The sequence below is a fragment of the Pleurodeles waltl genome, chromosome 3_1, assembly GCF_031143425.1.
Source record: "Pleurodeles waltl isolate 20211129_DDA chromosome 3_1, aPleWal1.hap1.20221129, whole genome shotgun sequence".
Lineage (NCBI taxonomy): Eukaryota > Metazoa > Chordata > Amphibia > Caudata > Salamandridae > Pleurodeles > Pleurodeles waltl.
This window is the reverse complement of record NC_090440.1, coordinates 1,103,888,903-1,103,960,991: the sequence shown is the minus strand read 5'-3', so window position 1 is coordinate 1,103,960,991 and position 72,089 is coordinate 1,103,888,903.

Genomic DNA, 72,089 nt, shown 5'->3' with positions numbered 1-72,089 from the left:
ATTCCGACCCCCTTCCCGCCATCCTGTTCCTGGTGGTTTTTACCGCCAGGAACAGGATGGCGGGAACGGGTGTCGTGGGGCCCCTGGGGACCCCTGCACTGCCCATGCCACTGCAAGGGCATGGGCAGTGCAGGGGCCCCCTAACAGGGCCCCATAATGATTTTCAGTGTCTGCTTTGCAGACACTGAAAATCGCGACGGGTGCCACTGCACCCGTCGCACCCCAGCAACTCCGCCGGCTCCATTCGGAGCAGGCTTCATCGTTGCTGGGTCTTTCCCGCTGGGCCGGCGGGCGGCCTTTTGGCAGTCGCCCGCCGGCCCAGCGGGAAAGCCAGAATGGCCGCCACGGTCTTTTGACCGCGGAGCGGTCATTCGGCGGTTCCCGCCAGGCGGGCGGCTACCGCCACCCGCCGTGGTTGGAATGACCGCCTTAGTTTCTAAAGAAATGTAATTTAATACCCTTTTTATTGGTAAAGGTGGCTTTTATTCACAATTCTGAAAGTTGACAGTTTCTTGTCCCACCTTTTTGGTGCCTGCAGCCTGTATGTATTCTGGGTCACATGCCTAGGTGTAGCTGGCAGTTGGTCTTTGTGTACTGCACCCAGACAGTAAGACGAAGGGGGAACAGTTGTTGGCAGAATAGACCATCTCTGACTTAATACAGGGTGGAGCTGTCATCTATCACACTAGCACATCACAAAGACTCAGTACACTGGCAAAGAGTTTCACACTAGTCTTGTGCCCCAGACAAGCTGGGGCCAGGGAAGGGTGGAAGACAATTACAGAGACCTCTGTAGGGGAAGAATTATAGGAGCTTTTCCATTTAAAAAAGTAGTGGACCCTAAGACCCAAAATGTCAGCACACTTCTGAATCTTTCGAAGACACAGAATAAGGGATGATGTGCTGCTCTGCTGCAAGAAGGACTGCTCTACTGCCCTGCTACTCTCCTGCCCTGCTGCCTGGGTGACAAGTACTGGACCGGAATCTTGAACCCAGAACCGATGGCAAGTTAAGTGGCCTCCTGATTAGAGCCTCGAGGCAGAAAAGGCTCCAACCATCTTGACCCCTGCACCTAAGTCGTGCTTCTCCAGTCCTAAACCTTTGGAAGTGGGGCTAGCATTCCACTGCCAGCCCAGCAGAGGTCTCTACCACAACTGACACAGCACAATATAAGCTTAAACTGCAGCCCTTGCAGCTCATCACAACTACCACTGAGTGACACATCCTCGGTGTTGACCTCATAGTTCCTCAAAGAAACTAATGCAGCACAACATACCCTAAATGCAAGCCTCCATCATTGGAACCCAGCTGTGTGACACATCCTTGATGCAGATCTCACATCACTTCTTGGGACCGCTGCCGTGTAGCGCAACACTCCACAGCCAGGATTTAAGGTACCTTTCTCAACGGGACTAACTTGGTCCCTATATCAGGCCTGCACTGAATTGCAGTCAGCCTTAACTTGCGTCTTTATCCCAGTCCAGAACAACTGATGACCACAGTTGGTGGTTTGTGCTTTTGTTTACCTAAACCTTAATATTATTACCTAAACCTTTAAAAGTACGTCTCCAGTTCTATTGATTTGATTTTTATTGTTTCAGTGTCATATAATTTATTAAATTTCACTCACTTTATTACTGCTATTGTGCTACATAAATACTTTACTCATCGTCTCCAAACTAAGCCTCATTGCTAGTTTGCCAAGCTACCGGAGGAATAAACACAGATTAGTTTGGGGTTTGCTCATGTTTTGCCCTGACAAAAAATGTGTCTGCTGCTTAAGTAGGGAGTTCTCGTTGCTAAGGCAGGAGAACATGGAGAGATCATTAGCAAATATGTGGTCAGTTCCAGAGCAATGCTCCATCATAACTTCCATTTCTAGTAGGGAGATAGATTACCTCTACAGTTTGGGATCCTCACCCCTCATCTGCATCAGCAATCTGAGTGGTCTCTGGTCTTTTTGAATCCAGAAGTGAGACACAAACAGGTATGGTCTCAACATCTTTAATGCCCATATCACTGCAAAAGCTTCCCTATTTATAGCACCCCAATTCTGTTACCTGGGAAGCAATCTCCTGCTGAAGAAGGCTACTGGTTGATCGAAGCCCTCTTTATTTACCCGGGGGAGCACGGCCTCTAGGCCATTCTCTGAGGCATCAGTCTGCATAATGACCTCTTGAGAGAAGTAAATATCATTGGTATAGCATGAAGTGAGCTCTGGGGATAGGGAGGAAAGGGAGGCAAACTGTTTCAACAATTGGTGACAGTTCCTCTGTTGCTCTAAGGTCAAGGTAGGGGAGAATCGGATACCCTCCACTGACTCATCTGACTCCTTGGAAAGAAGGAGCTTGGAAGGAGGATCACTCTACTCCTCCACTTCAACATCCTTTTCCAGGAACAGAGTAACCTCAGACTTCCGAAAGTGGGGTTTGAGGCAATATAAATGCAAGACCTGGGGTGTTCCTGGGGGTCTTGAGGTCCTCGGGTAGGTGACCTCCCCCTTGCATTCCTTTACCTCACAGGGTCCAGACCATTGGAATTGTAAGGCTCAGGGCTCCACAGGCTCTATCACTCAAACGTTTTGTCCAGGCTGAAACTCAACTGGAGTGGCTATAAGACTATACCAGGGGTTAATAATCACCTGGCTGGCTTCCAGATTCTCCTTGCCTCTTTCCAGATGCATTCCAGCTGGATGAGGAGGGCCAACATAAAGCTGACCACACCCTGAGGGGCTTTCTTGGGAGCTTCCTCTCATCCCTCCTTTATCAGAGTGAGAGGCCCCCTGACAAGGTGACAGTGCAGACGTTTGAAGGGGCTGATTCCAACACCCTTTTGTGCCCACAATGCTCTTTGAGAATGTGTTCCACTAGTTTTACAATTTTAAGAGAAAGTAGCCATAATCTTAGGGCAAAATTCATAACCTATCCACTCATTGCTGCCTCCAGTTCACAGTCGTTGTAGACTTTTGCAGCTCCCATCTGACTGCACTCATATTTGGTTATCCAAATGCCTTATTTACATATACATTGAAACTCTACACAAAGCTCAACAGACAGGTTATATAAGTCAGTACAAGAGAGATTTATCTAATTAGCCCCTATACATAACTTTCAACCTGCTTATCTATGTGATTCCCACTTAGATTGTGACCCTTCTTCAAAAATTGCTTCAATGTTTTGATCACTTCAGGCAAACCTTATCTTTATACAAAAGAATAAGTATGTAAACACCACTAGACCGTAATTGTATGGCATGATGCAGTCAGATGTCTGTTTTAATCTTTCCTGGAGCAACATATCATTAGACAGCTATCCAAAATTGATGTTGTGAATCAACTGATGCAGAGATACATATGACTGCTTTGGTCCCTCAGTGTGCCACATCGTCTTGGCCAACTGACCATAACTGGAAGTGACTACAGGACAGAACAAGCAACAATTGACTCAGAAACGTATTTGTCTGAGTTGACCCTTTTAGCTGATTTACCTGTTTATACAAGGGGCCACTAAATGCAAAGGACAAATGTGCAGGAGTAGAAGGGATGATTATGCAGGCACCTATTTGCTTGATTTCTTCATGTGTTACAGCTTCTTCGGCAACCAACAGAAATTTGAAGTTTCCACTTAAAAGAAGAAACCAGAAGTGATTGGAAATATGCTTGAATATGGTGATGTGTATGGGTGGACCATTATTTTTGTAGAAAAGATCCTTCACATAAATGGTAAAATTAAGACATCTGTAAATCCGTTGAGCCTGAAAGCTCGTTTACAGCACAGCGACTGTAAGCACAGTTCAGACCGTTGGTTGGTCCGGCCCTGTTTTGTCCAGCAGACTATACAATCGATGCTATGTATTTCTGAAGCCAGGCAGCTGTCTACTTGATTGAGGCAATCATGATTGTCGTAGAAAACAAAGATAATGACTTAACAACATAATTAGGCCAAATCCTCTCAGGAAACTTAAATCAAAACACCCAGCGGAAATGGCATTCTTTGTAGAAATCGATATATCTAGCAACCTTTTAAAGGGAAAATGAACAACACTGGCCTATTGACAAATAGATAGCAGTATTTGTGGACACAAAAGTAGCCAATAGTTGCTGAACAACCTCAATTGCGTTCACAGTGAGAGTGGGATATATATGTGATTATAGAAAACCTAGGCCCAGATTTATAGTTTTTGACACAAAACTGCGCAAACGCAGTTTTGTGTCAAAAAGAATAGCGCCGGCTTGCGCCACTCCAGGTCGCCAGCCAGGCGTCAAATTTATGGAATGGCGCAATCTGGCACAATGGGTGGGCTAACGTCATGGAAAATTATGGGTCGGTGTGGCGGTATGGGAGAAGGGAGTTTTGCACCTCAAAATGGCGTTAGGATGGTTAGAGTAAATAAAGATGACTCTAACCTGCCTAGCGTCATTTCTTGACGCAAAACTATCCATACCACATGACTCCTGTCTTATAAAAGACAGGAGTCATGCTCACCACCCCAATGGCCAGCACAGGGGACAAGGGTCCCCTTGGCATGGCTATTGCACCCAGTGCCATGTATGGGGTCCCATTAAGGGCCCCCAATGGCACTTTAAAAATAATATTAAAATACTTACTTCTACTTTCCTATACTTACCTGGGATGGGGTCTCCCATCCAGTGGTATCCCTCTGGATTGGGTGGGGGTGTTCCTCGGGCTTGGGGAGGGCACCTGTGGGCTCTTTCCATGGTGTTTGACCATGAAAATGGGTCCGCAGGTCCCCAAACGCCTGGCCAGACCCAGGCGTTAAATAATGGCGCTAAGCAGGCTTAGTGCCATTATTTAGGCCCGCCTCCCTCCCGTGCACCATTTCTACACAGGAGGATAAATAAGGTGCTAGGGCATTAGAGTCATTTTTGGATGGGAAAAACCTACCTTGCGTCTCATTGACTCCCAGTAGGTTCACACATCCAAAAAATGACTTTAACTCCAATATCATGGCGCTAGACTTGTCTAGCACCAAAATATAAATATGGAGTTAAGTTTGTGCTGAATGAGCGTAAAACAAAATGACGCTACTTCAGAGCAAACAGAGTATAAATCTAGGCCCTATTGTTTCCCTTGCTGCCCCCTCCGTTTTTCCAACAGATAGCTGGCTTTTATTACTTCCGGGCAGCAAGTGGCTACTAAACATCACCTCTGTCCATTTGCCTTTTCCCTAAACAGTGGTAACCATTTTGCTCAACTGCAATATTTGACATTTCTTTCAGTCTACTGCAAGTGAGTTCAGTCAACGCATGCAGGATAAGAGGGTATTAACCACTCATAATTGCTTATACCATGATCACATCAATGTGCATAATAACAACTGACATCCAACAACAAATTGGCAATAGGGCTATAATACCAGAGATTCTGCAATCCCTGTATAAACAACTCTCTCTAATAAACGGAGACTAGTGGCACACCCAGTCACCAATTATAAAGAAAAGACATCAGAACTCGACTGTAATGAGGGGCTGATTTAAGAGTCCCTAGCGCCTCCATGCGCAACATTGGCATCAATTTATTTTATGCTAACTCTGCAAAGCTCTGAACTAGCGTCAAAATTGATGACACTAGTTCCCCTAACTACTGCCATGGTGCACAGTATCTTAGATATGGTGCACACATAGTGGCATTAGGGTGACGCTAAGGGGCACAAGAAAAGTGGTGCTGCACTGGGTGCAATGCCACTTTTCTTCAATCAGAGCCTAAGTTGTTGCAGTCGAGGTCTGACAGCAATGGCTGCAGCTTTTTAAAAGCAACAAAAATTTAAATGTTGCTTTTCTTCATTTACTATACATTTTTGTAGCTTAAAATGACTAGAACAAGAACATGATTATTTTTTATGTTTTGCATTCCTTAGATGTTTATGGAAAAATTTGAATTTTTCTGCATGTTTCCACACATTTTGAACTACTACAGCTTTAACAAAACTGACCTCTATTAAACTTTTTTTATATATTTTTGAAACACATATCTAACAGGTTTTTGTTGTGTTTAATTTTGCACTAGAAGTTTTTTTTTCATTCTTCATGTTACAATCATGCTCTCTTTTTCAAGTGAAAGAGCTACGCATCAAGGTTTAAGGGGTTTTTGTGAAAGGTGATGGTGTGATCATGTATTATGTGGGATAAAGTATCCCCTGAAGTACAAGATAAGAATTGAACATCACTTCGGAGTTCCATAACCTTATAAAGGAACTCCTTGGTGTCTTGCAATATCCTTATAATATACAGCTGGGGATACTTTATCCCTTATATTATATTATCACTGTTAGATTTTTCATCCTTGGCGTGGTCTCCCTTAACGTTTTGCCTCTGTTCCCCAGGTTGTTGATGTGTGCTGGACTCTGATATTGCTGTTTTTGTTACTCTGGGCACTTTACCACTGCTAACCAGTGCTAAAGTGCAAGTGCTCTTTTACAAAATTTGTATGTAATTGGCTTATCCATGATTGGAATATTTAGTTTACTAGTAAGTCCCTAGTAAAGTGCACTAGAGGTGCCAGGGCCTGTAATTCAAATGCTACCAGTGGGCCTGCAGCACTGGTTGTGCCACCCACATGAGTAGCTCTGTAATCATGTCTCAGACCTGCCACTGCAGTGTCTGTGTGTGCAGTTTTAACTGTAAATTCGACTTGGCAAGTGTACCCACTTGCCAGGCCTAAACCTTCCCTTTTATTACATGTCAGACACCCCTAAGGTCGGCCCTAGATAGCCCCAAGATCAGGGTGCAGGGTATGGTTAAGGTAGGACATATAGTAATGTGTTTTATATGCCCTGACAGGGAAATATTGCTAAATTCGTTTTTCACTGTTGCAAGGCCTGTTCCTCTCATAGGTTAACATGAGGGCTACCTTTAAATCTGATTAAAGTGTAGATTCCCTTTGGGAGAGGATGGACATGTGGAGTTTGGGGTCTCTGAGCTCACAATTTAAAAATACATCTTTTAGTAAAGTTGATTTTAAGATTGTGCGTTTGAAAATGCCACTTTTAGAAAGTGAGCATTTTCTTGCTTGTACCATTTCTGTGACTCTGCCTGTTTGTGGATTCCCTGTCTGGGTCAGTTTGACAGTTGGGCTGGTTGCACCTTACACTAGACAGTGACACAAAAGGAGCTGGGGTGTAGTCTACATTTCCTGATGAGCCATCTGTGCTAGGAGGGAGGGGAGGAGTGGTCACTTACACCTGAAATGGCTGTGCCTGTCCTCACACAATGCAGTTTCTGACCCCCTGGTGAGTGTCTGTAAGCCTACTTCAAAGGAGAAAATGGGTATAAGAAGGGCACCCAAAACCACAGACTTTTGAACACTTCTGGACATCAAGAGGAACTTCTGCCTGGAGAAGAGCTGAGGAGAAGTGCTGCCCTACCTGTGACTGTGAAGCTATACTGCAGTTGCTACTTTTGCCTGTGCAAGGGGACAAAGACTGGACTATGTGGTATATTCCTGCATGAGAAGGACTCTCCAAGGGCTTGGACTGAGCTTGCCCCCACTTCTTAAGTCTCAGGGCCATCAAAGACCTCCCTTACCAGCACCTACACTCTCAGCTGAGACTCCTGTCCTGACAAGTGGTGCCCTATCCAGTCACTGCTGAATCCGGTGACGCCGCCTGCAACCGCCTCCATGATCTCTGCTGAAACGCGATGACCTTCGCAGGCCCGACACGCTGCAGCCCCGCTGAAGTCCGCGACTCCGTGCAACTTGCCGCACCACGTCGTGACCGACACCGCTCGAAGTGCACGGATTCAATGTTTTGCACAGACACCGCGATCCCCGACTTCGCGCATCGACTTGTTTACACTCTTCACCAAAGGTACTGTACTTGGGGGTCTACGCGACTCCGTGTCCGGTGCTGCTGCTGTCAGCTTGTTGGGAACGACTCCGTCACGACGCCGTGTTAACACCTCATCGAAGCATTTTGTGTTTCTGAGTGCTATTTTTGAGTTTAATCTTTAAAAATTCATAACTTGACTTGTGTATGTCGGATTTTTGTCGTTCTGGTCTTGTTTTGTTTAAATAAATATTTCCTATTTTTCTAAACTAGTGTTGTGTCATTTTGTAGTGGTTTCATTACATTACTGTGTGTGCTGGTACGAATACTTTACACCTAGCACTCTGAGGTTAAGCCTACTGTTCTGCCAAGCTACCAAGGGGGCAAGCAGGGGTTAGCTGAGGGTGATTCTCTTTTACCCTGACCAGAGTGAGGGTCCTTGCTTGAACAGGGGGTAACCTGACTGTCAACCAAAGACCCCATTTCTAACAATCACCAATTCATCTAATATCAACCTAAAGAGGTAAAGGAGCATGTCCCTATGTGCCTCTGAACCTATCATAATACAAGCAAAAGACAATGGTAATTTTGGAAAGCATGCTGGGTTTACTGACTGAAGCACTTTGAGCATTCCATGAAGGGCACTAATTAACTTTGAGTTCTTAGTGCGAACTTCATCTTAACTTACTAGACTGTGTTTGATACACAGCAAACTGGCACTGAACAATCAATAAGCACAGAGCCTAGCCATACTACTTTCGAGCCTCTCTGGTGAGAAGTAATGCTTTCACCTACCAGTCAAATTAATCATTCTATATCCTGGATTAGATCTGAATCATTTTGAAATCTTGCTTTTTAATATCTTCTGTAAAAGGTTATATAATGCAACAACAAAGTCAAAAATACCTCATGCATTTACAATGCATGCGAACAACGACCAAACCTGAAACACGCAAGTCCCAAAAACTTGAGCCTGAAACATGCAAACATAGCACTGCAAATGAAATTACCTAAACCACGCAGAAAAATACCACGCATACCTTAACCACGAATATTACAACAATGCACATAATATAATATATAGGGGGAACATGGCGGGCGGCAGACTTGCCATGCGCTGAGTGTCCTACCGAGCTCCCCAGAGGACGCAGAGTGCAGTGTTTTGCCTTCTAGAGAAGGCGCAACAGTGGCGGGGCCTTACCTGCGGGCTGATGTGTAGGGGCTTCAGCCCCACGAAGATTAATGGCAACACCTCGGCGGCAGCCGCCGGTTGGGCATGCGCTGCCCTGGAGCTCAGGAGGAGTCGGCAGGCAGCTGCGCATGTTCCCCTCCAGGGGACCGCGGGAAGAGTCAGCACAAGTCGGGTGGCTGAGCAGGCGACGTCCTGCAGGGCAGGTTTGCTGCATGAGGATACTAGCCCACTTCTCTCGTACTGCAAGCCGGTAAGAGGATCTATTTTGGCTAGAGGTGAGAGAGGAGAACATAAGAAGGAGGGGGGCACAAAAAATAAATCTAATATAACAAACTTAAGTTTGTTCTCAGGAGGAGAAGGTGGTGGGGAGGAAGTTGGATTTCAGGCTGAAAGCTCTTCCAGGGAGGAGTTTGGGAAGAATTTTAGGAGAGCCACATCTGGACAGAAAAAAAGCATTGGCAAAATTAAAGCGACTCCCTCTGTGCGGGCATACTTTAGGGCTCTTCCGTTGGTTGTTTCTACTTCTGGTGCCCAGATGGAAAAGATGGAAGAAGTGGTTTCCTTCCCACAAGATAGGGGCATGGCAAAGCAGGGTATTATACCCCCGGACCTGAGGAGGCTTCCCAGATTGGTTCTTGTTTCGTTAGTTGGGGGGGCTATGGTCAGTATGGAGGACTTGGAACTATCTACTCGTTCCAGCCCAGGGAAGCTTTCGGGGTGACGGATCTTCCCCCCCCCAGTGCAACTTGGGGCAGGCGGAGCGACCTGATCTCGATAAATTGGATAGTATGTTTTTGGCATTGACAGAGAATATATCCAAAGGGTTTGCGGTTTCAGAAGCAAACCAAGGAGACATCAGGTCAGCTTGTGAGTCCTTGGAGAAGAAATGTGATCTTCTGGCCCTTAGGACCCAAGCCCTGGAGGAGTCAATGGAGATCATTAAAGAAGAATTTAGTAAGAACAAGGAGGAAATCAAATTACTAAAGGAAAGTGAACATAGTTTACAGGATAAATTGGAACACCTGGAAAATTCTTCAAGAAGGAATAATCTAAGGATTCTAAAGGTGCCAGAAGGTGTGGAAGGAGACGACCTAAAAAAATATGTTGTGTCTCTTATAAAAAAATCAGTGCCCATGGAAGAAAGTGAGGCTGTGATTATAAAAGATATTCAGAGAATTCATAGAGATCCGTTTAGGAAGGATCCTAATAGGGAGAAGCCGTGGAAGATCTTGGTTAATTTCCAGACTTATCAGTTGAAAGAAAAAATATTGGTGAAGGCATTGGGACTGGGTCCTCTGAAAGTTGGGGAGTTCTCATTTGAGATTAGGTCGGAATTATCTAGCGTAACGCTAAATAGACAGTGGGAGCTGGGAAAACGATTGGAAGAATTTGAAAAGGTGGGTGCAGTAGCCCAATTTTAATTCCCAGCAACCCTGCGTATAATGTATAAAAATAGAATGTGCAATATCAGAGACCCAGCCTTAGCCGATGAATTGCTAGAGGGTATAAAAAAGGGGCGACACTGCACAGGCTATGCCGAGGAGCTCAAAGGGGCTCTAAATGAGACCTAAAGGTCGGTCAATAGGATGGGGGGTTCTCCCGGGTTGGGAGGGTGGGGAGGGTAAGTGAGGGGTTGTAGGGGGGTTAGGGGGATGGGGTTTTTACTGAAGGTAAGTTGGTTGGGAGGAAACTATAAAATGTCCTTATGCACCCTGGGTCACTTACGCACAAATGTATAAGGTTTCAGAGGATCAGGGGGAGGGGCGGGTTTATTGCAAATAATGTCTTGGAATGTGAATGGTTTAAGGGTGTAGGCTAGGGCAAGAAAAATGTTGTTGTTACTTAGAGAATGTCCAGCACACATAATAGATTTGCAAGAGACGTATTTAACTAAAAAGGAGATGTTTAGTTTATTTTCTAGTCACAAATGGATTCAACACTATGGCCCTGATTCTAAGCCCGCCAAGCGGGAACCGCCAGAAGACCGTACCGCGGTCAAAAGACCGCGGCAGTCATTCTGGGTTTCCCACTGGGCTGGCGGGCGACCGCCAAAAGGCCGCCCGCCAGCCCAGCGGGAAACACCCTTCCCACGAGGAAGCCGGCTCAGAATGGAGCCGGCGGAGTGGGAAGGTGCGACGGGTGCAGTTGCACCCGTCGCGAATTTCAGTGTCTGCAAAGCAGACACTGAAATTCTTTGTGGGGCCCTCTTACGGGGGCCCCTGCAGTGCCCATGCCATTGGCATGGGCACTGCAGGGGCCCCACGACACCCCATACCGCCATCCTGTTCCTGGCGGGTGAACCGCCAGGAACTGGATGGCGGTATGGGGTGCCAGAATCCCCATGGCGGCGCATGGGCAGCGGAAAGTCGGCGGTACACCGCCGGCTTTCCGCTTCTGGCTGCGGCTGTACCGCCAGGGTCAGAATGACCCCCTATGTTTGTACAGATCATAATTTTAACACAAGGGGGGGTAGCAATTTTAGTCAAGCGTGGGCAAATGTGTCATTGATAGGAACGAAAATGGATAAGTCAGGTTGATGGCTCTTGTTTAACCTTCAATTGGGGGGAAGGAAACTCACACTGGTAGGGTTTTATGGCCCTACCTGTGATGATATAGAACCTCTGCAGAGGGTTTTTTCAAATCTCTTGGATTGTAGGGATCCGGTTATTATGGTTGGAGATTTTAATGTGGTCCTGGATAATAAGTTGGATAGATCAGTCAGTTCTAGGTCAGTGGGTACACCAAAATCTCAACAATATCTTAAATTAATGATGAATGAGTTTCAATTATATGACTTATGGAGGTTAAGAGCAGGGGAGCTTTGGGAATTTTCTTTTCATTATAGAAAGTACGGCCATGCGTCACAAATTGATAATTTTCGTACTCTCCGGCACATTTGTCTGATCTTGCAGCAGTGGTTTTAAGAATGTATTGTCCTCAAGAGACGAGCCAGAGAAGGTGGACTCTCAACAGAACTCTGTTGTTAGAAGAAGATATTATAGGCCGGCTTCGGAAGGACACCGAGGAGGTCTTTAGAATTAATCATGGTTTGGCTTCTATAGGTGTAGTGTAGGATACTTATAAGGCAGTAATTAGGGGAAGGATTATAAATGTCGCTAGCTATAGAGGAAGGCAGTATAGGGACCAGTTGGAGGGTATTGAGAGGCAAATACGGTTGTGTGATTTGGAGTTAGAGAAGGGGGGTGACGTGTTGTTTGTGAGTAACAAGAGAAGGGATTTGCGGCAGCAGCTGGAGTCGGTCCTACAAGTCAAAATTGATAAGAGATGGGAGGTAAACAAGCATATACAGTTTGAGATTGGAGAGAATATGGGGAAGTTATTGGCATGGAAATTTATGAAAGATCAGGTCCAGGGCAATATAGATGAACTTGTGGACAGTTATTCTGGGGTCAGATTGACATCTCCTGATGAGATAGAAGAGGCCTTCCTAAAGTTTTTTTTCCTCTCTATATAAGGAGGATGGGGAAGTAGAGTTTGAGGCAGCTGAGAATTGGCTAGATATGGACGTCCTCCCCCGGGTTTTGCAGGACAAACAGTCATATTTAAGTGGCCCTATCATGGAAGGGGAGATAAGGACAGTTCTGAAAAAGAGTAGTAAGGGAAAGGCGGCAGGACCAGATCATGTCCCGGTTGAGTTCTATTAGATATTGGGTGACTCTATAATCCCTCAGATGGCTCAATAATTTTCAGAGATCTTTGAGGAGAGCGTTCTATCACCAGCTTTATGGCAGGAAGCTAGAATTTCTCTCATTTTAAAACCAGGTAACTCTCCAGTGAGGTGTGAATCATATAAACCAATATCTTTGTTGAACACTGACTATAACATGTATGCTAAGGTTTTGGCAAACAGGCTGAGTGGTGTAATTGGTGAACTAATACACCCAGATCAGAAAGGCTTTATACGGAATAAGTTTATATACGAGCAAACATTTAACCTAATTGGTGCTATCGACTTAGCTACTACGTATCAAGAACCGTTAGCAGTTATAGCTTTGGATGCTATGAAGGCGTTTGATAGGATTACTTGGAAACTACTTAAATTTAGTTCTTCAACTGTATAATTTGGGTACTGAATTTTGCTGAGCAGTTCGTCTGATTTACCAGGCACCAGAGGCAAGGGTGTTGGCGAATGGGAGACTTAAGGATTCATTTGCGATTACTAGAGGTACTAGACAGGGTTGTCCTTTTTCCCCTTTGTTATTCAATCTGTATATAGAGCCCTTTGCCATAAGGATTAGGCAAGACTTAAGAATTTCTTCTTTTACCAGTAAAGGATGGCTGAAGAAAGTTGCTTTATTTGCTGATGACCTCTTGGTCTACATTTCAAATTTATCGGACTCTTTCCCGGCATTATTGAGTTTGGCGGAGGGCTTTGGGAGGGTTTCACATTACCATATTAATCCGGATAAAACAGAAATTATGGTATGGAACCTGGGGGCCGACAATTGCCGTACGACAAAATCTATGAGATACTTAGGTTTGGTAATAGACCAGGAGGTGGAGCGAATCGCAGAGGTTAATCTCAGGGCTGTAGTAGCAGAATGTAGTAAGTTAATGTTAAGATGGGCACATTTGCCTCTTACATTGATTGGGAGGGTAAATTTGGTTAAAATGATGAGCCTGCCTAAGTTGAATTTTCTTTTTAACTCTATTCCATTATCAATGGATAGTAAGCTCTTGAGTACGTTTCAACAAAAGGTACATTTGTTTATTTGGGCACAGAAGGGTTCTAGGATCGCATGGAAGGAACTGCGCAGAAGGAAGGAGAAAGGAGGCCTTACACTTCCCGATTTACAATATTATGCATGGGCATTCCATCTGAGGAATGTAAGAATGTTATTTAGTGATACAGATCACTCGGCAGTTGGAGAAATGCTTAATTGTATGGTAGCAACAGTGAAAGGCGCAGCTACTCATTGTTTGCATAGGTTTGGGGATCCCAAGTTTTTTAAGAAAGTGAGACTGAAAATATTGCAGGATGCAGCTAAAATTTGGTATAGGGGACAGCAATTGGCAGGTAATGAGTATTACAGTTTTTGGGCTCCGGTTTGGGAGTCCCCAGGGATGCCTGAATGTCTTACTGATGTGCTAGCTTTGCCGCTTAAGAGAGCGGGGATCCAATACTGGGGGGAGCTAGTTGGTAGTGGTCTGTTATTATCTTGGGAAGATCTTATGAAACTAGCTGGTCAAAATGTATCAAGGTTGAAATATATACAGTTGAGGAATTGGTCTCAGACGGTTTAGCTAGGTTGGGGGCTGAAAACAAGTTTCTAGACAATATAATAAATAATCATGCAAGTATATTAAAGGTCTCTAGTTGGTATTGGGCCCTGGTGGCGGTGCCGGATGGGGACTTCACCTTGCCGAACTCCCTTTGGGGGGAAGTTATGCCCGTAGATCAAATACAAAGATGGTGGGGAGACTCAATGAGTATTGTATATAAAGAAGCTAAATTAGCATCACTATTGAGGAACCACCTCTTTACCTTGCATAGGGTCTTTTTTACACCAGCGAAGCACTCAAAGATGAGAGGAGGAGACCCAGTTAACTGTGCAATATGTGGCTTATTGAGAGCATCAGACATCCATATGTTTGGGATTGCCCATTGGTACAAAGTTTTTGGCTAAACGTTTGTAAGGTTATCACGAAGGTTGTGCAACAACTGATCTTGCCAAGCCTCCCTTCAGTGATTTTTAGGCCCATATTTATACTTTTTGACACAAACCAGCGCCAGCTAATGCCATTACTACGCCCCATGTGGGCGCCATATTTAAGGATTGATGTTAGCCAGCGCTGCGGGCTCACTAGAGTAAAAATAAATGACTCAAACCAGACAGCGCCGGCGTAGGGGAAAATGGGGGTTGTGTGTAAAAAAATGGTGCAAGTCAGGTTTGAGTAAAAAATCATGGCTCAAACCTGATTTGCGCCATTTTTTGGCGCACAACCCCCATTGAAATGACTCCTGTCTTAGCAAAGACAGGAGTCATGCCCCCTTGCCCAATGGCCATGCCCAGGGGACTTCTGTCCCCTGGGCATGGCCATTGGGCACAGTGGCATGTAGGGGGGCCCAAATTTGGCCCCCCTAAGCCACTTAAAAAAATATATATGTATACTTACCTGAACTTACCTGTACTTACCTGGGATGGGTCCCCCCATCCATGGGTGTCTTCCAGGGGTGGGCGAGGGTGGCAGGGGTTGTCTCTGGGGGCAGGGAAGGGCAACTGTGGGATTTTTCCATGGTCAGAGACCATGGAAGTGAGCCCACAGGTCCCTTAACACCTGCCCTGAACCAGGCGTTAAAAAATGACTCTAAACAGGTTTAGAGTCATTTTTTAAGGCACTCCCGTGCGCCATTTTCACCCAGATGGATAAATATGGTGCACGGGTGTTTGAGTCATTTTTTGGATGGGAACGCCTACCTTGCATCTCATTAGCGCAAGGTAGTTTCCCGCATCCAAAAAATGACTCTAACTCCATATTTTTGGAGCTAGACGGGTCTAGCGGCAAAGTATAAATATGGAGTTAAGTTCGCGCCGGATTTGCGCCAAACAAATTGCGCAAATCCGGCGCAAACAGAGTATAAATATGCCCCTTAGAGTCCCAAATGAGGGTGAAGTTAAAAGCAGGCTGAAGAAGAGAGTAATTTGCTATGCGATAATTTTGGCGAGGCGGGAAATATGTTGTAGTGGACATCCTCTTCCCCTCCTTCATAAACGGACTGGTTTGGGGCACTTAAGGGGATTTCTAGGTGGGAGGTAACAACTAAGGATGCAAATAGGGAAGGGAAGGTGGAGGTATGATCACGATTATGGGTCAATGCTGTACAGGACAGCACTGTTTAATAGGGTATCTTTATCAATTTAAGTATTGTCTGATGATTAAAGGCTAGGTCAATTGAACTCTCGAGTGGTATGATATCGAGACCAAATGCGAGGGACCCAAGCTTCCCCTTCTTGGCGTCATGGATTTTTATATGTGAGTGAGATTGTTTGCTCAGTTGGACAACATAAAGCTGATCCAATCAGGGGTGTATGAGGACAAGAAAAAAACAAAAAAACAATGTACATTGAAAAGGGAGTAAATGTCAAATATAAAATACATATATACGTATGTTTTTTTTTGTTTTTACATTTTGTAAAATAGTGAAAAAACAAAACAGCACTGCAAAAATATAGATGGAGGTAATGAAATATGTTTAGCATATACGTTCACTCACAGAATAACACATTTGTTATAATTGTGTTAAAAAAGTAGTCCTTCTACTATTTTTACAACATACTAGAAGTATTTTTTCTCTGTAATGCCTGACATTCTATCGCTCAAACGTACATAAAAATCACTTTCTAAAACGTGCGAAATAAATATATGTTTTGTCATTTATTTACATTACATAAATTTTTTTTTAATTATGGTGCACCATTAAAAAACATAAATAAACCGTCATCCCCATTTTGTGGTCAATGTCACAATGAATAAGTGTATTTCAGAACAGAAAGAGGAGAATAGTGCCATTTAGCAACACAAAAAGGTAAATAAATATGAATGTTTCATCATAAGCAAGGAAAGTATAATTGAAGAAAAAGTAATATACAGTTTATATATTTTTGTCAGATTTAAATAAATTACTTATGAGGTGACTTAATATTCAGTATACAGCATCTCAACAGTTAAAGATAAATTAAAAAAAAGAGTAAATAACCTCAGTGTACATATAAAGCAGCAAATGGAGGATAAGTTTAATGATACTGATGAGTCACTGGGGGAAAAATGATTGTTACAAGTCCACTGGTAACTTACCTCAGAGCAGGTGACCTGTAGTCAAAATTACTATGCCTACTCCTCTTGGTACTTACTTCAGGGCAGGTGCTGGACAGTGACTGGGGGCAAAATTACTATTCTTACTCCGCCAGTTACTTACCTCAGGACAAGTGATGGGCACTGACTGGAAGGCAAAATTACTATTCTGACTCCACTGGGTACTAACCTCAGGGCAGGTGCTGGGCAGTGACTGGAGGGCAAAATTTATATTCTTACTCCGCCAGGTACGTACGTCAGGGCAAGTGACAGACAGTGACTGGAGGGCAAAATTACTGTTCTCACACCGCCTGGTACTTACCTAAGGGCAGGTACGGAACAGTGACTGGAGGGCAAAATTACTATTCCTACTGGGTACTTACCTCTGAGGCAGGTGCTGTACAGTGACTGATGCTTCAGGTGACAAAGAATATAGTAAAGCAGTACTATTTCTTAATATTTTGTATTGACCCTTTCAGAGCTTTAAATGCAAAAAAAACAATAAATATTGAATCTAAGGATCTTCTCAAATATTTCAACAAAGCTTCTATACTACAAAGTAAGAGTATAGGAAAACATAACGTTTTTAGAAAAAATATGGCCAAGCAATGATTTCCAATCTCAAGCATTACTATTACATTTCTCACTTGTCATGTAGAAATTTAACATATCCAGTATTATTGGTTCCTTCATCTTGCAGTTTTCAACTAAAAGGATCAAATAACTCATACATCAGAAAACCCAAGTAGCACATCAATCTCAGGTAATTAAATTGAGAATTGAAAATCGATACCTCAAAATGTAGAGTAAAAACACAGACTTTTTAACTGTCCCCTCTCTTCACAGGCTACAAAAATATCATAAGTATTTTTTTTTTTCTCAACAGGGAAAAAACACAAGTATTTCTACTCTGCCGGGTACTTACCTTAAGACAGGTGCTGCACAGTGACTGGTTGGGCAAGATGTTTATTCTCACTCCATTGGGTACTTACCTTAGGGCAGGTGCTGGACGGTGACCAGGGATCAAAGGTACTATTTTTACTCCGCTGGGTACTTACCTCAGGGAAGGTACTGGACAGTGACTGGGGAACAGAATTACTATTCTTACTCCACCAGATACTTACCTCCGGGCAAGTGATGAACAGTTACTGGGGGACAAAATTACTATTCTTCCTCCACTGGGTACTTACCTCAGGGCAGGTGTTCAGTAGTGACTGGGGGCAAAATTACTTTTCCTACTTCGCCAGGTACTTACATCAGGGCAAGTGACGAAGAGTGACTGGGGAGCAAAAGGACTATTTTTACTCTGCTGGGTACTTGCCTCAGGACAGCTGCAGGACATTGACTCAAGAGCACAAAAATGTAAGAAATCCAGTACTATCGGTTCCTTCATCTTTCAGTTTTCAACTAAAAGAATCAAATACCTTATACATCAGAGAAACTAAGTAGCACATCAATCTCAGGCAATTAAATCAAGAATTGAAATTCGAGACCTCACACTGTACAGTTAAAACACAACCAAATAAAATAATACAGCATAAAATGTATTTTGCAATAGGCTTTTTAACTGCCCCTTTTCTCCACAGGCTACAAAAACATAATAAGTAAATATTTTTTCTCAAAGGGGACAAAACGCAAGTATTCCTACTCTGCCGGGTGCTTACCTCAGGGCAGGTGCTGGACAGTGACTAGGGAGCAAAATTACTATTCTTATTCTGAAGGGGACTCACCTCAGGGCAGGTGCTGGACAGTGACTGGGGGGCAAAACTACTATTCTTACACCACCGGGTACTTACCTCAGGGCAGTGCTGGACAGTGACTGAGGGGCTAGATTACTATTCTCACTCTGCCAGATACTTACCTCAGGGCAGGTGCTGGACAGTAAATGGGGTGCAAAATTAGTACTCTTACTTCACCGGGTACTTACATCAGGGATGGTGCTAGACGGTGACTGGGGGACAAAATTACTATTCTTACTCTACTGGGTACTTTCCTCAGGGGATGTAGTGGACATTAAATGGTGTGCAAAAATAGTATTCCTAACATGCCAATTACTTACATCAGGGCAGGTTGTGGACAGTGACTAAAGAGCAAAATTACTACTCTCACTCCACTGGCAACATACCTCAGGGCAGTGCTGGACAGTGACTGGGGGGGGGGGAAATTACTAATCTTACTCCACTGGGTACTCACCTCAGGGCAGGTGCTGGACAGTGACTGGGGGCAAAATGACTATTCTCACTTTCCCTGGGTACTTACCTCAGGACAGGTGCTGAACAGTGATTGGGGCAAAATTACTATTCTTAATGCACTGGGTACTTACCTCTGGGCAGGTGCTGTACAGTGACTGGGGGCAACATTACTATTCTCACTCCACCGGTGATTACCTCAGGGCAGGTGCTGGACAATGACTGGGGGGCAAAATTACTATTCTTACTCCAACTGATATTTACCTCTGCAGCAGGCGCTGGACAGTGACTGGGGGCTAAATTACTATTGTCCCTCCACAAGGTACTTACCTCAGGGCTGGTGCTGGACAGTAAACAGGTTGCAAAATTACTATTCCTACTCCGGAGGTATTTACCTCAGGGCAGGTTGTGGACAGTGAATCAAGATCAAAATTACTACTCTCACTTCACCGGGTACATGCCTCAGGGCAGGCGCTGGACAGTGACTGGTGGGCAAAATTACTAATCTTACTCCACCAGGTACTTACCTCTGGGCAGGTGGTGTACAGTGACTGGGTAGTAACATTACTATTCTCACTCTGCCGGGTACTTACCTAAGGGCAGGTGCGGGACAGTGAGTGGGGGTCAAAATGACTATTCTCACTCTGCCAGGTACTTACCTCAGGGCAGGTGCTGGACAGTGACTGGGGAACAAAATTACTGTTCTTATTGCACTGGGTATGTACCTCAGGGAAGGTTCTGGGAGGCAAAATTGCCATTCTCACTTCACCGGATACTTACCTCTGAGGCAGGTGATGGACGGTGACTGGGGGACTAAATTACTATTCTCATTCCACCAAGTACTTACCTCAGGGCAGGTGCTGTACAGTAAACAGGGTACACAATTCCTACTCTTACTTCACTGGGTACTTACCTCAGGGCAGGTGCTGCACAGTGCCTGGGGACAAAATGGCTATTCTCACTCTGCTGGGTACTTACATTAGGGCAGGTGCTGGCAGTGACTGGGGAGCAAAATTACTATTCTCACTCCACTGGGAACTTACCTCAGGGCAGGTGCTGACAGTAACTGGGGGGAAACATGACTATTCTCACTCCACCGGGTACTTACCTCAGGGCAGTGCTGGACAGTGACCGAGGGGCTAGATTACTATTCTCACTCTGCCAGATACTTACCTCACAGCAGGTGCTGGACAGTAAATGGGGTGCAAAATTAGTACTCTTACTTCACCAGATACTTGCATCAGGGCCGGTGCTAGACAGTGACAAGGGGACAAAATTACTATTTTTACTCTACTGGTTACTTATCTCATGGGAGGTGGTTGGCATTAAATGGCATGCAAAATTTATATTTCTACTATGCCAGGTACTTACCTCAGGGCAGGTTGTGGATAGTGACTAAAGAGCAAAATTACTACTCTCACTCCAAGGGCAACATACCTCAGGGCAGTGCTGGACAGTGACTGGGGGCAAAATTACAAATCCTACTCCGCTAGGTACTCTCCTCAGGGCAGGTGGTGGACAGTGACTGGGGGCAAAAGACTATTCTCACTCCGCTGGGTACTTACCTCAGGGCAGGTGCTGAACAGTGATTGGGGAGAATAATTACTATTCTTACTGCACTGGGTACTTACCTCTGGGCAGGTGCTGTACAGTGACTGGGGGCAACATTAATATTCTCACTCTGCCGGGGACTACCCCAGGACAGGTGCTGGGCAGTGAATGGGGGGAAAAAATACTATTCTCACTCCACCGGATATTTATGTCTGAGGCAGGTACTGGACAGTAACTGGGGGTGAAATTACTATACTTACTCCACCGGGTACTCACCGCAGGGCAGGTGCTGGACATTAAATGGGGTGCAAAATGACTATTCTTATTCCACATGATACTTACCTCAGGGCAGGTTGTGGACAGTGACACAAGAGCAAAATTACTACTCCCACTTCACTGGGTAAATACATCAGGGCATGTGCTGAATAGTGACTGGGGGGCAAGATTACTATTCTCACTCCGCCAGGTACTTACCTCTGAGTAGGTGCTGGACAGTGACTTGAGGGCAAAATTACTTATCTTACTCTGCTGGGTACTTACCTCAGGGCAGGTGCTAGACAGTGACTGGGGGGCAAAATTATTATGCTTATTTCCCTGGGTACTTGCCTTAGGGCAGGTGCTGGACAGTGACAGGGGATAAAATTGCTATTCTCACTCCACCAGATACTTACCTCTGAGCCAGATGTTGGACAGTGACTGGAGGGCAAAATTACTATTCTCACTCTGCCAGGTACTTACCTCTGGGAAGGTGCTGGACAGTGACTGGGAGGCAAAATTACTATTTTTATCTGCTGGGTTCTTAACTCAGGGTAGGTGCGGACAGTGACTGGGAGGCAAAATTACTATTCTTATCCTACTGAGTACTTACCTCAGGGCAGGTGCTGGACAGTGATTGGGGCAAAATTACTATTCTTACTGCACTGGGTACTTACCTCTGGGCAGGTGCTGTACAGTGACTGGGGGCAACATTAATATTCTCACTCCGCCGGGGACTACCCCAGGACAGGTGCTGGACAGTGACTGGGGGGAAAAATTACTATTCTCACTCCACCGGATATTTACGTCTGAGGCAGGTACTGGACAGTGATTGGTGGTGAAATTACTAAAATCAAATCAAATCATTAACATTTATAAAGCGCGCTACTCACCCGTGCGGGTCTCAAGGCGCTAGGGGGAAGGGGGGGCTACTGCTGCTCGAAAAGCCAGGTCTTGAGGAGTCTCCGGAATGCGGAGTGGCCTGGGTGGTCCTGAGGCTGGTGGGGAGGGTGTTCCAGGTCTTGGCTGCCAGGTAGGAGAAGGACCTCCCACCCGCCGTGGAGCAGCAGATGCGAGGGACGGCAGCGAGCGCGAGGCCAGAGGAATGGAGGAGACGGGTGGGGGCGTAGAAGCTGAGGCGACGGTTGAGGTATTCCGGTCCCTTGTTGTGGAGGGCTTTGTGTGCGTGGGTGAGAAGTCGGAAGGTGATCCTTTTGCTGACTGGGAGCCAATGCAGGTGTCTCAGGTGTGCGGAGATGTGGCTGTTGCGGGGTACGTCGAGGATGAGGCGGGCCGAGGCGTTTTGAATACGTTGCAGGCGTTTTTGGAGTTTAGCGGTGGTCCCAGCATAGAGGGTGTTGCCGTAGTCCAGGCGGCTTGTGACGAGGGCGTGGGTCACAGTTTTTCTGGTGTTGGAGGGGATCCAGCAGAAGATCTTGCGGAGCATGCGGAGGGTGAGGAAGCAGGCGGAGGACACGGCGTTGACTTGTTTGGTCATGGTGAGAAGAGGGTCCAAGATGAAGCCGAGGTTGGAGGCGTGGTCTGAGGGGGTCGGTGCGGTGCCAAGGGCCGTGGGCCACCAGGAATCGTCCCATGCGGTCGGGGTGTTGCCGAGGATGAGGACTTCCGTTTTGTCCGAGTTCAGCTTTAGGCGGCTGAGCCTCATCCAATCTGCGACGTCCTTCATGTCGTCTTGTAGGTTGGTCTTAGCGCTGGCGGGGTCCTTGGTGAGGGAGAGTATAAGTTGGGTGTCGTCGGCGTAGGAGGTGATGATGATGTTGTGCTTGCGTACGATGTCGGCGAGGGGGCTCATGTAGTCATTGAAGAGTGTCGGGCTGAGCGAGGAGCCTTGAGGTACGCCGCAGATGATCTCGGTGGGGTCTGAGCGAAAAGGTGGGAGGTAAACTCTTTGAGAGCGGTTTGAGAGGAAGGAGGCGATCCAGTCCAGGGCCTGGCCTTGGATCCCGGTGGAGCGGAGGCGGGTTATTAGGGTGCGGTGACAGACGGTGTCGAAGGCAGCCGAGAGGTCGAGGAGGATGAGGGCGACTATTTCACCGTTGTCCATCAGGGTTCTGATGTCATCTGTGACTGGGATGAGGGCGGTTTCAGTGCTGTGGTTGGTACAGAATCCGGTTTGTGAAGGGTCGAGAAGGTTGTTGTCTTCCAGGAAGTTGGTAAGCTGTTTGTTGACGGTCTTCTCCATTACCTTGGCAGGGAAGGGGAGGAGCGAGATGGGGTGGAAGTTTTTCAGGTCGCTTGGGTCAGCCGTAGGTTTCTTTAGTAGGGCGTTGACTTCGGCGTGTTTCCAGCTTTCAAGGAAGGTAGCAGAAGAAAATGAAGAGTTGATGATGGCCTGGAGGTGCGGGGCGATGATGTCGTCGGCTTTATTGAAGATGAAGTGAGGGCAGGGGTCCGATGGGGCGCCGGAGTGGATAGAGTTCATGGTGGTTTTGGTTTCTTCAGTGTTGATGTGGGTTCAGGCGTTGAGGGTGATGGCCGGGGTGTGGGTTCGGTGATGCTTGGTTGGGTCTGGTGTCCGAAGCTGTCGTGGAGGTCGGTGATCTTGCGATGGAAGACGGTGGCGAGGGAGTTGCACAGGTCTTGTGAGGGCGTGACGGCGTTGGCGTTGGGGGTGGAGAACTCTTTAACGATGCTGAAAAGTTCTCTGCTGTTGTGGCTGTTTTTGTCCAGTCTGTCGGTGAAGAAATTCCTTTTGGCTGCGTGGATCAGGTGGTGGTGTTCGCGGGTCGCGTTCTTGAGGGCGGTCATGTTGTTAGCGGTGTGGTCCTTGCGCCAGGTTCTCTCGAGGGCGCGACAGATTTTCTTCGATTCCTTAAGGGTGTCAGAGAACCAGAGAGGTTTTTTGGTGTTGGCCTGTCAATGCGTGCGTCTGAGGGGTGCAAGGTTGTCTGCGCAGTTGGTGATCCAGTTCGTGAGGCTGAGGGCTGCGTCGTTGGGGTCGTCGGTGGTGAGGGTGGGTTGGTTGATGGTGAGCGCGGAGAAGAGCTGTTCTTTGGGGATTTTGTTCCACTGTCGACGAGGGATGGGTTGAGTGCGGAGGTGGCGGGTCTCGTGTCGGAATGTGAAATGGACACAGCTGTGGTCGGTCCAGTGTAGAGCGGAGGCGTGGCTGAAGGAGACGTGTTTGCTGGCGGAGAAGATGGGGTCAAGCGTGTGTCCGGCGATGTGGCTGGCGGTGTTCACCAGTTGCTTGAGGCCGAGGTTGGTGAGGTTGTCGAGCAGAGCGATGGTGTTGGGGTCGTTGTTCTGTTCCAGATGGAAGTTGAGGTCGCCTAGGAGGATGTAGTCCGGCGAGGCGAGGGCGTGCGGGGAGACGAAGTCGGCGATGGAGTCGCTGAAAGGGGCGCGCGGTCCGGGGGGGCGGTAGACGAGGGATCCTCTGAGGGTGGTCCTGGGGTCGGTGCGAATCTGGAAATGCAGGTGTTCAGTGGCGAGGGGGGTGTCTTCGGTGGAGGTGGTGACGCTGATGGAGTCTTTGAAGACGATGGCGATTCCTCCTCCTACTTGGTTGGTGCGGTCTTTCCTGGAAATCTTGTAGCCTTCGGGGATGGCAGTGGCGATGTCAGGGGCCGAGGAGGCGTTCATCCAGGTCTCCGTGATGAAGGCGACGTCCGCTGCTGTGGAGTCCAGGAGGTCCCAGAGTTCAACGGCGTGCTTGTGGATGGATCGAGTGTTGACCAGGATGCACTTGAGGTGGTTGATGGCGCGTGGGCTGGTGGTCGTGGTAGTTGCGTGGTGGAAGATTCGTTTGCAGGAGTGGCAGGTGAAGGGTCCATGGGTGCGTTTGGGGTGCGCTTGGAAGCAGGTGTTGGAGCGCCCTGGGTTGAGGGCGTGGAGGGTGGTGGGGTCGTAGCGGAGCAGCGGGGTTTGGGAGAGCTGGGGATCAGGGGTCGTGGCGCTGGGCACGGGCCAGGCGCGGATGGGCGCAGACGGGCTTGCCTCTGGCGTGCCTCCGACGTGCCAGCGGTGCGGTCGCTCAGCAGCCGCCATAAGAGGGAGGAGGGGGGGAGGGGTCAGCTGGGAGCGAATGGGAGCTGGGGGCGTGTAGGAGGTGGCGGCGGGAAAGCGGAAGGGAGGGGGGACAGGTAGAGGGAGAAGAGCTGGGAGAGGGGGGTTTAAGGGTGGTGGGGGGTGAGTTTTAGGAAGTTTAGGAATTTAGGGAGAGATATAGGAGTAAGGTTGGGAAGATAGGGGAGGGGGGTTGTAGAGGTGGGTGAGGGTGAGAGGTAGAGAGAAAGGATAGGAAGATAGGGGTGGTAACGGAGGGGGTGGCGAGTGGGGGGAAAGATAGAGAAATAGGTAGATAGGAGGAGGTGGTGAGTGAGGGAGATAGATAGTGAGATAGAGAGATAGGTAGATTGGTAGATAGGAGGAGTGAGGGAGGCAGATAGCGAACGGGGTAGATAGGGGTGATACAGAGGGGGAGGCGAGTGAGGGAGAGAGATGAGACAGGAGCAGGAGGGCAGGCGCGGGGAGAGCAGAAGACGGAGGACGAAGAAGCAGAAGAACAGAAGACAGAAGATGAAGAGCAGAAGAAAGAAGCAGAAGAACAGAAGACAGAAGATGAAGAGCAGAAGACAGAAGACGAAGAAGAGAAGACAGAAGACAGAAGACAGAAGACGAAGAACAGAAGACAGAAGACCACAGAAGAAGGTACAGGAGACGAAGAGCAGAAGACAGAAGACTACAGAAGAAGATAAAGAAGAAGAGGAGCGCAGAAGACAGAGAAATACAGATGAAGGTGAAGAAGAGGAGCACAGAAGAGTACAGATGAAGGTGAAGAAGAGGAGCGCAGAAGACAGAAGAATACAGATGAAGAAGGAGAAGAGGGGCGGCGAGCGGCAGAGGAAGGAGCCAAGAAGTGGGACAGAGAAGAAGAGGCACACGCGGGTCGCGGTGCAGAGGAGAGGCTGAGAAGCACACAGATGAAGAGAGAAGACGGGGAGCAGGAGCGAAAGAAGAGTACAGAAGAAGATTACAGAAGAGGAGCGAGGAGGAAGAACAGAGAAGGAGAAAAGAAGCAGGAGAGAGGGTGAGTAGCGCGGGGCAGGGCGAGGGGCTGGGAGGTGGGGGGTACTTACTGCGAGGTGGTTGGGCGGTCTCAGGAACCTGGAGGAGCTGCAACAGCAGGGGGAGCGACCTACCCTTGCTCCACCGGGTACTCACTGCAGGGCAGCTGCTGGACATTAAATGAGGTGCAAAATTACTATTCTTATTCTACATGATACTTACCTCAGGGCAGGTTGTGGCCAGTGACACAAGAGCAAAATTACTACTCCCACTTCACTGGGTAAATACCTCAGTGCAGTTGCTGGATAGTGACTGGGGGGCAAAATTACTATTCTTACTCTGCTGGGTACTTACCTCAGGGCAGGTGCTAGACAGTGACTGGGGGCAAAATTATTATTCTTACTTCCCTTGGTACTTGCCTTAGGGCAGGTGCTGGACAGTAACTGGGGATAAAATTACTATTCTCACTCCACCAGATACTTACCTCTGAGGCAGATGTTGGACAGTGACTGGAGGGCAAAATTACTATTCTCACTCCGCCAGGTACTTACCTCTGGGAAGGTTCTGGACAGTGACTGGGAGGCAAAATTACTATTTTTACTCTGCCGGGTTCTTACCTCGGGGTAGGTGCGGGACAGTGACTGGGAGGCAAAATTACTATTCTTATCCTGCTGAGTACTTACCTCAGGGCAGGTGCTGGACAGTGATTGGGGGCAAAATTACTATTTTTTCTCCGTGGGGTACTTACATCAGGACAGATGCTGGACAGTAAATGGGGTGCCAAATTACTATTCGTACTCCGCCAGGCACTTACCTCAGGGCTGGTTGTGGACAGTGATTGTAGAGCAAAATACCTATTCCTAGTCTGCCAGGTACTTACTTCAGAACAGGTGCTGTTCAGTGTCTGATGCTTCAAACGACAATGAATGAATTGAAACAGTACTAAGTCTTATTATTTTCAATAGTCCCTTACGGAGCTTTCTATGCAAAAAAATTATTGATTCCAAAGATCTACTCAAATCTCACAACAAAGCTTCTATAATGTAGAGTAAGTGCATAGAAAAAAAGAATGATTTGGAAACAAAATGGCAAAGCAATGATTCTGAATCTTGTGCATTAACATTGTATTTCTCTCTTGTCATGTAGAAATTTAACATATCCAGCACTGTGGATTCCTTCATCTTGCAGTTTCCAACAACAAGAAACAAATACCCCATACTTCAGAGAAACCAGATATCACATCAATCTCAGGTAACTAGAACAAAAATTAAAATATGAATCCTCAAACTACAGAGTAAAAACACAACCAAATAAAATAACACAACATAAAATGTATTTTTGCAACAGGCTCTTTAACTTCTCCCGTTCTCCACTGGCTAGAAAATATATAATAAGTAAATCTGTTTATCTCCACAGGCAACAAAACACAATGATTACTACAAAAAAAAATTTTTACTCTCTTTTCATTAACAGAATTACCAACAACGGCGTCACAACAACAAGCAAGTTATGTTAGATCCCAACAGGAAACACGCTTCTGAAATATGGTGGGTATCCCTATTGTAAAGAGAGACTGAATGAACCCTTGAGTCATTGGAGGTGTGTGCAATATTACTGTTCCCATTCCACAGGCAGAGCGGTTACTCTGGAAGATACCGTTCTTAGGACAACAGAGCAGAACCACTCTGCCTCTGCAATGGAAATGGAAGTACATGAAAATGTACAACAAATTAAACTTCTTGCACACACCTCCTATGAACCCCGTGGAGCAGTATTCAGGGAGGTAGGGCAAAACATTCCTTTACATCTTGCTAGTAGCATGCCCTCGAAACTCAACCATAGAAGAATGATCCATAAAGAAAAAACTGGCAAGTAATCCCAACAATTTAGCACCCCAAACTTATGCAGATATTCACATTCCCCCTCAGCTAGCTCTAACTTTCTCAAATGAACCTTTCCTCATATATGATAATGAAAACCCTCAAAAAAGAATATTAATTTTTAGTACTAAACATAACCTATTTATCCTAGAGAATAGTCCAGTTTGGATGATGGATGGCACTTTTAAATCAACCCCCCACCCATCGACCCAAATGTATAATATTCATTCCAACAAAAGTAATACCAATTATCCCACTGGTGTATTCCTTACACCCTGACAAACATTCCTCAACTTACACAGAGTTTTTAACGGTAATCAAAGAAAAAAAACATGAATAAAAGTCCTAGAAAAGTAATACTTGGTTTGGAATTGACATTGATTAAAACAATAACCAAATTATAACCAGACACCCAAATTCAAGGACGCTTCTTTCACTTTTGTCAGGCATATTGGCATAAAATTCAGAAGTCATCCTTGGTTGAGGAATATTTGTCAAGCAGTAAACTTTTGAATCAAGACAATTAACTGTGTTATGTTTTGTTCCACCTGATAGAGTGAATTAATTTTACACTGTGATTACAGAATCTGAGTTTTTTATCCAAAATGAAGAGAAATTGGCACAAATACTAAATTACTTTGAAGAAACATGGCTCGGGTGCCTAAGCAGGTTGGGAAGCAGGAGGAAGCCAAGATCTCTCGTTGAATGATGAAAATACTACACACCATGTTGAGAAGGCAGTGCAAAATCTAACAATGCCATTGAGGGATGGCACAATTCCTTTAACAAATCTATTGGCAAACATCATCCTAACCTCTACCATGTGATGGAAAGTTTGAAAAAGGAACAAAGGACCATATTTATGAAAAATGATACAAAACTGCGCAAATGCATTTTTGCGTCATTTTTCTTAACGCCTGCTAATGCCATTCCCTAGAGCCATCTTAGAGCCATATTTATTAAATGATGCAAGATGGCCCTAAGAAATGGCTAGCATCTAAAAAAAAGACGCTAGCCAGACAGGGATGGCGGTAGGGAAAATGGCGCTAGTTGGTTTGAAATGACGTTAGGCTGGTTAGCGGCAAATAATATGCCGCTAACCAGACTAGCCTCACTTTTTGATACCCAAGCAGTGAAAAAATGACTCCTGTCTAAATGTAGACAGGAGTCATTACCACCACCCCAATGCCCACCCCAGGGACTAGTGTCCCCTGGGCAAGCCCAACATACCCAGTGCCAGGCAGAAGGCCCATGTAAGGGTCCCCAAATGGCACTTAACAAAATATATATTATACTTATCTAAACTTACCTGGGATAGCATCCGTCTCCTGTAGTGTACTTGTGGTGTGGGTGCTGGTGTTTCTGGGGCTTGGAGCGGGCATCTTTGTGCCCATTCTATGGTGTAAATATATTTGTAAATATACATATATGTGTGTGTGTGTGTGTATGTATGTGTGTTAAATATTTTCAGATTTATATATCCATATTAGTTATATATGAGTGCTAATTGTTTTTATAGTTTTAAAATCTGTTTATATATATGTGCATGTATATATCAATATATATATGAATATATACAAATATGTGTGTGTGTATGTATGTGTGTTAAAAGTTTCTATATATATATATATATTTATATATATACATATATATATATATATATATATATATATATATATATATATATATATTAGTATGGTAGGGCAATGGAAGGGGTATTTTATTAATTCAAGGTATTTTTTAATACCTAGGTATTAATTTGTTAAATTCACAAAGGTATTTTAATTTAAATTTAGAATTTTAATACATTATTTTGTAATAAAAAAATCATGGTACGCTTTCTTTTAGGGGCGGGACGCAAGGGATACGGGGGTTATGGATGGGAGAGTGTAATAATACTCAGGTATTCATTTTAATACTTGAATGGGAGTTTTAGGTAAAAAAGTATTTAGAATTCATTTTAAACAATTTCAGAATTATTTGTTTTTAAATCCTGTAACACCATCATTTAGGGACAGGAAGCCATGGATACAGGGGTTATGGATGAGGAAGTGTGTTAAAGACTCAAGTAATAATCTAAATACTTGACTAGTAATTTGTAAGAGGCAGAAAAGTATTTAAAATTTATATTCTAGATTTTACTGATTTGATTTTTTTAAAAATCCTGTGACATCCTCCTTTACGGGCGGAATGCAAATGATATAGGGGTTGTAGGTGGGGAAGTACTTTAGTCTCAGGTAACATTTTAAAAACTTTAGTGGTAATTTATAGATACCATAGTGGGTTTAACAATTAATTATTACAGTTCACTATTTTTTTTTTTTTAAATCCTGTAATGTCCTCCTTTAAGGACAGGATGCAATCGATAGAGGGGCTATGGGCGGGAGAGTGTTTTAATGCTCAAGTAATAATTTTAAGACTTGAGTAATAATTTTTAAAATTCAGGAAATTATTTGCATTTTACTATTAAACATTTCCTGATTTACTTTTTTGAAAAAAACTGTAACACCTTGTTCAGGGATGGGATTCTAGGGATAAAGGGGTCATGGGTGGATGAGTGTTTTAATACTCAGGTATTAAATTTAGTGCCTGAACATTAATTCTCAAAAGTAGAAAGGTATTTAAAATGTACTTTATTAATTAAGGAAGAAATATTTTGTTGGTCCTGAAATATTCTTCTACTTAGATGGGATGCAAGTTTATACTGGATACTGATGGGGGAAGTCCTTGAATACTGAGGCATTTATTTTAATACCTGTGTAATAATTTGCAATATTTTTAAAAACATCTATTTTGGTCGGAAAAGGTGTAAAATTAATGTTAATTAATAATAGAAATAGTAAATAGTAAAACATGTTTTAAAATTTTTACTATAATTAAAATATTTTTAACATAGAGAGATATCTTATTTCTAGCCAAAAACGTTGAGAAAAATAAAAAACACTATTTTTTAAATGTAATCATTTATTATAAATAGTATAAATATACAGAAACATTTTTAAAGAAACATTTTAAATACATTTTAATTTTTCAAAATATATTTGCATTTTTCAAAAAATGTTTGCATGCTTTTAAAAAAACTTTAATGTATTTTACCACAATTTTCTATTGTTTTCAATTTAGAAAATTGTCCTTCTTCTATTTCCACAGGTTTCTGTTATGTGCACAGTTGCACGTCTGTTTCCACTTTTGGTGGAGTGTCACGGTGAGTATTGGAAGCATAGGAGAGCTCAGTCCAGGTAAACACAATCTCAATTTTCATTTAATGTACATAGTTGACTATTTTTATTGTAACGGAAGATGTGAGATGTAGTTACGTGATAAGTAATGTTAATATTATTGTTTTGTTTCATTTTAACCACATTTTCATTCCTGTACATGTTGTTTTCACATGCATACATCGGGAAAGTTGCTTTTTTTGGAAATAGTTTAAAATGGTGATTTTAAACATAAAATATCACCTTTTAAAACTATTTCATAAAAAAACCTCATTTTGAAAAGTTTTTCTGTCGAGTTAGTAGGAGGATTTTTTTAAAGAAGCTAGAAAAAGACCAAGTAGCTATCAAGTTCTTTTTTCCTTCAAAGTAATTCCTTTGTGATTACGTTGCATATGTTTTGTAAAATGGGTACATCGATATTAAAAAGTAAGCCTATTCCGGTCAGTTACATACAAATTAAATGTAATCACCATTTTTCAAACATATAGGATACTTTGCTCAATTTTGAGAAACACACATTTTTTTCCCTGCTATGAGGCAATGGTGGAATTTAGAAGGATAGTACTTTTCTTGAAAATAATATTTATCTCATACTTGCATTACTATTTTTTTTCATCTCTAAATCTGTTAATTGGCTTATGAAAAATACTTTCTGAAGATTTGTGAGTTTTTTGCCTTATATCATTGTTAAATTGTTCAATTTCCATTTCAGGACTGCAAACTTTGGACTGATGAAGAGTTATGGTGACATGCGGATTTAAAACATCTCCATAGGTTGAAAAAAAGAAGACAGCTCGCAGTAATATTCTTAAATTTTCTTTTTTTAGTGAAAATAATTCTAAAACTATCCATCAAATTGATGTAAGATTTCAAAACTGCAAGTAATGCAGGTAGTGTTTAGTAAGGGTTAGAAATGTAGTATGTAAGCAAGACTATCAAGGTAGTCTAAAGGTACCATCAATGAAAATTGTTGCATTTTTTCCAAATATCTTTGCTTCTTTTATTCTTTTGGGTTTGGGCTACCTTACAGTCATTGCTCAAGCCTCATTTCTTGGAAACTTTTGCCCATATTTATGGATGGTTAGCGTAGCTTTAGTGACGTTCATTTTGGTACGAAAATGGCGCTAACCTAACTCCATATTTATATTTTGACGCTAGACCCATCTATGTATATATATATATATACCATAAAAACAATTATCAAACATAAAACTCATATACAATTAACAAAAAAGCGTGGCTTCGGCATGCGTTGTTCAGGCAATTGCGTGCAAATGCATGTGTGAAAAAAACATGCGTTTTTCAAACTTACCCGTTGTTCAGTCTGCTTTGTTCAGGGCCTACGATGCATGGACTCCGTTCAAAATGCGTTTCTCTCTGTAAAAACGTTTTAAAATACGCTTAAAGGCACCTGAGTTTAAAGCATAATCTGCTCCCATCACTTATGTTGTGCCTGTGTTTTGTTTTGTTGGAAGGCAATTCTGCACTTGCTGCAAACTTGTGGGTTTAGGCTGTGTTTACTTCGTAAACTACTGTCACCAGCAGCAATTGGTATGCTTGCCTGAAGGAGTTTTACATTTCAATCCTTTATCAACCCAGACACTGATAGTCAGCGACACCTCCAGGCTAGCATGGATTGCTAGTGAAAGGTTAGCAAACAAGTAATCTTCACACCAGGGGCTCTGGAGCACTATGAGAATGGATTGTTAAAACTAAGAGAAATTAAGTTAAGGTGAAAAAAGTAAAGTTTAAAGAAAGTCGATGTTCTTTTTTCCGAGTGATACGTCTTGTGTTTTTAGAGATGTGTATTCTAGGACTGATGTAAATTCAATGAATACCCAGTATCTAGCAGGTGTCTGTGGCGACCTAATTGCCTTTATTCCTGTACCTAATTTAGTCTTGATATTCTAACTCGGGGAAAACATTCCGTACCTCCCAGTATCTGACACCATACTTGCACTGTGACGCTGAACAATGTTTCTTACTGATGTCTTTGAAATTGTGCTCTGAGTTTACATATTTATCTTTCTGTAAAAATGTACCACTCTCGTGGCTGTCTGCCACAATCCTTATAGTATAAAAGGCTCACCATGACCACACACTCTTGCCATGGTCTCATGGTGACACTGGCCAAGTAGGTACTGAAAGGCACTGCGATGCCATACTAATAACAGATCGTCAAATATGCGAGTGAAACGTGACACCTATAATAATTCACTTTCTTGTACACAACATTTCTAAAGATGTCTCAGTGATCATCTGTCGAGCTCTGGCTTTCAACTTGAACTTCAATTTGCAAATCACTGAAATGCCAAGATTTCTGAGCTTCACCACTCTTGTTCACCAACCTAGTTTAGAGGGAACGTGATCAAAAAGAGTTTATTTATCGATCTTAGGTCCTCCTTCTGGTTCGAATTCCGATGTGGTAACTTCACATCTGAAATTACCAAAACTGCAAGGGTGGGTAAACAGGGGTGTGAAATAACCTCAAATGTGTAAGTGCTATTACCCTATTGCACTTATTTACATGGACAATTACCATTAAGTAATTGTGTAAAAACAGAAGTGGGTGCAATTTGCTTTAATTGCTAAGTGATACAGCAGTTAAACTGTACACATATTGAATTCACACCACACTAATTTACTCGTTGGCCTCCCCTTTCTCTCACAGTTTTCTGTACGATCTACTCTAGATGCCTTTTGTCAGACAAAGATAAAGAGACATCCCAGAAAGAGATGGCTAAAAATGGACTAAGATATGGAAGAGAGGACCTTGCGCTGGAGTGCATTACTTTAGGTTTACTAAGCCATGCAGAGAAACACAAGGTGGCCTTGTGTGGCTTAGTAACTCTGAATTAAGGGCATGCTTGCCTTGCATCACCTTGCGGTACACAAGGGAAACCCACACCCTCAGTAAATCTGGACCCTGGTCTTTACCAGGGTGTCCCTTTTGGTCATCTGTTTATGTTCTTTGATGACATACCAAGCCATAGCACAGACATGACTGATGGTGATCATAAATGGTTGCATGACAAAATGTTTTGAGCAACAATATTGTGACTCATGAATATTGCTTCAAAACATTGTCTACAAAATGATTGAGTTTACTAACTATATATAAACTATCAAAATATTGCGTCAAAAATATCCTGTAACTAAATGTTGCCAAGAAAAAGGTAAGAATATCAGGTTGCTAATGTATATAGCATTATACAAATTGTATTTAAAATTTTAAACAAAAAAACAACATAATTAAAAGTAAATTGCTTCAACAAGTAATTTAAATAAAATATATACTGATTAAAGAGGTAGGAGCGTCCTTGCCCCGTTATTGTTCTACCTATGTATTAATGGGGTAGACAAACATTTGCAGGGACTACAGGCTGACCCCCCTGTATATGGCCGGATGCCCAGTGCCTGCTTTACTCTATGCAGATGACGTTGTCCTGATCTCAAGAAAACACATGGGGCTCCCGAAGCTAATGTGTGGATTTGAACAGTTTATGTCATAAGGGGGTATGATAATGAACAAATCCAAAACATTTTCCATGGCCTGTGGCAAGAAAGTAAAGAAATGTAGAAGTAAAGAAATGGAGAAGTTTCTACATTGAGAACATGGAAATCAGCACTGTCAATTTCTTTAATTATCTGGGGGTATTGTTCTCTAGTAACGGGCAATGGGACCAGCTGGTTTTCTCAGGCAGGAACAAACTAAGACGAAATTCAGGTGCTATATTCAGATTTGCTAGTAAACTAGGGAGTTGGTGTGGGGTTACACTAAGAGCACTCCCCCACAAACAGAGGAGAACTGTTTTCTAAAATGCATACTATGTTTATCCACCTCAGCCTCTAACTGGATCACACATCAAGAAATGGCCATACACTATTTGGAAGATGTGCTACAGGTGAGACATTTCCTCTTATGGCACAGCATATGGTCTAAGGAAGCCACTGGTTTTCCAAAAGATCTTATATTAAACTGTATGAAGTTGGATATGCCATGTGTATACCATGGCTGGCTTTTATTGATTCCTCTTTTAAATCAGTTTTTGATAGATCTATAAAACCTAAACCAGAGGACGTGCTGTCACTATCTAGGAAATGTATAAAGGACACTTTTATGCAATACAAGGCGGTCGATAGGAAACAAATTGAATCTACTAAAACCATTGTTGGCCTTTACTTGTCTTACTCATTAGATGCAAGTAGGTTTGGCTATCTCTCCATGGTCACCAACATGCAGCACCGGTTTGTTTTAACTAGACTAGACTAGACTTAAACCAGGCATTACCCACAAGAGTCTGTTAGATGCCCTTGTGATACAGTTAGTAAACAATGCACACTTCACTTTGTTTTATTCTGTAAATTCTATGAACATCTTAGAATCTTCTTCCTGAAACTGCTTTTTATTGAACTCAATATAAGAACTTACCAGAATGCGTTGGAACTTTTGTTAGCTTTAGACCCCCCGATTGTGTGGTATAGAGTGGCAAATTATGTTTAAAAGCAATTAATGTTAGGAAAAGCCTTATTGTACTTTAACATTTGTTCACAGTTTCTACTGTATTTTTGTTAATGGTGACAGAATGCAGCTCTTAATTTAGTTATGATCTTAAATATTTATGGGTCTTACTGATTTATTGTTGTATTGTTTTATTGTATTTTATTGTTTATGTGCTTTTATGGCTTACTCTTGGTATAGCCGAATAAAGATTATGAACTGAACTGAACTGAACTGAGGTAAGAGTTATGGCACCATTGTTACTCCCTTAACTGAGCTGACTTCCAAGAAGCAGTCCAAAAGGATGATTTGGACAGAGGCCTGTCAGAAAGTCTTCTTCCCACTCAAGAAGGCCATGTAACCAGAACCTGTACTCAAGGCACTTGACTTTTCCAAAGGGTTTATTCTACAGACGGATGCTATAGAGCTTGACATAGGGATTTTCTTAGCACAGTTAAACTAGACGGGCTTAGACCAACCTGTAGCCCTTATCAGTAGGAGGTTACTTGCCCAGGAACAGAGGTGGAGTGCTATTGAGAGGGAGCCCTGTGCTGTGGTCTGGGCACTGATGAAGCTGAGACTATACCTGTTTGGGGCTCACTTCCGGATTCAGACAGACCATAGACCCCTCAGATGGCTCCTGCAAACTAGTGGTGAAATTCCCAACCTTTTGAGGTGGTCCATCTCCCTTCAGGGAAGAGATTTTACAGTGGAACATTGCCTTGGTTCAGACCATGCCACTGCCAAACCAGGTTCTTCTGCCTTAGTAATGAGAACGCCCAGGAGGTTGGGTTGTTTTCCCCACTTTTAGGTACTAGGGAACACCTGTTAGACCTCTCAGTCTTAGGATGGTCTTCCCCGAAACATCTTGCCTTACGCCTCTGTTTTTGCTGTCCTTGTTTTTGCTGGCCTTAGAACACTTTTCCACTCCTAACCAGTGCTAAAGTGCATGTGCTCACTCCCTAGAACATGGTAACATTGGCTAACACCCTTCTAGCACATTTAATTTTCATAAAAGTCCTAGTAAAGTGGCACTATGTGTACCAAGGGCCTCTAAATTAAATGTTACTAGTGGACCTGAAGAACTAATTGTTCCATCCTCTTAAGTAGCCTGTCAGTCCTGTCTCCTGCATGCCATTGCAGCCTGTGTGTGCAGTTTAAACTGCCATTTCGACCCACCAAGGTAAATCTTTTGAGGGTCAGAGTGGGCCACTTCTAGAAAGTAAAAGGGCCTCCAGGGGACTACCCCGAGATCTTCCTAGACAGAAGACAATACTGCTTGATTGAAGAGCTCCTTCTAGAAGCAGCCCACTCTTCCCTGTTCACATTATCAGATTCCCTGGACCTCATCCCAACTACACTTGCGATTTCTAGGGCTTTGGGAGTCTATACAATCCTTGCACAGGTGCACCTAAATTCAAACCATTAGTACCTTCAGCAATGCTTAATTAGTGCCTATCCTCTATTTTTTTTGGGACTCATGAATTCTTAAAGTTCTGATGATGATTTTGCAGTCTGTCCAAAGTATTGACACGTCTTAGACTAGTTCTATTGTCCCAGTTTGATTAAGAATATAATGGGTTGTGTTGTTCTTACTTGATACACACTCTTGGTCACATATTGTCGCACATGTGTATCACTTGTTCGAGAGCACCGAACACATTTCTCACCACACACCCTCTGCACAGACACATTGTTTTTAATGTTTTTATGTAAAATTGAATAAATTGATCATTGGATGTATCTGCACATTGATTGTGATATCTATGGTCTTGGGAACACTGTTCCTTATTTATAACATTGAAAATGAGGCATGTATAGCTATGAATGAAGTGGACAATGCTATGGGGCTAGTGAGGAGTGAGAGCATTGATTCAGAAAAATGTATATCTCAACCTAATCAAGAATAGCTAGTAATGTTTGAGCAAATAAGTACATAAAAAGTCTCAGCACCTCATTAGGAGTCTGGCGGTCCTATGACTGCCAGACTCGCGGTGGTGGTCAGACTGCCGCCAATGTGGCGGTCTGACCTCCACATTATGACCCTTGACGAAAGCGTCACGGTCGGACCGCCGGCACCGCCACATTTACGATGGCCAACGGCCTGGCGGTGCCGGCGATCGCAATTCTCCAGGGCAGTGCTGCAAGCAGTGCTGCCCTGGGGATTACGAGTCCCTTGGCATGGGCAGTGCAGTGGCCCCCATGGCCAGCCCGTCACGCTTTTCACTGTCTGCTTGGCAGGCAGTGAAAATCACGATGGGTGCTGCTGCACCCGATGTACTGCAACATTGCCGTCGGCTCTATTATGAGCCAGCGTCAATGTTGTAGGCTTTTTCCCGCTGGGCCGGCAGACAGAAACTCTGTTTCTGCCCATAACCCAGCAGAAAACTCTCAATAGGCCTCGCAGTCAGATCACTGCACTGGTGGTTTTCTGACCACATGGCTTCTGCGGACGGGTGTTTCCATCCGCCGAGTCATAGTGAGGGCCTGAATGTTCATGTACAACATTCAAGTCTTCACTTCACTATGTTAGTGGTCAGGCAGGTATAGGTAAAAGTTTTCTGATTGAAGTGGTGACTGCATTTATTCAGAGACAGACTAGAGGTGATCTCTCAAGTTCTATGACTGCTCCTAGTTTGTCAGATGAGTGTAAAACTGTATCATGATATTGAATATTCTTTCTATCTTCTGTATCTCTTATGGTTTTAATCTAAGGAAATAAAGAATATTCTAATGAGGATGACTGCTCCAACTGGACTAACTGCTCTAATAATAAAAGAAGAAATTGCATAGACTACTTATGTTGCCTTTGTGAAGATGACAATAAGCTAGAGTACTTCCACTTGACGTTCTCTGGTGATGCGTGTCATGATGTCTTGTAGGTTCTGAAAACATTGAAGTCTTGTGTTATTGATGAGGTTAGCATGGTATCACACCTAAAGCTATCTTTCCCTCATCTGAGGATACAAAAGGTCCTCAGAACTGGCTATGATGTTTTCTTTGGTGGTGTGCATGTCATACTTTTTGGTGACCTTCTACACTTGACTCCTGTGAAAGGACAAAATGTTTTTAACAAGCAGCTTCATGAAGAAACCAAAAAGTTGTTAGAAAGTACTGGAAATGTTAACATCTGTTACATTTTCTGTATGCTGAGGTGACTCAAAGTATCAGACAAGCTGCAGATGTGGTGTATGGCAATATATTAAAAGACATGAGAATTGGAATTATTAGGAAATATGCAAAGAAGGCTCTTGCTTCTCGCATGGTTAGCTCTCTGTTCCCATAGCACGACTCACCTGCTTCTGTAATGCAACATCGATTGAAAAGACACAAGCAAATTGTCTACCGTATGCCAAAATTTAACTTAGAAATGCTTCCTTTGAAAAAACAATAGATTCTGTGTCTTGCTAGTAAAGTTAGTATGGAACATTAAGGTTTAAACTTACCACTTTGTCAATCAGTGGGACAGAAACTGGAATCACCAGAGAAAACAGTTTCCCATGCTGCTGGTTTAGAAAACACTGTGATTATTACATATTCCAAAAGAACAGAGTACACATATATTTTGATGGACTATAACCATATTAAAAAGGACATAGAATTGGCAGGTGAAATGCTAGATTTCTGTTGGCTAATGTTTTGTATGTGAGAAGACCGCAGTTTCTTCTCTGTTAAGCCTGTGCTGTCATCATTCACAAATCTCAGGCATTAAGGGCCTGATTACAAGTTTGGCAGTCATAAACTCTTGATGAGGAGACCACAGCAGAGCTGCAGAGCTCAGCGGTCTCCCCACTGACCCCATTTAGAGTTTTCCACTGAGCTGACCAGCGGAAACCAAGGTTTCCATCGGTCAGCCCAGTGAAAAAGTGCAGCAGCATTGGACTCAGCTCCAATGCCGTCACACAGGAGGCCCCCCAGGCACCCTTAGAATGCACACTGTCTACACAGCAGACAGTGTGTAATCTGACGGTACTGGGGAGTGGCAGTTGAACTGCCATGAAAAGGCTGGCGGAGAACATGGTTGTAATCAACATGGTGGCGCTGACTTCAGCGCCGCCGTGGCTGATTACAACCAGAACCGCCGTCATCCTGTGGGGATCAGAGATCCTGGTGGAGACGGTCGTGTTTTGATGGCACAGAGCGCCAATCTTGTAATATGGCAGTTGGATACCCACTACTGTGGCGGTCCGACCTCCACCACAAGTCTGGCCATCGTAACTTAGAAGGAAAAGTATTTGAGCAATAACTCAACCAGTAATACAGTGAAAACACCACAAAAATACATCACATAAGTTTCGAAAAATGGATAATATTTATCTGAAGAAAATAAGGTCAAAACAACAAAAATCCAATAAACACTTAAAAAAGTTTTAAGAGAGTGTCAATCCTTAGGAATCAATGGTTGTAGCTTTGTATCACACAGTACCTGGGATGCGTGGAGGAGATGCGTGTAAAAATAAGGTGTTGCGTCGCCTTATTCGGCACAGCACAGACAATGTGTTTCTTTCCTTGCTGCAAGGTGAAGCGTCAATTTTCAGTAGTGCAGCCTTGGTTCCTTTCAATCATGCAGTGATATTTTGATGACCAAGGACGATGCAGGAAGATCCTTGATGCACTGATAGAAAGGATCAGGTTCTGTATCGACCTGGTAGGCGTTGCCGTGATTTTTCAGTTGCGAGACTGGCACTGTGTCGGATTTCCAGTTGTGAAAATGGTGCTGTGTCATTCCGATCAGTGATGCAGCAATTTTCTAAGTACGATGCAAATGCTGTGTTGATTTCTGCATCGCCGTTGTATTGATTTTCTGACATACGAGAACTTCCTGCAGAGGTGAAGTCTTTGTTGGCCCTGAGACTTCAGAAACAGGAGGCAAGCTTGGAGGAAGGCAGAGTCCTTTCTGCAGAGTCAGGAGCACCAGGTGGCAGGACTACAAGCAGGAAAGCAGTCCTTCAGGAAAGCAGTCCAGATGAGTCCTTTGGGCAGCCGCGTAGTCTTTCTGACAGAGTCAAGGTGTAGCTCTAGAAGTGTCTGAGTTGGTGGGGTGAGAGACCCAGTTTATATACCCAAAAATGCATTTGAAGTGGGGGAAACTTCAAAGAGTGGTTTTAAAGTTCCCCTTTCAGCCCAGTCCTATCTGCCAGGATCCCTTTGGGGGAGTTATCAGTCCTTTGTGTGAGGGCAGGCCACTGGCCTTTGAAATGTAAGAGAGAGTCCCTCCACCCTTCCCGCCCAACGAGACCCATTCAGTATGCAGATGAATGCAGATGCGACTGAGTGGCCTGTGTTTATGGCTGTCTGGGTGGAATGCACAAGGGGAGCTGAGAACCAGCACAGACCAGACGTGGATTGGAGACAGGCTGTAAGGCACAGATGGCAGTAAGTGCAGAGAAATTCCCACTTTCTAAAAGTGACACTTCTAAAATAGTAATATTAAATCCAACTTCACTAGTGAGCAGAATTTTCTTTTACAATTCTGGCCATACTAAACATGACAGGGTCACTCCTTCTAGATCAGAATCTACCACTCAACAGTACATGAAGGCACTTCTAATTCTAGTCTATGAGAGGAGCAGGCCTCAGATAATGGAAAACTAATTTATGAGTTTTTCACTACCAAGCCATGTAAAACACATAGTTACATGTCCTGCCTTTTACCTACAGAGCACCCTATCTTATGGGTTACCTAGGCCCTACCTTAGGGTTGACATATATTTAGAAAAAGGGGAGTTTAAGGCTTGGCAAGTAGTGTTAAATGCCAAGTCGAAGTATCAGTGAAACTGCACACACAGATTTTGGCAGGCCTGAGACATGGTTGAGGGGATAGTTATTTGGGTGGCACAATCATTGCTGCATGCCCACTAGTAGCATTGAATTTACAGGGCCTGGGCAAAGTAGTACACTTTACTAGGGACTTAAAGGTAAATTAAAAATGCCATTGGGTAGAAATTAATGTTACCATGTTTAGGGGATAGAGCATTTGCACTTTAGCATTGGACAGTAGTAGTAAAGTGTGCAGAGTCCTAAAACCAGAAAAAACGGGTCAGAAAAATGGAGGGAGGGAGGCAAAAATGTGGGGTGACCCTTCAGAGAGGCCATTTTCCAACAGACTGATTACCACTAGTCCCTTGGGAATTATTATGGGGGTGTTTAGAGAGCTCCTTATTGTAATGTTTTTCTCCCACCGCTTTCTTCTATTGGAGACCTTGACCCAGAGGTCCGCCTTCTTAGCAAGCTTCCTGGGCTCAGTCAACTTTCTTTCAACTAGGTGCTTGTTGCAACGCTACAAAACAAATACTTAGCATATGCCCTCTCATGATTAAATAGTACAACCCTACATAATCACTGACTCAGGCCCATATTTATACTTTTTTTTGCACCGCATTTATGTCATTTTTGTACGCAAAAGCGGCACACACTTAACTTACAAAATACAACTGTATTTTGTAAGTTTGCGCCACTTTTGCATCAAAAAGCGACACAAATGCAGCGCTAAAAAAGTATAAATATGGCCCTCAGTGTCTTACTGGAGCCATCAATGAAGTCTACCCAGGATTGTTTGCGGACATTGTTATTGTCTCGAAATCTTTGGTGATGCTTCTCAGGGGTCAGTCCAAATTTGGCAATTAAAACAGCTTTCATAGGAGTATACTTGTTGTGTACCCCAACCTCTAAAGTCAGAAGTGTGTCCATCCTAAGTTTAAGCATGTGCTTCCATAGACCCAGCCCCCAGTGCTCTTCAGGAACCCCCGGGACTGAAGAGCAACTTCATGATCAGAAAACCACTTGTCATTGTCATCTCCCACCACATAACTGGGCACCGAATCCTTGGGTATTCAAACCTTTCTGTCTCCAGCAGGTCCTGCATGTATACTGCAACCATCACTGCTGGATTCAGACTGCTTAGCCTTAAGCTCCAGCTCTTTCAGACTCAGTTCATGAGTCACAATAAGGTTCTTCTCAGTTAAGGCTCTTTCAGCCTCAGCCTGCCTTTCTATTCTCCTCTCCTCAGACTTACAGGTAAATTAAATATGCCATTTGGTAGGAATCAATGTTACCTTGTTTAGGGGAGAGAGCATATGCGCTTTAGCACTGGACAGCAGTGGTAATGTGTGCAGAGTCCTAAAACCAGCAAAAACAGGGTCAGGAAAAGAGAGGGAGGCAGGCACAACTTTGGGGGCTGACCACCCTAGGGCTGCGAGGTCTAACATATATTGTTTGCCAGAATTCAATGATGGAGTTTGTATTATGAAATACATATATGGCATATATTAAATCAGGATCTATTCAGTGTCAAAGCAATTTCTGAGAAGAACACTGAAGGATTTTTTTAACAGAAATCAATTCTTCTAATAATGACATTAAAGCAGTAAGATGTAGAGTAGAAATTACTTTACATTTTCTCCTTTCTTCTAATAGGATAGAAAGTATCACAGAAGAGGTTAGTCTTTTTCTACACCCTTCTACAAACATTCATCACTCTGAGAAGAAGTGTCAGCAGAGATGCTAGTCCTCCACACTCTGCTACACACTTGAGTGACCGAAACAAAGGTGTACGTAGATAGTCTAGTCCTTTATCACACTCTATTACACTCATTTCTCATCCAAACACCTCTCATACTAGAGAAAAGTATCAATATTCTACTGTCACCATTAATACTACTACATTATGTATATGTTTCAGCCTGGGGAAAGGTCTTAGTGGAGAGTTTACTCCGTCCTCACACATGACTATGAACACCCATCACCTTGGAGAAAGGCCCATCAAGAGGACAATCTCTCTGCACAACTACGTATGCCCGTCATACTGATGAGAGATATTAGCAGAAAGGTCAGTCCCTATCTACGTTGTCTTATGTACAGCGATTTCCAGCAAAGAGTTTTACGCACAGATAAAAGTCCCTAACTAAACTCTATGACATACAATCATCTTCCTGGGGAGACGTACTAGCAGAGAGGTAAGTACCTCTCCATAGTCTAATAAATGCATTCATCATCTGAGAGAAATGTCCCATGTTAGAAGAAAGTCCTTTCTCATTATTATTGAGTGTGAATTGAATTTCAGAGAACAAAAAAAGTTTATATTTTTTTAGATTAGTAATGAATAACTTTATTGATATTTTAGAAGTAATGCATATGGAGTACTAATAAATTAATATGTTCTATTTTTTATCGGGATAGGGAGATGTAAAAAAAGATATGATTGAAGAGGAAAGTCACTCAATATACATCCTACTGCACAGCATTCTCACTCTAGTGATACCGTTTACTTGAAAATGTATTCTGCACATTCTCTAATACACATAGGGGGTCATTACAACCTTGGCGGTCTTTTTTACAAGACGGTCTTTTTTACAAGACCGCCGAGGGACCGCCATGCGGAAGACCGCCAGTAGTGGCGGTTTGCCGCTCGGCGTATTATGACTGTTGGCTGCTCTCCATCCTTTTACCGAGAGAGCCACCTACAGCCATACTGGCGGGCGGCGGGGAAGTGGAGGTTGCTCCACCTTCACCGCCACGCCAACAGAACACCGCCCACCGAATCACGTCCTGTGATTCGGCGTGGTAGTGTTCTGTTGGCGGTGTGGTGTCGGCAGAGCTGCCCTCATGGCTCCCTTCCCCTCCCGGAGGATCATCGGACCAGGTAAGTTGATCGTCCGTGAGGGGAGGGGGGTGTTGTGTGTTGTGTGGGTACATGGGGGTGTGCGTCTGTGTATGTAGAGGGGGTGTGTGAGTGCATGGATGCCTGCAGGGGTGTTTCGTGTATGGGAATGAGTGCGTGTATGTCTGTGGGTATGTCTGTATGGATGTGTGCGTGTATGTTTGATGTGGGTGTGCGTGTCTGCCTGTGTGTGTGAATGTAGGCATGTATGTTGGCGTGTGTGAATGTGTAGGTGGTGCCTGTGTGCGTGTCATGTGGGTATGAGTGAAGTGATGTTGGGGGTTGGGGTGGGGAGGGGGCCCTGCCACCTTTGGGTGGTGGCAGGGGTGGTGGGGGGTGGGGGAGACCCCTATCAGTGCCAGGGAAGGAGTTCCCTGGCACTGATAGTGCTTACCGCCATGGTTTTCATGGCGGTTCTGACCGCTGGAAAACCGCGGCGGTAAGCCGGGTCAGAATACCGCCGGCGGTATAGTGACAGACGCCGGGCTGGAGACCCAGGTCTCCAGCCCGGCGGGCGGAACGGAGAACCGTCGGATGACCATGACGGTAAAGATGGTCATAATACGCTGGGGTAAGACCGCCAGCCTGTTGGCGGTCTTACCGCCGGTTCTCCGCCTTTCACCAGGGTTGTAATGACCCCCATAATAATGATTGTGTGAGGAAATATAAGTGACTATAGTCATATATTTCTGTGTACCATACTAAACACATACAGTAGCTTGGATTACTGTAATCTTTAACAGGGTGGTGTCGCCACGTACCTTAGTTACTTATTTCAGCTCTCTCCCACACTTTACTATAGAGAGTGGTTGTCCCAGAGGGTGGTCTGAATAGGTAAGTGAGTTCCTCTCCATAACTTACTATGTACACTCCTCACTCTTGTGATATCTCTAAATGGAGAGATCAGCTTCTCTCCATACCCAGTATGCACAGCCATTATCCAAGACATAAGTGTTTGGGAGATACCAATTGTTTTCAACACCCAACTATGGACACCTATCATCCACGACAGAGGTGTCAGAGGACAGTGTCATGAGAATGGGAAAAGTAAATGAAGGGGTTGGTGTTGTTTGGGTGCTCCAGCGAGAGCCTTGTGAGTTTTTTTTTTTTTAAAAGAGGGACTTGCACCAAAAAAATAACATAATAAAAATATATACATCTCTTATAAGAGCTTGTTTTCTGTTTTTGTTGTCAACATTTTTTTTAATTGTCTGTTGTTTTATCCCTTTATAGGAGAAAACTGGAAAACACGCATCTTCTATAACAAAAATCCCACCTTATAAAATATATGGAAGAAAAAACAACACATTTTGCTTTTTGCAGAAGCAGGAAATAACAACTTTGAAGAAATTTAATGAAAATCATAAAAAAAACTAATGCCTGGGGGGACATTTATGTTTTTGAGCCAGCTTTTCCTGAGCAGTTCCGATAAAAAAATATTTTGCTTACTTGCATAGGCAGCAAAACAAAGCCTCCTTTAATTATACTGGGTTGTTATCAGCCTGACTAGACAGTACTTGAGCTGGTACAGTATCTCCAGAAGAAAATGATGTAGCAGCTCCTGAGCTGCTCTCCATTTCAGAACATCTTTGCATCTCTGCATGGGCAAGTCTATGAGGATGCATAGATTTTCAGTAGAACAACATGTCAGTTGACCCCATGCTTACTTTTTTTGTTCCTCTGCTTCATTCTTTTATGAAGCATTAGCTAGTTACATACTTGGCAGAGACTTTCTTTTCTCTAGGATGCATCTCGAAAAACTGCCAAACAATAGACTCTTCTGGTAACTTTCAATCAATCAATCAATCAATCAACATTTTTAAAGTGCGCTACTCACCCGTAGGGTCTCAAGGCACTGTGGGGTAGGTCTCAAGATTCAGTTGAAGAGCCAGATCTTAAGGTCTTTCCTTAATTGAGGTAGCGAAGGTGACTGCCTGAGGTGGAGAGGTATGGTGTTCCAACATTTTGCCACAAGGTAGGTGAAAGATCTCCCTCCAGCCGAGGACTTCCTTATGTGGGGTACGGTGGCGAGCATCTGGTGGGAGGACCAGAGAGATCTGACAGGGGAGGAAAAGGTGATGTGGTGGTTGAGGTAGCTGTTCCAAGGTTGTGGAGGGCCCTGTAAGAATGTACGAGGAGCTTGAAGTTGATCCTCTTCTCGACGGAGAGCCAGTGATGATCTCTCAGGTATCCTGTGATGTGTTCTTGGCAGGGGATTTTCAGGATGAGTCTGGCAGAGGCATTCTAGATTTGTTGCAGCTTGCTGAGTTTTTCTTGGTGGTTATGGCACAGATTGTGTTGCTGTAGTCAAGTCTGCTTGTTATCAGGGTGTGTGCCACGTTCTTGCAGCAGTCGCTTGGGATCCATCTGAAAATCTTTCGGAGGATGCAGAGGGTGTGGAAACAGGTGGAGGTGACGGACTTGACCTGTCTTGTCATGGTGAGCGAGGAGTAGAGAACGACGCCAAGGTTGCATGCATGGTCATTAGGGGTGGGGGACTGCTAAGTGTGTAGGACCACCAGGAGTCTTCCCAAGCTGAGGAGGAGGGTCCCAAGATGAGGATCTCAGTCTTGTCGGAGTTTAGGTTAAGGCGACTCTCCTTCATCAAGGCAGTGACTGCTTCCATCCCGTCTTGGAAGTTCTTCTTGGACGTTGTAGGGTTTTCAGTCAGGGAGATGGTCAGCTGGGTGTCATTGGCGTAGGAGATGGTGTTCAATCCGTACTTTCTGATGATTGGGGTGAGAGGGGCCATGTAGATGTTGAACAGTATGGGGCTCATTGAGGATCCTTGGGGTACTCCACAGCTGATCTCTGTCGGTTATAACATGTGTGGCGGGAGTCTGACTTTCTGCATTCTGCCTTTCAGGAAGGAGTGTGTCCACCGAAGGGACTTGACGCATTTGCTCATTGAGGTGGTGCAACTGCTTCCTCTTCATCAGAGTTTAAAGAAGACATGGCAGTACATGATAACAAGCTGGAAAACATTCTAACCAGGTCTCTCCACTTGAAAACCCAAATCACAAATGAGTGAAGCTGGGTATATTCTTTCTTTTACAAATGATGACATAGATGTTCACCAAACATTATCTCTTTGATGGGTGTGGTTTTGCTAGGTGTATTCTTTCTTTTACAAATGAAGACATAGATGTTAACCAGTCATTATCTCTTTGATGGGTGTGGTTTTCCTCTCACGATCCTCTTGTGAGCGGCTCACAGTTGTATTGCTAGATTGTAATTAGGTAAGAAAAAATTATTGTAGGTTTGTAATGTTGTCATGAACAGTTCTTGTATTACTCCTTTAGATGACCTTTAGGATCAGAGTTCCTTCACCAGTACTAGAAGAACCTATTATAAACTACATTTCAAAAATATGGTTTTGCAAGCTATCTGTGAGAGTGATGGTGTGCTTTCGTTTTACAAGTGTCTCATGGGAGTCATGGTTGCCCTGTGTACAGAAGGCTTTAAGGTGAAATATATGAGTGTAGGATCTCTTCTAGTCTCTCATTTGACTGACTTTGGCAGTTCTGCCCCTTAGGATTGCACACATGGCTAATGTGTGTCTGACTTTTGCTAGCTTCTTGAGGCACTTTATATTATAAAGAGAGAAACAACAATGTAATATAGACACTTCAATGACACCTTATTGTATTACTTACATAAACAACAGTGTTGGACCTGGCCCATTTTTGCAGGGTCATCCCCAAACATGTTGCCTCCCTCCTTCTACTTTTTCTCACCAGTTTTTGTTGGCTTTAGTACTCGGGGTACTTTACCATTGCTTACCAGTGCTAAAGTGCATATGCTCTCTGTCTAAATTGTATTGGTGAGTGGTTTATTCCTGATTGCCATATTTAATTCACTAGTAAGTCCCTACTTAAGTGTACTAGAGGTGTACAGGGCCTGTAAATCAAATGTCACTAGTGGGTCTGCAGCACTGATTCTGCAACCCACATGAGTAGCCATGTAAAAATATCTCAGACCTGCCATTGCAGTGTCTGTGTGTACAGTCTTGCACTGCCAATTCAACCTGCCAAGTGTACCTACTTGCCAGCCCCAAACCTTCCCTTTTACTACCTGTAAGGTGGGCCCTAGGTAGCCCCATGGGCGGGGTGCAGTGTATTTAAAAGGTAGGACATGTACTGGTGTATTTTACATGTCCTGATAGTGAAATACTGCCATATTCAGTTTTCACTATTTTAAGGCCTATCTCTCCCATAGGTTAACATGGGGACTGCCAATAAATATCTTTTAAGTACAGCTTCTCATTGGGAGCAGATAGAGCTATGGAGTGTGGGGTCTCTGGACTCACTATTTAAAAATACATCTTTTGATGGAGTCGGTTTTTAGATGGGCTGTTTTAAAAAGCCACATTTAGAAGTGGGCATTTTCTTTTTTTAACCATTCTGTGCCTATGCCTCCCTGTGGAATCCACATCTGGGTCAGACTAACAGTTGGGCTGTTTGTGAATTCCCTCTAGACAGTGACACAAAGGGAGCTGAGGTGTGTCCTGCATATCCTGATGAGTCTTCCTGGGCTAGAGTGGGAAGGGAGGAGCTGACACCTGCACCTGAAAGGGCTGTACCAGTCTTCACACAATGCAGTGTCTAACCCCCTGAATTGTGTATGGGGCCATGCGTGGGCAAGGCAGGATCTTGTGAACAACAAAGACTTTCCTTTGAAGTTTTCAACAACAGAGACTTTCCTTTGAAGTTTGCCTACTTCAAAGGTGGAAATGAGTATAAGTAATGTACCCAAAACCCAGATTGGTAGAACACTTCAGGATCAAGAGGAACCTCTGCTAAGGAGAATAACTGAAGACCTGGAGGAGGTGTACTGCCCCTTTGCTGTGTGTGCTTTGCTGGGTTGGCCTGCACTTGCTGCTTCTGCATTAAAGAGGACAAAGAGCGGACTTTGCTATGTATCCTGCTTGCAAGGTTTCTGCTAGGGCTTGAACTGAGCTTGCCCCTTGTTGTGAAGTCTCAGGGCCATCAAAGTCTTCATCTGCCAGTACCTGGGCTCTCTTGCTGAGACCCCTACCCTGCCAAGTGGGGCAACATCAAGTCCCTGAGCCCTTGAAAGGAGAAGATTGTGAACCCATTGTGAAAATCCAGGCACGGGAGCACCGCGGGCTAAAAAATCAATGCATTGCTTATAAAATCGATGCATCGCCAGCCCAACATGGATTCATCGCTGTCATGCATGTGGGTTTTCCACACATCGTCCCTGGGCATCAAAACCTGCAACATCACTGCACAGACCTGAGTCTGCTTGTCTGGAAGCCGATGTATCTTTTTCCTGCGAGGAAAGAATCGATGCATCGCTTGCCCGGCAGAGAAAGAATTGATGCACGGCCTCATTTGCAAGGAAGGTATCGACACATCGCTTGCTTTGCCGATGCACGCTCACCCGTGCGGCTTTAGTTTTGATGCATAACAGGTACTTTGTGCTAAAAAAGCACATCCATTGATTTCTATGGATTAAGATTCTTTTTAATATAAAAATTCTTATCTTTGCTTGGGTATGGTGGATTTATGTAGTTTTGGTCTTGTCTGATTTAGTTAAATATTGGCTATTTGGCTAAACTGGTGTGGAGTCCTTTTGTGGTGTTTTCACTATGTTACTGTATGTGTTTGTGCAAAAACTGTACACATTGTCTCTGAGATAAGCCTGACTGCTTGTGCCAAGCTACCAAGAGGGTGAGCAGGGGTTATCCTAGGTGTGCATCTCCCTACCCTGACTAGAGTTAGGGTCCCTGCTTAGACAGAGTGCAAACTGACTGCCAACCATCAACCCCATTTCTAACATACACCTACAACTCATGAATGACCTGTGTTTAGAAGAGTATAAAATAAAACTTATGAATGTACAATCTTGGGAGCATCTCAAGAGCAGCTTGTGATGCCATGCATTATTGAAGCGGTGGCCAGTAGTCATTTGGGAATATTTATTTGATATACAAACATTTTTTCAGCTCAGCCAGCTTGTTTTCTAAAATTAGAGGACAATGTTGAAGAAGAGATGTCTTCATCAGAGACTGAGGAAGAGACAGAAGTTCCACTACCCCAACCTGCTAAGCCACTGAAAATAATGGCCCTCATTACAACCCTGGAGGTCGGTGTTAAAAGCGGCGGTAAGTCCACGAACAGGCCGGCGGTAAAAAAAATTAATCATGACCATGGCAGAAATAGCCAACATAGACAGCAACTTTAACACTCCGACCGCCACGGAGGTACAAACAAACAGCATGGCGGTCACAGCCAACAGACAGGTGGAAGACAATGTACCGCTCACACTATTATGAGAGGCCAATCCGCCATTTTTTCCAGGGCAGAACCAACACAAACAAAAACACAGCGGAAACAGAACTTGGAAGGGGAAACACTCACCACTACACAACCCACGAGGAACCAGGATGCCATGGAGCCAGAACTCCAAATCCCTCATGCAATAGTTTTCCTGCTCCTCTACCAGGAGCACGAACAACGGCAGCGACGACCACGATGAGTACAGCTCCTACAACACAGGGGAGGGGGGAGGGAAAAGAGAGTGACACACACATGCAACACGCAACACCCCCACCCTCACCCACAACAACACATACACCAATACATGCTGCAACATTAGATCTACACCCCCCAACCCCCTGGAAGAATGCAAGGACAAAAGAAAATGATTGGAACAATTGTAATCAATAAAAATCCATTAGTCAAAACTTGAAATACAGTATAAACAATTATCTACACCAACTATACAAGTCTGGATAGTGCACCATTCATAGTCCGTGGACCACTGAGCCCAAAATGCATGGGCGAGGCCCACACTCAATACCAGACATCAAACGGAGAGAACACTGCTGGGGCATCAGATCGAAATTAAACAGGCACCTCAGGGGGAAGGGAAGGGGTGGCTCCTCAGCCGGATGAGTGCACGACGCCAGATCCATGAGGGGGCTCCATGCCCATTGATGTATCCTGGGAAGTGCAAAGCCACAGTCTCTCAAGTCTCTCCAGTGGGTGATTTGCCCACTGATGCATCCTGGGGAGTGCAAAGCCACAGTCTCTCAAGTCCTTTCAGTGGGCGGTTCGCCCACTGCTTTATCCTGGGGAGTGCAAAGCCACAGTCTCTCAAGTCTCTCCAGTGGGTGGGTTGCCCACTGCTGCATCCTGATGAGTGCAAAGCCACAGTCTCTCAAGTCTCTCCAGTGGGTGGTTTGCCCACTGCTTTATCCTGGGGAGTGCAAAGCCACAGTCTCTCAAGTCTCTCCAGTGGGTAGTTTGCCCACTGCTTTATCCTGGGGAGTGCAAAGCCACAGTCTCTCAAGTCTCTCAAGTCTCTCCAGTGGGTGGTTTGCCCACTGCTGCATCCTGGGGAGTGCAAAGCCACAGTCTCTCAAGTCTCTCCAGTGGGTGGTTTGCCCACTTCTGCATCATGTAGAGTGCAAAGCCACAGTCTCTCAAGTCCTTTCAGTGGGTGGTTTGCCAACTGCTGCATCCTGGGGAGTGCAAAGCCACAGTCTCTCAAGTCTTTTCAGAGGGTTGTTTGCCCACTGCTTTATCCTGGGGAGTGCAAAGCCACAGTCTCTCAAGTCTCTCCAGTGGGTGGGTTGACCACTTCTGCATCCTGGGGAGTGCAAAGCCACAGTCTCTCAAGTCTCTCCAATGGGTGGTTTGCTCACTGCTTTATCCTGGGGAGTGCAAAGCCAGTGTCTCTCAAGTCTCTCCAGTGGGTAGTTTGTGCACTGCTTTATCCTGGGGAGTGCAAAGCCACAGTCTCTCAAGTCTCTCCAGTGGGTGGTTTGCCCACTGCTGCATCCTGGGGAGTGCAAAGCCACAGTCTCTCAAGTCTCTCCAGTGGGTGGTTTGCCCACTGCTGCATCATGTAGAGTGCAAAGCCACAGTCTCTCAAGTCCTTTCAGTGGGTGCTTTGCCAACTGCTGCATCCTGGGGAGTGCAAAGCCACAGTCTCTCAAGTCTTTTCAGAGGGTTGTTTGCCCACTGCTTTATCCTGGGGAGTGCAAAGCCACAGTCTCTCAAGTCTCTCCAGTGGGTGGGTTGCCCACTGCTGCATCCTGGGGAGTGCAAAGCCACAGTCTCTCAAGTCTCTCCAGTGGGTGGTTTGCCCACTGCTTTATCTTGGAGAGTGCAAAGCCACAGTCTCTCAAGTCTCCCCAGTGGGTGGTTTGCCCACTGCTGCATCCTGGGGAGTGCAAAGCCACAGTCTCTCAAGTCTTTTCAGTAGGTGGTTTGCCCACTGCTGCATCCCGGGGAGTGCAAAGCCACAGTCTCTCAAGTCTTTTCAGTGGGTGATTTACCCACTGCTGCATCCTGGGGAGTGCAAAGCCACAGTCTCTCAAGTGGATGCCTTTCTCCACTGGTGCAGGAGGGGGCTTTGTGCCCAGAGTGCTTCATCCTGCCAAGGGCTGAGGTAGTGGATGTGACACTCCACTGACGGTGGTGTAACATGCAAGCTTACAAGGCTCCTGGAACTGACCACCAGCCTCGTATGACCGACCACTGGGGATGGCAGCCATGTCTGCAGTGGTGCCACTAGCTCAGGATGTTGCGGGCCGCTGGCGGTGCTGGCGGCAGTGTCAGTAGCGGTGGTGCTTGCGGCAGACTCTGTGGCCACGGTGCTGGCAGCGGGCTCTGTGGCATCGGTGCTGGCGGCGGGCTCTATGGAAACGGTGCTGGCGGCGGTCTCTATGGAAACGGTGCTGGCGGCGGTCTTTGTGGCAGCGGTCCTGGTGGCGGGCTCACTGACTGCGGTGCTGGTGGCTGGCTCACTGACTGCGGTGCTGGTGGCAGGCTCAGTGTCTGCGGTGCTGGCGGCGGTGTCTGTGGCAGCGGTGCTGGTGGCGGTCTTGTCCGCCGTGCATGGTGGCGTCAACGTGGACCTGCCTTTGATTTTATGGCCCTTCCCCACCTTGGATGGTGGGGCAGCTGTCTTGCCACTTTCCACTTTTGTTTTGCCTGAGCCCTTTGTGGCAGGTGTTTTCGCCTTCTCCCTCTGGGATGTGAGCAACTTTTTCAGTTTTGGAGGTGGGGGAATGTCCTTGCCCTCACTACCTGGGACACTGGCAGCCTTGTTGCTTGGCGCACTCCAAAATCCCGCTATTGCTGGCACCATTGTGCCCGGTGATGTGGTGGCTGAGGTGCTCGGTTGGGACCTGGAAAGGCGGGCCCTAGGGGATGGAAGGGGGGGAGGTGTAGGGAAGAGGTCAACATTTGATAGGAAAAGCTTTTTAGACACACTGGGACGGGTAGGGGTTTGGGAGTGGAGGAAGAGGTAGTGGACGTAGGAGGTGTACGTTTGCTGACATTTGGTGAAGGTGCATGGGCTGGAGGCTGTTGTGAGGTGGATGGCTGTTGGGTGGGTGTGACTGCGATTGTGTACTTTTGGAGGAGGGCTCACTGACACACTGGGAGAGGACACAGGGGATGTGTGAATGGTAGTGGGGGTGGTGAGTGCACGTGAGCGGTGTGTGGTGATGGGCGTGCTGGTGATGGAGGTAGAGGCTGAGGTTGTAGTGCATGCAGGTGTGAATGGAGATGAGACAGGGAGGAAGGAGGGAGACGTGGAGGAGGGGGACACAGTGGACGCAGTGGATGTTGGTATGTCTGCATGGGTATGATGTTTGTGTGAGTGCCTGTGGGATGTGTGGTGCTTATGTTTGCCTGAGCCACCCTTGTGTGTTGAGGTGTGTGCATGCTGGTCTGATGGTGTGCTTGGGATAGGTGAGGTATAGGGGATTAGGTCTGGGTGGAGGAGGTTGGAAGGGGGAGGCTGGACACAGGGACAATGGATGACATCAGTGCTGAGGCCAGAGCCTGAAATGCTCGCTGTTGGGCTGCCTGGCAGGAATGAAGGCCCTCCAGGTATGCATTTGTTTGTTGCAACTGCCTCTCTACACCCTGGATGGCATTCAAAATGGTAGACTGCCCAACAGTGAGGAATCTCAGGAGGTTAATAGCCTCCTCACTGAGGGCAGCAGGGATGACTGGGGCAGGGCCTGAGGTGCCTGGGGCGAAGGAGATGCCCACCCTCCTGGGTGAGCGGCCACGGGACACATGCTGAGGGGCTGCTGGGAGGGCGGTGCTGGTAGTGGGGGTGGCAGCTGTACCTGTTGATGCGGTGGGCACAGAGGGGCCTGCCACCGCAAGGGAGCTCCCATCAGAGGAGAAGTCGGTGTCGCTGGTCTCTGCTCCTGTCCCCGCCATGGAGCTCCCCTCATCCTCTGTCCCACTGGTGACTTCAGACTCCGTTGTCTCGCCCTCCAGGGCCATGTGGGATGCAGCTCCCTCCTGCTCCGGTGGCACTGCTCCTCCTCCTGATGATGCTAATGCACACAAGAACAGGGAGACCACAAAAAGGGGGGGGAAGAAAGAAGAAAGACATGTTCAGTGCATGCAATACCGCTACTGTTGGCGGACACTACAGACACAGCACCCCTCTGCACTACGCTATGCACTTAGAGTTCCCTAATTAATCACAGGGACATGGAGTACAAGGCCTATGCCCGATTGCTGCACACCTGGAAGTCACAGGAGCCTGACTAGGTGTAGATGGCTCTTACCACTGGTGGGGTTGGGATGCCACATAGCCTGCCTCACAAAGGGTCCTTGCCTACAAAGCTCGCCCTGGCCTAGGGTAGCCCACAGCCCACCTCCCCCACCCAGACACCTCGTAATGCGCGCAGAGTCAGATGGATGTGACGGTTCTCATCCCCTTGTGGCTGCTGTGATGCCCTCAAGTGCCCATCCAACTCCGGACATGCCACCGCCAGGATCTGGAACATCAGGGGGGTCATGGTGCGACGGGCACCCCTCCCACGTTGGGAGGCCATCCCGAGCTGGGCCCCCGCCATCTTCTTGCTCCAGTGGCGAATGTCCTCCCATCTTTTCTGGCAGTGGGTGCTCCGTCTGTGTCAGGACGTCCTTGGCGATGGCACGCCAAATATCCATCTTCTGGTGGGCGCTGACCTAGAGGAATAGTACAGGGGAAAAGGATAATCTTTAACTGTCTGGACTGTCACAGTCATTGGCCCACGTTCCCACCCTTGCCCTGACGCACATACACTCACCATCCGCTCATGCAGGCCTCAGCCCCCGTACCTTCCATCCACACCACTCCAAACAGGTATTGCCCACACAGCAGGCTCACAGTGTACTCACCGGTTTGTCTGGAGGACCGTAGAGTAGCGTGTACTGGGGGAGGACCCCATCCACTAACTTTTCCAACTCCTCCGAAGTGAAGGCAGGGGCCCTTTCCCCAGACACATGAGCCATCGTCGCTTCCAGACTGAGGTCACAGCAGCACTTGCAGTGTAGGTCCTCTCCTGTCGAAGGTCAGGTATCAAGTGAGTGAACAGACAGAAAAAGGAGGTCACGTCCGTGGCGGTGCATACTGTCACTGCCAGCGTACATCGTCATTGGCTCCTGGGACCTATAGGGCACAATGTTAACAAATGCAGGATTGCGCTGCGGTCTTCGACCGCCTACCGCGACGGTGTACAACGCCAGCGCAGTTACCTCATATCCCCTTGTCCCACATTACAGGTCAGGCAGCCGTCATTTCAGGTGGCCACATGGCATTATTTTTAAATGCGTCACACCTATCTAGGCCTTGCATGCAAACAGTGACAGGCACATTGCGGATTGACAAATGTGTGCAATAAATTATTTTTTTACTACCTCAGTGTTGGCTGACTCTGTGCTCGCTGTTCTCGTCCATAGGGCACGTCCGCTGGGGCAGGTGAGGAGATGGCGGCATCCTCTGGTGTACAGACAACTTGTGGACCTGTCGACAATGGAAGACAGACAGATCATAATCACATACAGACTTGATCGTGCCACAATCCAGGAACTGTGTGCCCAGTTGGAACCAGACCTGATTTCAGCTATCCGCCATCCCACAGGAATCCCCCCTCTAGTGCAGGTCCTGTCAATACTCCCTTTCCAGGCAAGTGGGTCTTTTCAAACAACAGTGGCAATTGCATCAGGGATGTCCCAGCCTATGTTCTCAAACGTGTTGTCCAGAGTGTTGTCTGCCCTGCTGAAACACATGCGCAGCTACATCGTTTTCCTTCAGGTGGAGGATTTGCCCACAGTGAAAGGTGACTTCTATGCCCTGGGACATATCCCTAACATCATAGGTGCCATTGATGGGACACATGTGGCCTTGGTACACCCCCACAGGAGTAAACAGGTGTACAGAAGCAGGAAGAGCTAACATTCCATGAATGTGCAGATGGTGTGTTTGGCCGACCAGTACATCTCCCATGTGAACGCCAAGTTTCCAGGCTCAGTGCATGACGCTTACATTTTGAGGAACAGCAGCAACCCTTATGTGATGGGGCAACTCCAGAGGCACCGTGTGTGGCTAATAGGTGAGGACAAGGACCCTATACCGTGTGAATGATTGTCTGGGGTTGTCCCTAAGGGTTAGTGTGTGTCTAACAGTTGTCCCTTGACATTTGCAGGTGACTCTGGGTACCCCAACCTGTCATGGCTACTGACCCCAGTGAGAAATCCCAGGACAAGGGCAGATGAATGCTACAATGAGGCACATGGGCGAACTAGGAGAGTGATCGAAAGGACCTTCGGCCTCCTGAAGGCCAGGTTCCGGTGCCTCCATATGACAGGTGATTCTCTCTACTACTCACCAAATAAGGCGTGCCAGATCATCGTGGCCTGCTGTATGCTGCACAACCTGGCTTTGTGACGACAGGTGCCTTTTCTGCAGGAGGATGGTCCAGAAGGAGGTCTTGTGGCACCTGTGGAGCCTGGGGACAGTGAAGAAGAGGAGACAGAAGAAGAAGATATTGACAACAGAAACAACATTATCCAGCAATACTTCCAGTGAGACACAGGTAAGAAGACATCACTGACTCCTACATCTCATACAATTGTTAGACCTATCATATGCCTGTCACTTTCACCCACTGTATGGACCCTGACTTGTCACTTTGCCTTTCCATTTCACAGATGTGGGTCCCACTGTGTGCCCTCTGCTATATTTCCTCATGGACTAGAGCTGTGTGACATAGGTATGTTGACAATACAATGGGCATTGCTATTTTCCTTGTGAAAGCACAGACTGACTCCAGATTGTTTTGTGATTCAAGAGTGTTTATTTAAGTGCAATTAGTGGAGGGGGTTGGAAAATGGTCAGGGGTGATGGTGGAGGAATGTCCATGGTAGAGTCCAGTTATTAGTCTCACAGGTGCATTGTCCAAAGGGGCATACGAAGTGGAGCTAGGGCAGTTTAAGGATGGACAGAAGGATGACATTCAGGGTGGTCTCGTTTCTTGGCGGGGGTCTTGGCATTGTTCGCTTTCTTTGTCCTGGATCTCAGGGACCGTTTGCGGGGTGGTTCTCCATCTGCAGGGGGTGGGGTGCTGGTGTTGTGGTCCTGTGGCGGTGCCTCCTGTCCACTAGCGCCGGCAGAGGTAGTGGGCTGTTCATCATCAAGGCTAGTGGCAGGGGCCCCTTGTTGTGCCACAGTGTCCCTCCTGGTGTTCACAAGGTCCTTCAGCACCCCTACAACGGTGACCAGGGTGGTTTTGATGGACTTGAGTTCCTCCCTGATCCCCAAATACTGTTCCTCCTGCAGCCGCTGGGTCTCCTGAAACTAGGGCAGTACCGTTGCCATTGTCTCCTGGGAATGATGGTATGCTCCCATGATGTTGGAGAGAGCCTCGTGGAGAGGGCCTGTCCTCCCCATGTCGCACAGCAGTCCTCCCAGTTCCCCTGTTTTCCTGACCCTCTGTCCCCTGAACCGTGTGCCCACTGCCACTGCCCCCAGGTCCCTGATGTTCTTGGGTTCGTGGGTTTGCCTGGGTTCCCTGTAGTGGTGGACACACTGCTGCTTGACGTGTCCTGGGGACAGAGGGATGGGCCCACTGGGTGGGTGCTGTGCTGGTGTTTCCTGAGGGGGGAGGCTCTGTGGTGGCATGTGCCAGTGTGTGGGGAACCGACTGTCCCGAGGTCCCAGTTGGGGCGGGCTGGTCATCTAGATCCGGTTGGACAGAGCTGCTGTCATCACTGTGGGCCTCTTCTGTGGGGGGGGGTGGACATGTCTGGAACCTCCTGTCCGGTGACGTTAGGTAGGGGTCCTGCAGGGGTGTAAAGGCATGATTACTGCATATGTGTGTGCCATCATGTGCAATGGGAGGGTGACCCTGTACCCCAGTGCTTACATTCTTGTGTAGGACCTTGTGTGATATTTGGTTTGGGGATCTGTGTGGGTATCTGTAGTGGACATGCTTTGGTGATGGGTATCCATGCTTTAGTGTTGCTTGCAGGGCTTGGTGTTGGGATGGGTGGTTTGTGATAGTGGGACATATGTGAGGTGTTGGAGTGATGGGGTGAGGGTGGGGGTATGTGATAGCATGCAGGTAGGGTGGGGGATGTAATAGTTAAGATTTGACTTACCAGAGTCCATTCCTCCTGCTACTCCTGCGAGGCCCTCAGGATGCAGTATAGCCAAGACCTGCTCCTCCCATGTTGTTAGTTGTGGGGGAGGAGGTGGGGTCCTTCGCCAGTCCTCTGAACTGCAATCTGGTGTCTTGAGACCACGGAACGCACCTTCCCCAGTAGGTCGCTCCACCTCTTCCTGATGTCATCCTGTGTTCTTGGATGCTGTCCCACTGCGTTGACCCTGTCTACGATTCTGTGCCATAGCTCCATCTTCCTAGCAATGGAGTTGTGCTGCACCTGTGATCTGAATAGCTGTGGCTCTACCTGGACGATTTCCTCCACCATGACCCTGAGCTCCTCCTCAGAGAACCTGGGGTGTCTTTGCGGTGCCATGGTGTGGTGTGGGTGATGTGTGAGGTGGTGTGTGTTGTGATGTGTGAGGGGATGTGTTTGTGTGTGTTGTGTGAGGTGCGTGGATGTTGTGTGAGTGATGGTGTTGTGTGCCTGTGGATGCTAGTTTGTTGATGGTGGTGTCTCTCTCTGTGCTTCTTTCTCAATTTTTGTTGTAGGGGTTTTGGGTGATGTGGGTGTGTGTTATATATTGGTTTGGGTGTGTGGGAGTGGTGTGTGTATGTGTATCAGGTGTGTGTATTTCGAATTTTCCAATGTGATTGTGTTTTGTAAATGTGTGTGTATTTTGAGCGCAGCGGTGTGTACCGCCAATGGAATACCACGGTTGAAAGACCGCTGCGTGGATTTGTGGGTTGTGATAGTGTGGGCATATTCCTGTTGGTGTGACAGTTGAGGTTTTGTTATCACCAGTTTATCATTGAACTTTGGTGTGGCGGACTTGTGTGTGTGTCTAGATTTTGGTGGATTCGGGCCTGTGGGTCGTAATAGCTGTAGCGGATTTCCGCGGCCGCAGCAGTGTGTTGGCAGTTTTCTGCATGGCAGTAAGCGGGATTTACCGCCAATGTTGTAATGAGGGCTAATATGTTGGGTGGCAATTTTCCAAATGCCACCTGGTGGGAGGAAAGTGTCAGCAAAGCATGTGAAGTGCAAATTGTGCCATAAAGAATTTAGCAGGGTAACTAAAAAACAATATAGTATAGGGACAACTGTGTTGTTGGGACACATGAGGGCTATGCACCTGCAACATTTAGCTTGTGCAGAGATGTCGAGGAGTTAAGACCTAGGCTCTTCTTCAGGTGACTCCACATCTTTTGATCCAGACAAACCAGCACCATCTGAGGACTAATCTGTTGCCTTTGCAAAAACATATTTATTTGCTGCATAAGAAATTGCAGCCGCTCATAAATACCTTCCTAGACATTAATTGTTTTTCCTTTATTTCCCAGCTGCCAATTCCTCATTTCTGTGCAACCTCATTACTTCTGTTTTATACTGCAGAACACAAAACAACAAAAAAGTTAAAAACAAATTAAAAAAACTAAAAGATTGGTACTTTTCAAAGCTGCCGATTGTGGTTAAAAGAAAGACAAGATTGTATATTGTATATTGTTTGTGTTTTGTGGTGAGAGTATTTTTTATGATTAGCTACTAGTGTGTGCCATCAAATTTCATTTTTCTACTAAAGCATATCTCCAAATTTGCTAGTATTTTTTATTTACTAACTAGTGATTTCAGATTTGAATACTATTCGACCATTGGAATCATGAGGGCAGCATTTAAAGACAAATCAGCACCAGCGACCTATAAAAGCACAATATAGTTCCACTGCTCTCACAATTTCAGTGTCCTAATGTCCTCTACCTTTCTCCTTCTCATGCCTCTTCAAAATATATGGATTGGGCAGGGGAAAGGGAAATGCAGAGCTTGTGCAATAAGACGCACGTAGGTTTCCCTCTTCCCTCCTGCTGTAGGTTACAATGTCAAGGTAGCTTCAAAAGGAGGGAGAAATGGATGCTACTAAGCTTCTGTGGTTTGTCTCCTGATGGGCCTTGCAGCCAACCTTACGCCATGCATGAAGAAAGGCTGTGTGCAGCACGTGGTTGGCTGAGTGAGGTGGGGTTGACTGTCTTTGTCCTGTTGCCAACCCTCTACTGTGCTCTTCTGAAGGATGCTTCCAACCCTCCGCACACGGTTGAACGCCATGCGCTGCAGGGGGTTGACTTTACATATGGTAATAAAATATTACTTTACATTTTTTTTAAAACTAGAAATTAACTGAAAAAACAGATATTAAAATAACATTTTAATTAGGCGTGATAAAAAGATATATATATTTTTTTTAAACTTTAGAAATTAATTGAAAAAACAAAGCTTAAAGTAACTTTATAGTTAGGCTTAATGAACACATCTGTTTGTTTATAAATAATCTTAGAAATTCACTGAAAAAATAAAGGTTATCGTTAGATGAATGTGTTTAAAGTTGCATTATAGTTAGGTGAAAATGTCAGTGGCAATATCAACTTTTTGCACCAAAAACACAGAAATTCACCAGTTACACTTAGCGGACCCCCACCCCCTCCTGCTTACGACCTCAAATATTATATCACTCATGACATGTTCTATGACATCATTTATGACATCTCATAAAAATAGCACATTTTCTATACGTTGACACTATCTTCCTCAGTCATGTGAGAATAAAGTCTGATATACCAAGCAAAACACACACTTCTAACAGAAGCAGCCTTTCGGTTGATTACCAAGGCCCATATTTATACTTTTTGACGCTAAACTGCGCTAACGCAGTTTAGCGTCAAAAAGTTTTGCGCCGGCTAACGCCATTCTGAAGCGCCATGCGGGCGCCGTATTTATTGAATGGCGTTAGCCGGCGCAAGCAGACCGGCGCTGCCTGGTGTGCGCGAGAAAAACCACGTACACCAGGCAGCGCCGGCGTAGGGGGAAAATGGCGCATGGGCGTCTTAAAATGGGGCAAGTCAGGTTACGTCGAAAAAATCGTCGTAACCCGACTTGCGCCATTTATTTTCGACGCCCATCCCCCATCAACATGACTCCTATCATTGTAAAGATAGGAGTCATGCCCCCTTGCCCAATGGCCATGCCCAGGGGACTTCTGTCCCCTGGGCATGGTCATTGGGCATAGTGGCATGTAGGGGGGCACAAATCAGGCCCCCCTATGCCACAAAAAATTATTAAAAAAAAATAAAAAAAATACTTACCTGAATGTCCCTGGGGTGGGTCCCTCCAGCCTTGGGTGTCCTCCTGGGGTGGGCAAGGGTGGCAGGGGGGGTCCCTGGGGGCAGGGGAGGGCACTCTGGGCTCATTTTGAGCCCACTTGTCCCTTAACGCCATGCCTGACCCAGGCGTTAAAAAGCGGCGCAAATGCGCCGTTTTTAGCCACGCCCACTCCCGGGCGTCTCTTTTGCCCGGGAGTATAAATACCACGTAAAGGCCTGGGAGTCATTTTTTAGACGGGAACGCCTCCCTTGCATATCATTAACGCAAGGAAGGGGTTCACGCTAAAAAATGACGCACATTCCGGGAACTTTGGCGCTATTCGCCTCTAACGCCATAGTATAAATATGGCGTTAGTTGGCGTTAGTTTTGCGTCGAAATTGCGTCAAAAAAAACGACGCAATTTCGGCGCAAACGGAGTATAAATATGGCCCCAAGTGTTTTACTACAGCTTCCTACAGTGCTCCCCTCCCACAGTGTTCCAACAAGCAACTAGACAGGAAATAGCTGCTTTTATCACAGAAGTGTGGCTCACCTGAATCCATGTTGATTGATTCAAAGCTAATAAACTTAAAGTATTTCCATTATAAATAAACAAATCAAGGGGTTAATTTTTGTCATAGAAATTATTGTTAGTGCTCCAGAAAAATAAAATGAGGACATGATTTCTAAGAGTTCTCAAATGTATTCCTTGTCCACCTCAGTAAAACATTCTGACATGCAAACTAAAACATGTACTTTCAACACTTACAGCAGTCTGTCATTCAACTCCCCACTGTGTTCTTGCAGCTTACCACAGTGCTCTAATAAATACCTAGAACTCTAAAAGATTTGTACGTATGACAATAGAGTGGTACACCTGAAGCCATCTTGATGAAATCAAAGCTGTAAAACCTAAAGCATTTCCTTTAGAAATTATTGTCAGTGTTCTAGAAAGCTGAAACAAGGACAAGCAGGTGGCAGGGGCAATAGCAGCAAAAGGGCCCACAGAGGGCAGGAGTTACAGAGCAGGTGTACATAGACAGTGGAGGGCAGGGGAGAGTGCTGGGCAGTTTATTCACTTTAATCAAGCAGAACAGGCAGCATGTGCAGTGGCAACACAATGGACTGTGGAAGGTATGAGACAGGGTGATAAGCACACAGAAACATGAAGAACAGGAGGAGGGGACAGGGGCAGCATGCTAACCAGGCAAAGTAGGAGGCTGAAGAAGTGGTAGCACAACAGACCATGGAGGAAAGGAGGGAAGGGGCAAGGTCACGCAAATGGACAATGGAGGTCAGAGTTAGATGGGCAGGGGCAAGGACACCAAGGGCCTGATTTATACTTTTTTAACGCTGCATTTGCGTCACTTTTTGATATAAAAATGGCACAAAGTTTCACAATTCAATTATATTTTGTATGTTTGCATCACTTTCATATCAAAAAAATACACAAATGAGGTGCTAAAAAAGTATAAATCAGGCCCCAAATGTCCAAGCAGGACAGGTGGCATGCCAATGGCAGCACAACAGACTGCAGGGGGCAGTAGAGGGGGCACACATAGGGACAAATGAAGGGCAGGAACAAGGGAGCAGGGGCAGCTAGCTAACCAGGCAGAGCAGGTTGCAGAGGCAGTGGCAGCACAATAAACTGCAGAGGGCAGGAAGACATGGGCAGTGACACACACATGGTCAAGAGGGAGAAAGGCGGCAAGGGCAGCAAGCTGATGGGAGGAGGGACAGGGCAGGGGTATGGACAGGGACAACAGAGGGCAGGAGGGATGGGCAGGGGCACACATATGGATAACATAGACCAAAAGAAAGGTGAGCAGGAGTGGAAAGATGAACAGGTATGGCAGGTGGCAAGGGCAGTGGCAATACAATGGACCATGGAGGGTAGTAAGGAGGGGGCAGGGACACACACACACACACAAAGAGCATGGAGGTCAAGGCAGAAAGATGAACAGGCATGGAAGGCTGCAAGAGAAGTGCTGTCTTTAGGACTCTGTCCGCTAAACATGGTAACATTGGTGCATCCCCAAATTGCATATTTAATGTACTTATAAGTCCCTACTAAAGCACACTCCATGTTCCCTGGGCCTGTAAATGAAATGCACTTGTGGACCTATATCACTGACTATGCACCCACTTAGGTAGCCCTTAACTATGTCTCAGGCCTGCCATTGTAGAGCCTGTATGTGTAGTGTTACACTGCCCTGTCGATCTGGTGATGTAACTCTTTTGCCAGGTCCAGAACTTTCCTGTCAACCCTAAGGTAGGCCCTGGACAACCTAGAGGGCAGAGTGCAATGTATTTAAAAGGCAAGAAATGTACTTTTATGTTCTGGTAGTGAAAAACTGCCAAAGTCACTTTTCATTATAGCAAGGCCTATTTCTTCTATAGGGTAAGATCTGGATTACCTTATTGCATCTTTTAATTGTAATTCACAATTTTGAAGACATTAACTTTTTGAGTTTGATGTCTCTGGAATCACAATTTGAAATCACATCGTATTATTGAATCAGATTTTAAATTTGCCATTTTGGAAATGCCACTTTTAGAAAGATAGAATTTTCTTACTTCTGCCACTGGGAGCCTGCTGGCTGTCTCTGATTAATTGTCTGGGGTGGCTGCCTGGCCTCCTGATCTGAAGTCTCAGACTTCCAACTACCCTGATGCTGCACTCTGCGATCTTTGAGATTGCCCTGCCAAGTGGTGCCACCCCAGTCCTGGACTCTTGAAAGTGACCTAAGGAGTTTGCTCCAGTGAGTGAAAATGACGTATCCTCTGCTGCAGGAGCTGAAGTGCCCCATCACCACTGTGTGTGTAACAGAACCGGCACATCACCTATGGAACTGCCACTCTGACTCCTTTCCAGGCAGAAGGTCCACGCATCCCCATTGAAGGCAGCCTCAATGGTGATGCAAAATCTCTGCATCACAGCCTTTGTGCTCATCAGAACTGACGCATTGCCTCGACTGCATGATGCATCGTTGACCCCGGTCTTCATATTACATGCCCCGGCGCCTGGATCCTCTACGCAGCAGGAACTTGCACCCTAACTCCACCACACCTCAGTACTGATGACGACGCATCATCTCTATTGGGTGGTTCAAAACTGATGCAATGGTCCATGTAGGAAAGTAGCCTCTTTCTGGCATGGTTACCCCCACTTTTGGCCTGTTTGTGAGTGTATGTCAGTGTGTTTTTACTGTGTCACTGGGATCTTTATAGCCGGGATCCCAGTGCTCATAGATAAAAACCTGCATGTCAGTGTGTTTTGCCTGTCTCACTGGGATCCTGCTAGCCAGGGCCCCAGTGCTCATAGTTTGTGGTCTAATGTGTATGCCTGTCTAGTGCCTAACTGTCACTGAGGCTCTGCTAAACAGAACCTCAGTGCTTATGCTCTCTCTGCTTTTAAATTTGTCACTGTAGGCCAGTGACTTCATTTACCCATTTCAATTGGCACACTGGACCCCCCTTATAAGGCCCTAGTACATGGTACCTAAGTACCTATGACATTGGGGTTCTAGGAGATCCATATGGGCTGCAGCATTTCTTTTGCCACCCATAGTGAGCTCAGACAAACCCTTGCACAGGCCTGCAATTGCAGCCTGCATGAAATAACGGACATGTTATTTCACAGCCATTTTCACTGCACTTAAGTAACTTATAAGTCACCTATATGTCTACCCTTCACTTGCTTAAGGTTAGGTGCAACGTTACTAAGTGTGAGAGCACCCTTGCATGGGCAAAGGTGCCCCCACATAGTTCAGGGACATTTCCCCAGACTTTGTGAGTGCGGGGACACCATTACACGCGTGTACTACACATAGGTCAATACCTATATGTAGCTTCACAATGGTAACTCCGAAGATGGCCATGTAACATGTCTAAGATCATGGAATTGTTCCCACATTCCAAATCTGGTATTGGGGTGGCAATTCCATGCATCCTGGGGGCTCCACCACGGATCACCAGTACTGCCAAACCAGCTCTATGAGGCTTGCACTGCAGCTACAGCTGCTGCCACCTCACAGACAGGGTTCTGCCCTCCTGGGGTTTGGGCATCCCAGTCCCAGGAATTTGTTTTGTACCATGTCAAAAAATGATGTGCAAATACACGAGTAGACACAATACTGAATATGAACATTGTTGTAATGTATAACAGGTAGCTTATGGAGCAAAAACCACAACACACAAACAAAAACGTCTAGTCCCTATGCAAAAAAATACTCGGAGATGCATAATACTAACATGGAGATGCTTTGAAAGTACAATAAATAACTCAGCAGACATTATAGGACCCAATTATATACAGCTTTGTAGTATATATTAGGATATATGTAATACTGAACATGAACACCCTTTGAAAGTGCAGTAGATAGCTCAGGGAGTTAAAACAAAAATACCAACACCCAAGCAGAAACATCTGGATCCTATGAAGTGAGGTCCAGTTACTGAAGAAGGTGTGTGCACCCCCTTTTATACTTAGACACCTAATTAAGGACTAATTGAACACCATGTAGGTCCAGTAACTACAGCACAGTATTAGAAATTTAAAACAGAAAAAATAGACGGGTCAACAACAAAACAATGGATAACACCACTAAAAATAGAAAGAATAAATATATTAAACGGCAGAAGCAATATTTTTAAGCGCTCATAATTTTGTGTTACATCAATTAGAGAACAGCCTTTCATACAGATGTTACAATTAGATAATAAATAGCATTATTGTGATCTTAATAAGTGGAATATATCTGACTAGCATGTACATGCATCTTACGGAATGGCGTAATGGGTGGTTATTCCGGGAGTTGCTATGACAACATACAAATGACATGTAGGTCTAACAATACAATTAGGAGACGTCCCCATGCGCATCTAATAAAATAGTAGAAGCCCGCTTTCAGGAAGGAGGAGCTGGACCAATGAAGTATGAGAACATCAGACTGGAATCAATCAATAGAAAAGGGCATCTGTCCTTCAGGCGAAGGCACCATAACCAATGATGATAGCAAACAGAACGTTCAAACCAACCAGTAGCACTGGGCCCGAGATCCAGCTTCTTGAGAAATGAGGCATCTTGAGAAATGAAAGCCTCGCCCAGTGCATCACCTGATAGGCCACTACTGAGAACAAGGGGAGTATTTAACATGAGAAAGCAGACATTCACATTAAGATACGGGGCCCGAGGAGACAACAGAGGTATGCGAAAGGGTGATACACCTTGACGGAGTAAGTGGAGACCAAAGGGGGAATAGCTCTAAACTTACAAAGAAGAATTTGGGATGTTCCTCTTGCTAAACCCAGCTTTACTTGCAATACTCTCCATTATTTCACACCGCTAAGAGTGTGACAATAGGGTCCACCCCACTCAGAGCCTCCATGTTGTTTGGGAAAACTGCACAACAGATGGGTCAAGGGAAAAAAGGCTTTCATGATCAGCTTAATCAGATGTGTCAAACCTTGTTTCACACAAAAAAGCACAAAGACTCTGTACCGTCACCTTCACTTAAGTGGCCACAGCTCATATAAAAGCCATAAAAGAGAGCGGAATTCAGTGGCTAAATGCTAAAGGCTTGTGGGTGGTTCTGGCATACATGGAACTAGTGTATGGACACTAATACACCCCTCAGGATGTACGCCAATATTGCACTTTTGAAAGAACTTACCAACATGACAAAATTGATCTCTTTCTTATTGTATTTAAATCGTTTTCATCCCCACAAGTATAGTCACAAGTGCAGCATTTGCCAAAAGAAAGTAAGTTTAAATAAAAATATTTACTGCTCTTGCCTTAGGGTGCATGGAAAACACACAATTTGGTCTTCACGAAAGCCATATTGACCCAGATGGGCACATGGAAAATGGATGAAACATGTTGACCATGACACAAGGGATAAATGAGGACCACTGAAATCCCAGAAAATATCCCCCACTTTTTAAAATATTGCCAAAGGTCCCTAAAGAATAAAAAGCAATATCAGGTGGTAGACCTTGAGACTTTTTTAAAATCACGTGCACTTTACGCACTTAAAAAAACAGCTCTGCAGTATATCTGGCATTGAAGCACACTCTGTGGGCTTCAGCAGCCAGGTTGGGCACCCGATGATGAAGCATGTTACCAACTAGGTTGATGAAGGAGGGTTCTTTAACAATGACCTTAGGGCTTCTCCTGTGCTTCTAAGGGCTAGAGAATCCACAAACATCTAATGACAAATTGGTAATTGAGCTTGTTCTACTACTTAAAAATTGATAGCATAGGGAAGATGGATGAACTTCCCCTTCTCTCTCTCTCTCTGAATTTTTTGTTGTTAATTATAATATAACCTAGAGTCCAGTGGGACTCATATCTGTTGAACTTTAATCTAATTTTAGGCAAGTATGTGTAGACTCAATTCTGTTGGTCCCAAAAAGTACAGGACAGCTGCTTGTTTGAGTAGAAATACATGTATTATCTAGGGACAATATATAGCTCATTGATTGCAAAATATATTAGAAAAGTGTGTTAGTGGAGATGAAGCAGTGCTCAAATTGTGAACATGTATATATAAAACAATACCTACCTTGACCAATAAGTCTACTAGTACTTGTTTTTAAATGAGATTGAAGTAGAACATAAATAAATCCCATGTGACTATTGCTGGAATATATTAAAGTATCAATCAATCAATAGTTTATTCGGTCCAGATTTGGACCATTTGAGAAGTTAAAAATAATCATACATACAAAAAGGTAGAAGCCATAAACCGTTGCATACTAAAACAAAAAAAAAATATATATATATATATATATTAAAAGGGCATTGCCAATTAATACAGGAAAGAAGTTCATAAAATTACATAAAAGGTTTCATAAATAGTTAAGACAAGAATCTCAAAATAGTCTCTGGATCTTACCCTATGCAAGACGCTAAATGCTAAAATGATACTGATCAGTTGTTAAAAGCATAAAAACCATTTTAAAACGGGTTTATACAATAAGAATAAGACATAAAAACTACATACGATAGCTCCTGTTAGCAGAAGTTAAAAATCAACCAGTGGAAAATGATGCCCTAAATTAATCAGTTCTATTGAATAAGTTGATCAAATAAATTGCATCTTACCATTTGTAAAATTATATATGCTGAGGAGCTATAGGTCACTTCTGTTGGGGTAACCCATTAGACAGCATGCTCGGGGATACAGTCTTTTGTCCTCGATAGGTTGCATTAATAGTTTTATTTAAAATCCCAGACTTAATATAACAGGGTGCTAGTTCGCTAACTTCTAGACTGTACTTCAACCGGTGGATTAAGATCTGTAGTGATCCTACTGCGGATTTTCCATGCTGCTGCCAAATATTTAGAAACAGAACTCACTATCAGCATGGAAGTATCATATTTGCATATTCTATATGCACTGTTACGGTTTTGTATTGACAGTGTTTTGCACAGAGGGGTAATCCACTTCCCTCGGGGGCATTTGTACAAAGGACAGAAAAATAGAACATGCTCAGAAGTTTCATTGCATAGATGACAGTTTGTGCATTTGTCAGATAAGGAACTATTGGTCGACCAGCAGGCCGTGAAGCTGTTGACTGCCAATGTTCCATATCTGAACTGGAGTAATAAAGAGCGAACACGGGCTGGTATAGGGAGATCCAGGAAGCTTTCAGGCAGAGGTTCGTGCTTAACCAGCAGGAACTCTGCTGTCAGCCGACCTAACCCATTTGAGCCGAGAGATTCCTCATGGATCTTTTCCCAATAACGGTCTTTGATCAGGCGTTTAGCGTTACCAGGAATCATCTCGGGATTTTCCCAATAATGGGATAAATTCAGTTTAACCCAGGCCGCTTTCATCTCCCTTAGCCATCGTACTTTTTCCCATCCATAGCAAGGTGGCAATAATTCTTTAACTGCTAACCTGAAAGGTTCGAGTTCATCCGTTTTCCATAGTCTGACCCAGTACAGAAGTGGTCTTAGGTGTGCTGTGTCTTTAATACTATTTAGACCCAGGTCCAGTCTTAGGGGGAGCATCGGCGTACCCTTCCCTAGTCTGGATATGTGTCTAAGGAAATTATTTTCTTTGACTTGAAGAGTGTCAATTTGTCTGTGAGATCCCCAAAGTTCCGCTCCATATAGGGCCGCGGCGCGGATTTGGACTTTGTATATTTCAGAGATGAGGGTCAGAGGGGGACTTGTTGCAGTGCTAGCTTTGCGTCCTATCACTCCACATCTTTGGCTGATTGTTAGTGCCCCTTTCCTTATAGCTGCATCCCAGCTGCCCTTATCGGATAGTCTGATGCCCAAATAGTCGTATTCAATTACCCTCTCCAGAGGAATTGAATCTATCTTTATATTTGCTCTAAGCTTCTTGTTCGGGGGACTATATATCATGAGTTTTGTTTTCTTGAGATTTATGTCTAACCCGTAATCTCTGCAGAATACACCGAACTGGTTAACCAGATTCTGGATTCCCATGGATGATTTGGACAGGAGGATAGTGTCATCTGCATAAAGTAAGCAAGGAACTTTGGTCCCGGCCAGCTTTGGGGAATCATTAGTGCAATTTGCTAAATACTTGATACAATTATTTATGTATAGAAGGAAAAGAGTTGGGGCCAGAACACACCCCTGTCTGACTCCCCTCTTAATAGCGACTGATTCTGTTAGATCACCATTCTTGCCGCTCCTGATTTGAGCATAAGTATTCTCATGTAGTCGGGTGATAAGTTTCAAAAGGCCGTGTGGGACACCCATATTGGCTAGTGTCAGCCATAGCTGGTTTCTTGGGACCAAGTCAAACGCAGCTCTAAGATCAATAAAAACTACAAAAAGATTGCCACCTCCTACTTCCACAGTCTTCCATTTTATTGTTAGGAATCTTAGCACCTGATCTATGGTACTAACTGCTGGCCTAAACCCTGCTTGCAAATCAGAAATAGCATTGGTTTCCAGAATCCATTCTTCTAGGCGGGACAAAATTTGCTTTGCAAAATGTTTTTGGAAGTTGTCGATTAAGGAGATTGGGCGGTAGTTAACAGGGTTGGAGGGATTACCTTTCTTAAAGATGGGAACTATCTCTGCTCCCATCCAGGAGCTCGGGACAGGTGCTCCTGCAGTTACCGCATTGGAAATAAGGTTCAGATATGGGGCCCATATATCTGGGTTTGTCTTGTATAAATCACCAGGTATTTTATCGAGGCCGGGGGCCTTCCCCCATTTCAATGAAGCAATCGCAGCTTTAGTTTCTGCCAACGTAAATTCAATTTTGGGGGTCTCAGTAATCATGATATGTGGCAATTCCCTGGAAGTAACACCAGTGATCCGAGAATATAGTCGGGAAAAATTATCTGTCCACTCTGCAGGGAGTATTGAGGCACCAGGCGAACGATTAGGTTCTTTGCTGGCATCAGCCACCAGTTTCCAAAATTTCGAGGTGTCATTTGTTTTAGCAGACTCCAGGAGGGAAACCCATCTAGATTCATCCCATGTCCTGCGGGCTCTGCCTTGTTCCTGTTTATAATCTTTCCTGGCTTCCCTTATATGATCTGACTGGCCTCCTCTTAAAGCTCTCAGCAGTTTGTGCTGTGCTTCCCTGCATGCGGCGTTGAACCACCTTGTGTTGCACTTCTCTTTAACTTCTTTTGCAGACTCTTTGGTAAAAAGATTTTTTAGAGAATTAAAAAATCGTGTGTGGGCTGGAATAAGCCCACCGCTATCTTCTAAAGGCTGAGATATACAATCCATGTGATCGGCCAACTGCCTGTACGCAGATGCCAGGGTGGCTGTATCGGCGTTCAGGGATTCCCATCTAACATTTCGTCTATTATTGGTCAGTGCGAGCTGTTGTTCGTGGGTCTTGGAACAGGAAACTTCAAGTAGGGGTAATAGGTTCCTAAGAGATAAAATCAATGGTTCGTGGTCATTTTCCTCATGTTCTACAATGTTCATGTCAGCCATATAGCCCCACAGGCGGACATCAAGCAAAATATAATCTATCTGGCTCTTCTGTGCCCCGCGCCTGAATGTGTGGTGAAGATTAGGGTCCGTGCGGGAACGACCATTGCAAGCCCGCAGGCCATGTGCCAATGTGATGTCCACAACCTGGTGTGTTAATCTATTTATTTTTGGTCTTTTGCTTGATACCAATTGAGGGATACCCCAGTAAGCATCTTCATCTTTGTATAATTCCTGGGCCAACGAGTAGGGTTCAAAAGTGGCATTGAAATCTCCAGCAATAAGAATAAAGTGGGAAGGTGATTTACAAGAAAGAAAGCTGTCCAAAATAGTCAGTGTGTCGGACTCGTATTTGCTACCCAGGCTCCTATTATAAATATTGATTATTAAGAGTGGTTTCTCGCTAAGGGATGGTATTGATAAGCCCATTAAATCAGGGCAGCCCAAGTCAATTGTTTCAATCCGACATTTAAAGGAACAGCTGAGCCATATAAGCAGGCCAC